The sequence below is a fragment of the Bos javanicus genome, chromosome 28 (assembly GCF_032452875.1).
Source record: "Bos javanicus breed banteng chromosome 28, ARS-OSU_banteng_1.0, whole genome shotgun sequence".
Lineage (NCBI taxonomy): Eukaryota > Metazoa > Chordata > Mammalia > Artiodactyla > Bovidae > Bos > Bos javanicus.
The window spans coordinates 47,142,994-47,214,113 of record NC_083895.1 but is presented as its reverse complement, the minus strand read 5'-3'; the positions used below and the strand labels follow the sequence as shown (position 1 = coordinate 47,214,113).

At 42.3% G+C, this 71,120-nt stretch overlaps 2 protein-coding genes and 1 long non-coding RNA gene across 15 annotated transcripts; 1 reads left to right on the top strand and 2 right to left on the bottom strand.

The window, feature by feature from the left end:
• Positions 1 to 14,016: 14,016 nt before the first annotated feature.
• On the bottom strand, positions 14,017 to 29,081 carry LOC133240619 (uncharacterized). 4 transcript variants are annotated; one of them, XR_009734279.1, is made up of 4 exons: positions 28,177 to 28,987; positions 27,156 to 27,330; positions 25,122 to 25,224; positions 14,017 to 14,927 (listed from the first exon to the last, which is right to left on the bottom strand). It is a non-coding gene; the product is annotated as an uncharacterized LOC133240619 (long non-coding RNA). The 4 variants fall into 4 exon arrangements; XR_009734276.1 differs by lacking the exon at positions 14,017 to 14,927 and adding an exon at positions 29,001 to 29,081 and having other exon boundaries at positions 22,296 to 25,224; positions 28,177 to 28,265; XR_009734278.1 differs by lacking the exon at positions 14,017 to 14,927 and having other exon boundaries at positions 22,296 to 25,224; positions 28,177 to 28,265; positions 28,859 to 28,987.
• On the top strand, positions 29,051 to 45,420 carry TFAM (transcription factor A, mitochondrial). Of its 2 annotated transcripts, XR_009734275.1 has the most exons (8): positions 29,051 to 29,550; positions 30,124 to 30,242; positions 31,731 to 31,801; positions 32,210 to 32,359; positions 36,495 to 36,590; positions 40,286 to 40,342; positions 40,823 to 43,760; positions 43,872 to 45,420. XR_009734275.1 is itself a non-coding variant. In XM_061405768.1 (7 exons), exons 1-7 carry the CDS (start codon positions 29,450 to 29,452, stop codon positions 40,967 to 40,969), a joined length of 741 nt encoding a protein of 246 aa, XP_061261752.1. In that variant the 5' UTR covers positions 29,051 to 29,449; the 3' UTR covers positions 40,970 to 45,420. The 2 variants fall into 2 exon arrangements, 1 of the variants encoding a protein (XP_061261752.1); XM_061405768.1 differs by having other exon boundaries at positions 40,823 to 45,420.
• Positions 43,565 to 67,350, bottom strand: ZNF239 (zinc finger protein 239). 9 transcript variants are annotated; one of them, XM_061405763.1, is made up of 6 exons: positions 67,183 to 67,350; positions 66,352 to 66,392; positions 64,617 to 64,773; positions 62,907 to 63,032; positions 58,888 to 59,021; positions 43,565 to 56,926 (listed from the first exon to the last, which is right to left on the bottom strand). In XM_061405763.1, exon 6 carries the CDS (start codon positions 56,658 to 56,660, stop codon positions 55,446 to 55,448), a length of 1,215 nt encoding a protein of 404 aa, XP_061261747.1. In that variant the 5' UTR covers positions 56,661 to 56,926; positions 58,888 to 59,021; positions 62,907 to 63,032; positions 64,617 to 64,773; positions 66,352 to 66,392; positions 67,183 to 67,350; the 3' UTR covers positions 43,565 to 55,445. The 9 variants fall into 9 exon arrangements, with proteins under 9 accessions (XP_061261747.1, XP_061261743.1, XP_061261749.1 ...); XM_061405759.1 differs by lacking the exon at positions 64,617 to 64,773; XM_061405765.1 differs by lacking the exon at positions 67,183 to 67,350 and having other exon boundaries at positions 66,352 to 67,145.
• Between the last annotated feature and the right edge of the window lie 3,770 nt (positions 67,351 to 71,120).

Below are 71,120 nucleotides of genomic sequence, written 5' to 3'. Positions count from 1 at the left end.
CACAGTCTCTTGTGATCCACATAGTCAAAGGCTTTGGCGTAGTCAATAAAGCAGAAGTAGATGTTTTTCTGGAACCCTCGTGCCTTTTCTATGATCCAATGGATATTGGCAATTTGGCCTCTGGTTCCTTTGCTTTTTCTAAATCCTGCTTGAACAATTCTCTATAATGAGAGGATTTTTCATTATGTCTCCTTCAGCTGTAGAGAAGCTTCACAAATGTTTATCTCAAGTAGCAAAGAACCTGGTCTGTCAGCAGCGACTCATGCCAGCCATGCTACTGTGCCCTGCTTGCAAGTACCAATGACTTCACTGCTGTTCCCAGTAATTAAAAATACCAAAGGCCCAGTCATTAATGTTGTTACTAATAGGACACATGTGAGAGAAAGTATCTCTTTTGTTCTGCCTAGCATTTTGTGTTGATGAATCTCAAAAATCACAAAAACGACAGAACCGGAAAACTATATGGGAAATAAGTAGTTTTTAACCCAAGGGGAAACAAGCTCATTTGGGAATCTGCTGAAAAATGTAGACTTTTGGCTAGAAAAATGAGTAGCAACCATCAATAGTATCAGGGCTGCTAGTTAGCTATCCCTTACTCAGCTTAACCAGTAGGGCTGTGAGTGACAACCAGAAACCCTTACCTGCAAGATTCTCACAGAACAGATGTCCTTAGAGTCTGCTGGTGGGGCAGAAAAAAATTGTAGGTGGTCAGAGACTTCTGGAGATTAGCCCCTCCAGAGCAGGCAGGCAGATTGCCTCCAGTGGCAAACAGTTTAGAAAAATTACCTATTAAGGGATCTTCGGGAGCTGACTGTTCCGAGGGGAGTCTGAGACTCAGGCTCAGAAAGAACAAAGCCAGAAACCACAACTGCCTGTAAGGAGGCTGCCTTAGAGAGATGGTGCTGTCACTGACGCTCACAGAAACATTGCTGTCCAGCCGGTCCTTCCTTCCTGCTTCTTTCTTCTCATCACCGGCTCTGGATCAGCCTCACACAGGAGCATATGATGAGCAGGTCCTGAGTCAGGAAGCCGGGCCACCAGGAAGACCCAGGAATGAGATCTGTTTCCATTGAGACCCAGGAATGAGATACGGGGCTTATAAAATGAGCAACTCTCTAGTTAGGAAGAAGGATGCCAGGCAGCCCAAACACAACAATTTCCACTATTGGGGAGGGGATGGCTGAGACTGAAGAGCTGGGGAAGCGACTGATGGAGAGGCCTGGCAGGGGCTTCTCACTGGGGGAAAATGTTGGATCCAGGCTGAGCCCTGGGAAAGGGCAATGCATGGTCCCGGATGAGAAAATGAGATGCCGGTTACACCAGATGTGGTCCTTCCCCAGAGGCCCCGAGGCCCCACCCTGGTGCCCTGGGTACATAGATCCATCCCCCATTCCTATGCCACTACTGGAAAGAAAGGGAAAGGAAGATGATGAGTGGGAGAAATGGACCTTATAGAGTGTTTAAACTTTCAACTGATTGCTAATTTACAAACAGACGGACAGAGAGGGAGAGATTATTTTAAAATGAAAGATTGTGACATACAGAAAAATTTGAAATGAACTTTTAGCACTGTATGGAACAGGAGCTTCATAGCAAGAGGAGATAAAATATATAGCTTAAAAATTAAAGTTGGAATTTTTGCACCTTAAATTATGGGGAGTAAACACCCAGGGTTCAAGTGACCCTGATTGCTGTGCACAGGGCCCCTGACAGCCCCTGGAATGAGATCAAGTGGCAAAGAGAGAAGCGCTGGGGCAGGAGAAGGGCCGGGGAAGATTGATCTTCTGCAACACTTTTTTTTTTACTTTGTTTTCATTGAAGTACAGTTGATTTACAATCGTACATTAGTTTCAAGTTTACAGCATAGTGATTTAGTATTTTTATGGATTATACTCCATTAAAAGTTATTACAAGATAATGACTATAATTCCCTGTGCTATAGAACATATCCTTGCTGTTTATCTATTTTTTCTATTTTTTATTGATGCATAGTTGATTTACAATATTGTGTTAGTTTCAAGCACACAGAAAAAGTGATTCTGTTACACATATATATGTATATATCTAAGTGATTTTTAAATTTTTTTAATTGCAGTTCGTTACATGACACTGAATGTAAATCCTGCTATTTATCTCTGTTACACATGGTAGCGTGCGTCTGTCAATCCCAACATAGGAGTTTTGAAGAGTAGAGTTCCTTCTCAGGGATGGAAGGGCAATTTCAACAGTGTCAGATTGGGCCTAGAGTTTACTGGGGAAAGTAAGCCTGCAAAGGAAGCTGTGTTCCACAACAGAGCTTTCAGGCAGCTTCCTCAGCTCTGGGAAGTGGGAGGGAAGTTCATGGTCTGTATCTCCAAACTGGAATCCCTCTGGAGCCAACAAGGCCCGTGACTGGGAGGAGGCCATGGAGGTGTTGTGCAGATGCCTGAAGATGATCTCTCGCTCTGTGATGTGATGCCTTTGCCAGGCTCATTCCCACCCAGGAGAAGATGGACTCCTGCAGGGGGAGGGGTGCACAGCCCGATGAGGGATGGCAGGCCGCAGGGAAGAGAAGCGGGAGCCTTGTCTGGTGGCCAGGTTTGCTATATGAATTGGGGAGGTAAGAGGCAGTGCACAAGCCCTCACCTCATAGGGCACACCGTGATGTGCATGCCCACAAATGGGCCTCCTGTGCGAGCCCAGACTTCTGGGGGAGGCCCAAAGAGGGAGGCAGAGCTCAGCCAGAGCAAGGACATCACTGCTCAGCTCTGAGCTCCAAGCTAGACTTTTAAGTCTATGGCAAGGTTTTGGACAGCTGGACTATTGATTGAGAGCAAAGGATTTCTCAAAACCCACAAATGACACTTTTTTAACATCAAATCTTGGAGAAGTAACTAGAGAGTAAAGCCAATCGCCAGTTATAATGTAAAAGTCATTTCCACCTAAGAGAGAAAGCCTCCTGGGGCTGGGAGCCATGAGGACTTGGGGAGGACCGCAGCAGCGGTGGGCTGAGCAGAGGCCCGCTCCCTGCACCTGTAAGCTGACAGAGAGCGCGCAGGAACAGAAACACCACAGACGGTGCTCACTCTGAGATGACTCGGCTTTTGCTGTGAGAGTAACTGAGACAGTCATACTTAAAACTGACAGAAAACTTACTGCATTGGACTGAACACTCTGTAGAGGGCCAGGATGTCTGTGTCTTCCACGCAGTTTTGGAGCTCAAGGGCTAGCGGGGAAGCAGGTGCTAGAAAGGAGGGAATAGCATTTCTGTACATGTGGGATGCAGGGTGTGAATTCTGAGACACCAGACCCGGCTTACTGCAGAAACCGACGATTCTCACCCTGGGTGTGTGGAGCTCCTTTGCGCCTGCTGTGAGTGCCAAGTACTTGGGCACAGGTGGAAGGAGGTGGCCAGGACAGCCCGTACGGGAAAAGTGCAGGGTATTCCATGCTGAGGGAAGGCAGCCACCAGGATCCGAGGGCAGGGGGACTGGGAGTCTGAAAGAGGAAGATAGGGCATTGGCAGGGCCTCCTCCTCTGTGAAACTTGCCTGTTGTCTAACCACCGCTGGGAGTTACCCTTTCACGGACATCTCAATGTAAGAAGAAATTCAACCAAATAAGCCTAGGGAGTTACAAGTGAAAACACTGTCCCTGTGTCCAGCCCACCCCTCTCACTGTGCCTCGTGTAATTCCCTGGCTCTGCTCTGTGGCTGCCTGGTACCCCATTTCATGGTTGGTTGGACCATAGCTGTTTTATTTATCATCCCCCCAAGTGGTGTGTACTGAGTGCTTTCCAACTTGTTTCTAAAGTGAGTAATGCTGCAATGAAATGGATTAACTTGAACATCCTCACTTTCAGGGGTGCAGGTTCATCTGCAGGATAAGTTGCTAGGAGTAAGTGGTTGGATTAGAGAGTCTGTGCATTTGTAATTTTGATATTAATAAACTGCTCTCCAAAAAAAGTTATTCCCATTTCACTCCCACCAGCTATTAGGAGGGAGTTTCTGTCTCAGAGTTTTGAGGCTGTCTTCCAGGTCTGCCCCTCCATTCTCCATTTGCTCAGGTCCCATCTGCCCTCAGTGAGGAAGTGATTTTCTGAAGAGAATCTGCCTCTACCTCTTGCGTTCTCTCCTACCACACTGGTGTGAGCCATGGCCCCACTCACTTGGGCACCTGTGTGGGCCTCCCAACTCCCCTCCTGCTTGTACCTTCCTCCACCTCTTCTCCACATGCAGGCAGTGGGGTGCACACCTCACCCAGAGCCACAGGCAGGCTCCTTATCACTTCCCACAGGCAGCCACAACAGAGCGCTTCCCACTGCAGGCTCATACGCTGTGCACACCTGTCCAAACCTGGTGAAGAGTCTGCTCTGCTGTAACTTCCAAGTCCACCTGAGTCCCAGGACAAGGTCTCTGCACCCAGGTGAAGATGCAGAGCACTGTTCTTGGGTTCTGCCCAGAGGCCTCACAGATCTACCCAGGGAGCTTCTTGAATCCCGCTGCCCTGCTGCGCACACACACACACACACACACACACACACAGGCTTACTCAGGCCTCTGCTGGAGAAAGAGAAACATAGCTGCCTCTGCAGGCCGAGGGTGTGGAGGAGAGAGGAAGAAGGGACGGGAAGTCCCCAGGGCCAGGGTGAGGGTCAGTTAACCTGGAGGGTACTTTACAGTTGATCTCTACGGGAGGAGCACGGCTAAAATGATGAGTGGTCCCTCTGGGCACCTCTAGGTCCCGCCTCTTGGCTGGCGCCAGGTGGGCAGAGCTCGTGACAGGAGACGTGCACTGTCCTGCCCTGTCTGTGAGCAAATCTGTGGGCCTTGCCTTCCAGAGGGCACTGCTCTTCCCAGCGTATGTTTGGGGCTGCATGGAGGAGGCTGAGATCCCCCTGGGCCTCCAGATGGCATGGCTTGAGTTCCTCTAAATATTCCACCCAGTGAAGAAGCAAAGGTTTGGAACATTCAACTGAGAGGCTCAGGTATGGTGTCTGCTTTCTATGTTCCCACAGCAAATGTGTGTCCAGCTACTCTTGCTGGGCTGAGTGGAGTGGGGCTCAGAGCACAGGGACACAGCCCTAAGTTGGGGCAACAAGCTCTGCTGAGTGCCTGTGCCTGCGACACGGTGAGGGGAGGGAGGGGGGAAAGGCGACCACTCTCTCCTAGGGACCCTCCCAGCAGCCCCTTGCAGGGGCAGGCAAGCAGACCTGCCAAGGCAGAGTCCTGGCAGCAGGCCTGTCCCTTGCACTGAGATGATGGTCCTGGAGAGCAAGGGGGCGGGATGACCTATAGGGGGCTAGGGCATTGCTCAGTCCTTTTAGTGAATTTCCCACTCCCGGGCATTTTTCCTTAGTCATAAATGACAATGCAGTCTCTGATGACCTAAGATAAGCTTTAAATAAAAAGATGAGTTCATCCAGTCCACAGGAGAGACCAACACTGAAGGGCAGGACCCCTCGCCTGAAGACTTAGGGACACTGCACTCAGACACACATTCCTAGAGCCTGGGGAGCGTCCAGTATCCCGTAAGCCCTTTATGACATTCAGATTGTGCTGAATTTCACTTCAAGGTCCTTTTCCCCCGTCTTGGGGAGGGGGGGAGTGGTTTGAAGGGGAAATTCTGAGAAATCTGGGCTGATGGTCATTTCCCAGACCAAGTGTCACCAGAATGGATGACATTGTCCAACCTCGCATTGTCGCATCTGTCTCCCTGGCTCTTCTCAATTACCTGGAAACAGAGATGCCTGACAGGATGCCGGCAGCCCTACCATCTCAGTCCAGAATCCTTTATTGTCTGGTCAAAGAAACGGAAGAAGTCTTTATTAGAGGCAGCAAAGGAGGCTCAGGAGGGGCGTCCTGAGATTCGGTGTCTAGGATGGGGCAGGGGCGGACGGGGCGGGGGCGGAGGCACCTGCGGCTCCCGACCCGCCCACACGCTCTGCTGGCTGCTTGGCTCCCAGCCACACACCGCAGCCCTCAAAGTCACCTGTTGTCCAATTCACTGCGGAAATGGGGGCAGAGGGGTCTTGCCCAAGGTCACCTCAGGCGAACCCGGGCATCCAATACAGACGTCCCCAGCTTCAGTGTCTGTACATCCCTGTGGACTATGTGCAGGACTCGTTTGACAGAAAGTGTGTGAAGTCAAGTGACCGTTCCTGGGAATGGGGGGGTCATATGAAAACTCATGCCACAGTTTTCTAATCACAGCTATTATTCCAGACACCTTGACTCCACGGTAAAGAGCTTATAAGCCCAGGGTTTCACATGGCAGCTGAGATTTTCATTAAACTGCTGCCACTGACCATCATTTCTTCTCAAATGTGAGAGCCTTTTGTAGAGTTTGGCAGGGGAAGGAATTTCATTAATGCAATGTCTGTCTTTGCAGCTGTTTTCCAAGACCAGCTGCAGGGGATGATGGAGACAGAAGAATCCATGTCCTGGGAGAGGGGAGGTGGACGGATGTCACCTGCAAGCGGACCCACACCAGGGTCAGAGCCACCCAGCTCCGGGTGGATGAAAGTTAGCCTTCTGCCGGGTAAGCGGAGTCGGCCTGGCCACAGTCCTGCTCTTTCATCCATACAGCGTCGTGGCTGCATTTGCTCTTCAGCCCGAAGCTGAGTAGTTGCAGCACAGGCCGCATGGCCCACCAAGCCAGAAAGATTTACGCTCTGGCTCTTCACAGAAAAAGTTCGCCAGCCCTGCTCTACATCAAAATGTGAGGCTATGAGTAATCTGTCCATGTACCATGGACTACTGTGACTCACTGAGATCCCCTTCACCAACAGAACTCCCACGTTTGTCTGATTTAAGAGAGTCAAGATCACCCCGTGCCCGCTCCCCACAGGAAAGCCAGCTCTGCCGCCACCTGCTGGAGCAAGTTGGTACGGCACGCTCTTTCTCCATAAAGCAATCTCTCTCCCACCAGGTCTCTCCCTTCACTAAGCAGAAAGCACTGCCTCCACCCAGGACTGGCCCAGCCTCAGGGCTCCCTCTGTGCCTCGGGAGCCTCCGGGAGGGCGGAGGGCTCTGGGACAGTTTGCCATCAGGGTGTGCCCCATTTCCGTCTAACGGGGAGGTTCCCAGAAAAGCAGGTGGAGGTCAAGGGCCAGTCAGCCCGGTGCCGCCGTGCTGACTCCTTTTGCCTGGCACATACATCTCATCTCTTCCCATCCATCACTGAGCCTGAGCCCATGGTCTGAGGACAGCCATGCCTTACCTCTACCGGACCTCAGGGCCTCAGGAGCCTGCCACCCGCAAAGATGCCCGCATCATCTACTCTTCGGGCTGGATCTTCAAGGAGCTGAGGCAGGCGTGCCTGGAGAGGGGCGTCCTGTTTGAGGATGTGGGCTTCCCAGCCAACAGCACCTCTCCATTCTACAGCGAGGGGCCCCAGATCCCCTTTGTGTGGAAACGGCCAGGGGTGAGTGCTGACAGGAGGGGTCAGGGCAACAGAGAGGGGGTGTGCAGTTCGGTGCCCAGGATGGGCAGCGAGGAAAGGACGGGCGAGGGGGCGGGCAATACACAAGCTGGACTGAGACACAGCTGCCGAGCCCACTGCCAAGGAGTTGTGTGGTGTGAAGGCTGCAGTGCTGCTCAGGGGCAACCAGCTGCTCTCGGGGTGCCCCCTGCCCCCTGTGCCCCGCCCCATGATTCCTCGAGACCCAGGACTCAGGGTCAGAGATGGTCTTGTCAGTAGGTGGTGAGTGGCAAGCAAAGCTTTATCTAGGAGTGTCAGGCGACATGTCCCACTAGAGCCCAGGAGTGCACATGCAGAAACGGGTGGGAGGCAGGTCCCTGCAGATCCTTCATGCTATTACTGAGGTGATGCCTGGGCTGTGCTCAGTGTGGACAGAAGATCACTCAGCAAGCGCTTAAGACGTGTGATGGACAGACGGCGTGTGCAGCAGGAGTTCTCTCCCTGAACCACCTCCCTTTCAGGAGGGGAGCCACTGTCTGTGCCACGCTCCACCCCACACCAGCAGTCCAGAGGTGACAGTCACAAGTGGCACCAACCGGTGCCTAGGACCATGAGTCAATATTTGCCATGCTGGATTAGTCAGGGCTAAACCTCTGACCATGGAGAAGGCAATGGCACCCTACTCCAGTCCTCTTGCCTGGAAAATCCCATGGACCGGGGAGCCTGGTGGGCTGCCGTCTATGGGGTCGCTAAGAGTCGGACACGACAGAGCGACTTCACTTTCAATTTTCACCTTCATGCATTGGAGAAGGAAATGGCAACCCATTCCAGTGTTCTTGCCTGGAGAATCCCAGGGATGGGGGAGCCTGATGGGCTGCCGTCTATGGGGTCTCACAGAGTTGGACACGACTGAAGCGACTTAGCAGCAGCAGCAACAGCAGCAACCTCTGACCAGGAACTGGATGGCTCTCCTTTCCTCGGGATGGGTCCTTGTCTGAGAGCATCTCCTGTGGGGCCAGGACGCTGTGGGCAAGGCAAAGGATGGGACCTAAAGGGAGACCCTATGGCAAAACCTTTGACTGTGTGGATCACAACAAACTGTGGAAAATTCTGAAAGAGATGGGAATACCAGACCACTTGACCTGCCTCTTGAGAAACCTATATGCAGGTCAGGAAGCAACAGTTAGAACTGGACATGGAACAACAGACTGGGTCCAAATAGGAAAAGGAGTATGTCAAGGCTGTATATTGTCACCCTGCTTATTTAACTTATATGCAGAGTACATCATGAGAAACGCTGGGCTGGAAGAAGCACAAGCTGGAATCAAGATTGCCGGGAGAAATATCAATAACTTCAAATATGCAGATGACACCACCCTTATGGCAGAAAGTGAAGACGAACTGAAGAGCCTCTTGATGAAAGTGAAAGTGGAGAGTGAAAAAGTTGGCTTAAAGCTCAACATTCAGAAAACTAAGATCATGGCATCTGGTCTCATCACTTCATGGCAAATAGATGGGGAAACAGTGGAAACAGTGGCAGACTATTTTTTGGGGCTCCAAAATCACTGCAGATGGTGATTGCAGCCATGAAATTGAAAGATGCTTACTCCTTGGAAGGAAAGTTATGACCAACCTAGATAGCGTATTAAAAAGCAGAGACATTACTTTGCCAACAAAGGTCCATCTAGTCAAAGCTATGGTTTTTCCAGTAGTCATGTATGGATGTGAGAGTTGGACTGTGAAGAAAGCTGAGTGCCAAAGAATTGATGCTTTTGAACTGTGGTGTTGGAGAAGACTCTTGAGAGTCCCTTGGACTGCAAGGAGATCCAACCAGTTCATTCTAGAGGAGATCAGTCCTGGGTGTTCTTTGGAAGGACTGATGCTAAAGCTGAAACTCCAGTACTTTGGCCACCTCATGGGAAGAGTTGACTCATTGGAAAAGACTCTAATGCTGGGAGGGATTGGGGGCAGGAGGAGAGGGGACAACAGAGGATGGGATGTCTGGATGGCATCACTGACTTGATGGACGTGAGTTTGAGTGAACTCCAGGAGTTGGTGATGGACAGGGAGGCCTGGCGTGCTGCAATTCATGGGGTCGCAAAGAGTCAGACATGACTGAGTGACTGAACTGAACTGAATATTCCATTGTCTGAATATACCGGGTTGAGTTTATCTATTCACCCATTGATGGACATTTGGATTGTTGCCATTTTTTTGTTATTATGAATAATGCTGCTATGAACATTCATGTACAAGTTTTCTTTTATTATTTATTATATTTATTTATCTTTTAATTGAAGTATAATTGCTTTACAATCTCATGTTAGTTTGTGCTGTACAACAATGTGAATGAATCATATGTATACATGTATCCCATCTTTCTTGAACTTCCCTCACACCCACCCTGACCCACACCTCTAGGTCATCACAGAGCATTGAGCTGAACTCAATATGCTTACAAAGCTTCACACTGGCTATTTTACACGTGGTAGTGTATATAGCACTGGGAAGGATTGGGGGCAGGAGGAGAAGGGGACACAGAGGATGAGATGGCTGGATGGGATCACTGACTTGATGGACGTGAGTCTGAGTGAACTCTGGGAGTTGGTGATGGACAGGGAGGCCTGGCATGCTGCAATTCATGGGGTCGCAAAGAGTCAGACATGACTAAGCAACTGAACTGAACTGAGTGTATATAGGTCAATGATACTCTCTCAATTCATCCCAACCTCTCCTTCCCCACCCTGAATCCACAAGCCTGTTCTCTACATTTGTGTCTCTATTTTTGCCCTACAAATAAGATGTACAAATTTTTATGTGGACATGTGTTTTCATTTCTTTTGTGTATCTAGCTAAGACATTGCTGGGTTAATACAACTTTATTTTTAATGTTTTAAACAGTTGGCTATTTTCCAAAGTGATTTTTAGCCTTTTCACTAGCAATATGTGAGTGTTTAAAATTTTCCAGTAATTTTCAGTTCAGTTCAGTTCAATCACTCAGTCGTGTCTGACTCTTTGCAACCCCATGGACCACAGCATGCCAGGCCTCCCTGTCTGTCACCAACTCTTAAGGTTTACCCAAACTCACATCCACTGAGTCAGTGATGCCATCCAACCATCTCATGCTCTGTTGTCCCCTTCTCCTCCTGCCTTCAATCTTTCCCAGTATCAGGGTCTTTTCCAATGAGTCAGCTCTTTGCATCAGGTGGCCAAAGCACTGGAGTTTCAGCTTCAATATCAGTCCTTCCAATGAACACCCAGGACTGATCTCCTTTAGGATGGACTGGTTGAATCTCGTTGCAGTCCAAGGGACTCTCAAGAGTCTTTTCCAACATCACAGTTCAAAAGCATCAATACTTTGGCACTCAGCTTTCATTATAGTTCAAATCTCACATCCATACATGACCACTGGAAAAACCATAGCCTTGATTAGACGGACCTTTGTTGGCAAAGTAATGTCTCAGCTTTTGAATATGCTATCTAGGTTGGTCATAACTTTTCTTCCAAGGAGTAAGCGTCTTTTTATTTCATGGCTGCAGTCAGCACTCCATCTGCAGTGATTTTGGAAACCTCAAAAATAAAGTCAGCCACTGTTCCCACTGTTTCCCCATCTACCTGCCATGGAGTGATGGGACCAGATGCCATGATCTTCGTTTTCTGAATGTTGAGCTTTAAGCCAACTTTTTCACTCTCCACTTTCACTTTCATCAAGAGGCTTTTGAGTTCCTCTTCATTTTCTGCCATAAGGGTGGTGTCATCTGCATATTTGAGGTTATTGATATTTCTCCCGGCAATCTTGATTCCAGCTTGTGCTTCTTCCAGCCCAGCGTTTCTCATGATGTACTCTGCATAGAAGTTAAATAAGCAGGGTGACAATATACAGCCTTGACAAACTCCTTTTCCTATTTGGACCCAGTCTGTTGTTCCATGTCCAGTTCTAACTGTTGCTTCCTGACCTGCATATAGGTTTCTCAAGAGGCAGGTCAAGTGGTCTGGTATTCCCATCTTTTGAAGAATTTTCCACAGTTGATTGTGATCCACACAGTCAAAGGCTTTGGCATAGTCAATACGGCAGAAATAGATGTTTCTCTGGAATTCCCTTGCTTTTTCAATGATCCAGTGGATGCTGGGAATTTGATGTCTGGTTCCTCTGCCTTTTCTAAAACCAGCTTGTCTTTTAAACTTAATTTTTATGTGCGTTTCCCTAGGTCATTATATATGCTTCAAAGTTTGCTTCTTAAGTATTGTGTAATAGTCCATCCTGTGGGTATAACCTAACTATTGTCTATACCCTTCCATTGGTCATTTAAATCATTTCTAAGTTTTTGCCATTACAAGTAACTTGATGATAACAATTTATATTTTTTGGCTGGGATTCTTAAAACTCAGATAAAGGATGGAAAGATATCCCCATTTTAAAGCTTTTTTCATATTTTAAATATTCCCCTCCCCAAAGGCTATGTTCTATTCTCACCAGTATCTTAAGGGTGACCACATCACCACCCTCACCTCCCCGTATCTAACCAACCTATTGGAGGACTTTCAGCAGATGGGGATAGGTTTACCTTATCAGGAGTCAACTGAATTCTGCTTTCTTTTGTGATTTCAGAAAAGGACATAAAGTTCAAGAAGCTAAGCCTGATTTCCTGTAAAAACATCATTTATCTAATGGATGTATGCTTCCAAATATGTGGCCACAGATAGATGTTAGGAATCGTTCTGTAACACGGACTTCCCTAGAACATGGATAGTCTTCTTCACCGAAGCCTGGTGGTGCTGGTGCCAGAAGTGGAGCAAAGTCAAGAGGCACAGACTGGCCAGTGGGGAAAATGTTTGTGTAGGGACTCGGGGATCTTGGTGCCACTTTGAGATCCTGTCAAAGGGAATGGGAGTTTCGTGTGTGTGTTGTGTGTGTTTTCAACTGTTCTGTTGCCATCCCCCTTCACCCCTGCCATAATCCCTCTTCAGAGATTCATGGCTTAATAATTAAACCACCTCTCTCAGAGCCCCGAATCTATGTCAGTCATGTCACCCATGCCAGCCCATTGCCGTCCCCCTCTGCAGCCTCAGGAGCATGGGTTGAAATGATGCTTATGTCTTCCTTTCTTTCTTAATGGACTTGGCACAGACCAGTGGCAATGTGAAGCTAGAGTTTGGTGAATTCAAAGTCTTCTGGGACAAGCTGAAGAACTGGACAGTGTGTAATCAGTAGGTGCAAGGGAACTATATAAGCCTAGAGCTGTGCTGCCAGCCAGAAGGGCATTTGAAAGGGTGGAAGTAAGGAAGTCAAGGTGGAATTCCAATACTTACTTCTAGTACTTATGGAAGGACCACAGTGCTTCCACCCCCAAATAGGAAAACAAAGAGACCCACATATGTGGAGGCCCTTAGCCGAGCATTGCGCTTTCTTTCCTGGTGAGGAATCTCCCCCCTGCGTGGGCCCCACTAGTGCCATCCAGAGAGCCTCAGTAGAGGCTTCTGCATGCTCTTCCTTCTTAGTACCTCTGCTCTCTCCCTACAGAACCTTTTCCTTCAGTTTGATTCTGACAAATCCGGCACCATGTCCTCCTATGAGCTGTGGACCGCTCTGAAAGCAGCAGGTAAAGAAAAGCCTGGGCTGCCAACTTCAAGCTGACTCAGGTCGGGTACTGTCTGTGGAAGCCACTTGCCTCTCATGGCCTGGAAAAGAGGCTGGACTTTGACCTGAATTGATGCTTCAGCCCAGCCTCAGCTTCAGGACATGCTTACTCTGATCAGAGCACATGTTTTAAATCACTGCACAATATTGGCAGGGATCTTTAAAGTGTATCCATTAAGGATGAACTTAGCCTAACCCCTTGGAGGCCTCAGCCTCTGGCCAACTTTCTAGCCAAGCAGACTTATATATAACTTTGGTGGCAAGCTCCCAAACCTCTAATATTGGCTTTCAGATGGCAGTTAACACAGAAGAGGCAGGGCATGTTCATCCTGTGGTTTGGAGTCAGGGTTAGGGTACACAGTTTATGTACCCCTCTGTCACTGGGGCCCTGCCTCTGGCTTTGTCACCAGTAGACTGAATCCACACCAGTGAGTCCGTCTTAGCTTATATCCATTTCCTTCATGAAGGAGAGGCTCCAGGTGGCATTCCTATCCCCCTGGCTATCACTGCCAGGACACTTTGAGTCTTTAGGGCTCAGCTGTCCTTTGCACATGACGGCCACTGCCACACCCCACCAGGCCACAAAGTGTTTCTCACAAAGCATTCTTCACAGATACGCCCCTAAAATCTGGTTCCTTCCCAGGTAACACAAAATCAGGAAGTACCGTCAGCTCAGATCTGATAACAGGACAGAATGTACAAAATCAGGACCAACCTGGGTCCTGTGTGAGGCCAAAGCAACAAAACTAGTTATAAATGTAAGAGTGCCACAAAGGAGAAGGGCCTGATCTTCTTAAGAGCTGGGTAATCTCGGTGAGGAAGCAGTGAGTGGTGGCATGAGGTGAGCTCTTAATTCCCTGCCCAGGAGTTGCACCTGGGCAGCCTGGATGAAAACTGGGAATCCTAGCCACCAAACCAGCAAGGGCTAGAGGCTAGAAGCTGTTTTCCCCCGGATCTTTGCCCCAGTGAAAAATGCACATATCCCGGAGGCAGAGTCTGTAAACATAGGTACAAAGTTTATTATTAGAGACACAGCACACATGGGAGAGCACACAGAAATGTTTGTGCTTGAGACTGAAGCAGGGCGGAGATGCGCACCTGGAGAGAAAGGGTGCGGGCGCCCTCCTTAGTGAGAGGGAGCACAGTAAGGAGTCGATTAAGTCATTTATGTGGGTCAGCTCTTCTTTTCTTTTCCCACACCTCACCTACCCTGGTACTCTCCCCTGGGTTGCACATGCACCCCTCAACCAAGAAGGATCTCTAAGTGAAGGCTTCTGGGAAGAGCAAGACTCGTCACGGTCTGGCATTATCCCTTGGCTTCTGACCCACAAGGGGCCTTCCCAGCATGTTTAGTGTCTTCCTTGTCCCAAAAGAGGGGGAGGAGATCCCTTAATTCTTTACTCAGGGTTTTGCCTCTGCCTCTCTTTGTCCTTGCCATGATTGTTTCCTTGAGATGTTTACAAGAGATAGAGACTGGATATTTACCCTGCTTCTGTTGTTATAGCCATTTGGAGGCAAACAGGAAGCTGATTGTAAATGCCTCATCTGGAGCCCACCTAACTGTTACTCAGGAAATGCAAACAAGAGGCTAATTGTAAATGTCTAACCTATAGCCCATCTATCTCCCACGTTAACCACCTCCCCCCCATGAGAGATATGAGCCCTAATAAATCTTTATTGGGAAGATGAAGAGCAAAGGTCTGATTTCCATAACTTCTTCAAGCTGGCAAGGAACTCGTAGACTGTACCTAGTGGGGGTCACAGAGCTCTCATGCTGTCTTATTAAGTGGGCTCCAGGGTAACTTCTGTTGTTGTTCCAGCAGGGTTTCTTCCCAAGAGTGGTTGGAATCTCTGCGTCACCATTACCTTGTCTGGGAAATCGTCGTGTCCTTAGAAAGAACAAACTAGACAAGTTGATTAAAAAGATGCGTACCAAAGATCAATAAAAAAAAATTATTATAACCAGGTTCAAGCAGGAGTAAAACCAAGGTTACATTCGGTAGCAACTTTGACCCTGGTCCAGATAGAGTCAACATTTGGGTTACCCTGTTCCAAAGAATGGAGCCATTTGGCATGGTCATATACATTTTTAATGTTTTTTTTTTTCCTTTTAATTAAACCAGTGCTATTGATGGAGGTACAACAGACCCAGTTAGAAGCAGTTGAAGGAGTGATAATCTGAATGTTAACAGACAACATAAATCTCATTTCTTTTTAGGAGAATGAGCCTGAAACCCAATTTGGACCTGGGCTTTAGGGAGACTTGTAGCCAGGTAGTCATTTCCAGGTTTGTCCAAGAAGTTCTAACTTTTTAATGTGGTATTAACATATAAGCCAAAGCAGTTGTCACCATTAACAATTTTAGTGTTTTTCTAAGGATGAGAAGATGCAAGAATTTGGGCTCAAGGAAATCCTTTCATGAAAATATCTAACTATCTGAAGGCCTGTTGTGTCTATTTTTCCAGAGCACAGAGTGAGTGCCTAATTTGTGACATCCACCCTGAATTCCGCTCAGGGGATACTGAAGGTCAATATAGAGGCTCTATATTGCTATAGAGGCTGCTATGGAGGGAACCTTTAAGGTCATAGTTTGACCATGGTTTGGCAGCATGTCATGGCCATTTTGTCCCACTGTGCTGGGAGTGCTTACTCCCAGGTTTGGTGAAGGTTCCACCGATTTGGCTGCTCAGTGCGGTCCTGACCAGGCCTGGACCAGGCCCATGAGGAGCAGCAGTCCCTGGGCCATACTGTCTTACTGGCCTCCTGGTCCAGGAAAATATTCCCTCTTGTTGCTTCTTCTCCTGTCTAGAGCCACATAATTACAACCATCGATCTCATATGGAACTACATGGCGTCATTTTGTCAGTGGCTCGGTCACGCACTCGGTAATGTAAGGGGCAACACTTCTCGAAATAGGCAATGTGAAAACAGTATGGCAGTGATAGTAAAGTCCTAAGTAAGAACCTAGGAACAGCCCAGTGAATACCTAAGTTACAGGAACAGCCCAGCATATACCTAAGTTATCTGACTTAGTCTCTTCTGTGTGTGGCAAAGTAGCCTCACTTGTGTCTGACTTTTTGCGATTCTATGGACTCCAGCCCACCAGGCTCCCCTGTCCCTGGGATTCTCCAAGCGAGAACACTGGTGTGGGTTGCCACGCCATCCTCCAGGCAATCTTCCCAACCAAGGAATCAAACCTGCATCTCTTAAGTGTCCTGCACTGGCAGGTGCATTCTTTACCACTAGTGCCCCCTGGGAAGCCCCTGTCCATTTTGTACTGATCCTTATTTCTTAGGGAAACTATGCGTTGGCATTGCCCATGAGGCACCAGCCTAGTTTACGAGTGTTACTAGATTGCTTATCCTTAGTATGATTTAATTGTTCTCAGCATAGAGGAGCCTTTACATTTAAATTACCATAAATCCATCCCATAATTGTGGGAGGTTTTATTCCTTGGTTGAAATTTTGTTTGTTTCTCTGCTTGAACTTGAGTAATAGAGAAAAACTTATATTTATGGCCAAGATCAGAGAAGGAATTATTAATTGGTTGACTGAGGGGATCTCATCTAGTAATACTAACATGACTAGTATTCTAGTAATGAATGACTATAATTTTATTCTTATATCTTATAATCTTATTAAGATACATTTCCTAAGAGTCAGCCAATTAGAGCCTTGGAGTGAAGAAATCAACCAAGGTAACCCAGAAGTGCTAGACTATTTAATTAGCCACAGACCCATTAGACTGATTTTTAAAACTAGCATAGGATCATGTCTATGATAGAAAATTATTTGATAAATATGCAAAGGTCAAAGAAGTGAAAAAGAAATGTTATAAAAAGTCATACAAAATCAGGTCAGGACCTTTGGCAAGTTGTCTACTTCTGATGTCACCTTTTTATCCTCATGTGAGTGTAATTTTTCCTCTAAGTGCTGTTTGAAGGTGGTTTTGAGATCAGCAGTCCTCTCTATAGGTTAGTCCACTGCAGGGACCTTTTTTGAGGGGAAATTAATCCAAGAGTTACTTCCCTTCAGTTTCACTGTGTGTGAGCTAGTTAAAAGTACCTGATTAGAGTCCTTCTGTCCAGGCTGGTGATAATGATAGCTTATACTGAACGGTGTCAGAGTCCCAATCTCTGAAGAAGACAATTTGGCTTTGGGACCAGAGATGAGGCTTCAGGCACTCAGAGCTTTGTGTGGCAAAAGTTTTATTACTGTGAAAAAGGGGTGGAGAAAGCTTCTGACATAGACATCAGAAGGGCCCAGAGAAAGTCTTATCAAGGCCTTATATACTTTTGCAATTGGTTACTAGCAATAGAAAGGTCTTACCAGACCCACTCCTACAACATACATCTTAAGATAACAGAATTAGTCAGAAAGTTCTTAAGGAGAAACACGTCCTCAAGCAAGATACTTTGTTGTTATATAACCATTAATATAACCAAACCAAACCATTAATAAGCCAAAGAAAGGCAATGCCAAAGCATGCTCAAATTACTGCACAATTGCACTCATCTCACACACCAGTAAAGTAATGCTCAAAATTCTCCAAGCCAGGCTTCAGCAATACATGAACCATGAACTTCGAGATGTTCAAGCTGGTTTTAGAAAAGCCAGAGGAACCAGAGATCAAATTGCCAACAAGAGAGTTCCAGAAAAACATCTATTTCTGCTTTATTGATCATGCCAAAGCCTTTGACTGTGTGGATCACAATAAACTGTGGAAAATTCTGAAAGAGATGGGAATACCAGACCACCTGACCTGCCTCTTGAGAAACCTGTATGCAGGTCAGGAAGCAACAGTCAGAACTGGACATGGAACAACAGACTGGTTCCAAATAGGAAAAGGAGTACGTCAAGGCTGTATATCATCACCCTGCTTATTTAACTTCTATGCAGAGTACATCATGAGAAACGCTGGGCTGGAAGAAGCACACGCTGGAATCAAGATTGCCGGGAGAAATATCAATAACTTCAAATATGCAGATGACAGCACCCTTATGGCAGAAAGTGAAGAGGAACTAAAAAGCCTCTTGATGAAAGTGAAAGAGGAGAGTGAAAAAGTTGGCTTAAAGCTCAACATTCAGAAAACAAAGAACATGGCATCTGGTCCCATCACTTCATGGCAAATAGATGGGAAACAGTGGAAACAGTGTCAGACTTTATTTTGGGGGCTCCAAAATCACTGCAGATGGTGACTGCAACCATGAAATTAAAAGACACTTATTCCTTGGAAGGAAAGTTATGATCAACCTAGAGAGCATATTAAAAAGCAGAGACATTACTTTGTCAACAAAGGTCTGTCTAGTCACGGCTATGGTTTTTCCAGTGGTCATGTATAGATGTGAGAGTTGGACTGTGAAGAAAGCTGAGCACTGAAGAATTGTTGCTTTTGAACTGTGGTGTTGGAAAAGACTCTTGAGAGTCCCTTGGACTGCAAGGAGACCCAACCAGCCCATCCTAAAGGAGATCAGTCCTGGGTGTTCATTGGAAGGATTGATGCTGAAGCTGAAGAAAGTCCAATACTTTGGCCACCTGATGCGATGAGTTGACTCATTTGAAAAGATCCTGATGCTGGGAGGGATTGGGGGCAGGAGGAGAAGGGGACGACAGAGGATGAGATAGCTGGATGGTATCACCGACTCGATGGACATGAGTTTGGGTAAACTCTGGGAGTTGGTGGTGGACAGGGAGGCCTGGAGTGCTGCGATTCATGGGGTCACAAAGAGTCAGACACGATTCAATGACTGAACTGAAGGAAAAACTTACCCTTGAGCAAGATGTATTGATTTATTGTATAATCATTAGCTCTGGGCTTAAAGAAAGTTTGTTTTAAGGATGGTTGTCATAACAACTCAAAACATAAGAAAAAACCTTTTATGTGACTAAGACAAAGGAATAGAGGGGAAAAAAAATTGGCCTTTTCTCCTCCTGGAGAGCCCCAGACCCCTTTCTCTTCTTCTAGGGTCCTGGACTCCTTATCAACGTACCTAAGAATAAACTCTCTCAATAGTCCTTTGAATTCTTTCTTTTCCAGAATGTATAATCCTTTCGTGGCAGGTTACAAGGCATCCGATGTTCATCCAAAAATAGATTGCTGATATAAACTTTAGAAATAAACTTAAGAGTGTCCCTTAATAGATTGGTTAAACTTTTTAGCAATATAATGTAACAGCAAGGAACTAACTGGAAAGTGAGTCTTGGCAAACACAGGTCTTAATTAACAAAACCGGAATGTAATATTTAGTGAAACATAAAAAAATTTTTTTTCCATTGTGAGAGCATTAATCCTGCAGCCAAGGAAGGCTTTATCCCATCAAATAAAAGGGGTTTGTCAGGGGGCCAGAAAAAACCAAGTGAATTTTTCATAACCCTAACTGATTTACAGCTATTGTTTACCCATTTTAAATTCCCTGATTTTGGAGTAGACTGCTGCCATGCTTTAAGGACATCAGGATAGCAAAAGAGTGACAGTGAGGGGTTAATTTTTTTAATTAATTTATTTATTTTAACTGGAGGCTAATTACAATATTGTAGTGGTTTTTACCATACATTGACATGAATCAGCCATGGGTGTACATGTGTCCCCCATCTTGAACCCCCCTCCCATCTCCTTCCCCATCCCATCCCTCAGGGTCATCCCAGTGCACCAGCCCTGAGTACCCTGTCTCATAAATCAAACCCTGATGGGCAATCTGTTTCACATATGATAATATACATGTTTCAATGCTATTCTCTTAAATCATTCCACCCTTGTCTTCTCCCAAAGAGTCCAAAAGACTGTTCTTTACATCTGTGTTTCTTTTTCTGTCTCTTATATAGGGTCATCATTACCATCTTTCTAAATTCCATATATATGCTTTAGTATACTGTATTGGTGTTTTTCTTTCTGACATACTTCACTCTGTATAATAGGCTCCAGTTTCATTCACCTCATTAGAACTGATTCCAATGCATTCTTTTTAATGGCTGAGTAATATTCCTTTGTGTATATGTACCACAGCTTTCTTTATCCATTCATCTGCTGATGGACATCTAGGTTGCTTCCATGTCCTGGCTATTGTAAACAGTGCTGCGATGAACATTGGGGTACACGTGTCGCTTTCAATTCTGGTTTCCTCAGTGTGTATGCCCAGCAGTGGGATTGCTGGGTTGTATGGCAGTTCTATATCCAGTTTTTCAAGGACTCTCCACAATGTTCTCCATAGTGGCTGTACTAGTTTGCATTCCCACCAACAGTGTAAGAGGGTTCCCTTTTCTCCACACCCTCTCCAGCACTTATTGTTTGTAGACTTTTTGATAGCAGCCATTCTGACCAGCATGAGATGGTACCTCATTGTGTTTTTGACTTGCATTTCTCTGATAATGAGTGATGCTGAGCATCTTTTCGTGTGTGTGTTAGCCATCTGTATGTCTTCTTTGGAGAAATGTCTGTTTAGTTCTTTGGCCCATTTTTTGATTGGGTCATTTATTTTTCTGGAATTGAGCTGCAGGAAGTACTTGTATATTTTTGAGATTAATTTTTTGTCAGTTTCTTCATTTGCTATTATTTCTCTCATTCTGAAGGCTGTCTTTTCACCTTGCTTATAGTTTCCTTCGTTGTGCAAAAGCTTTTAAGTTTAATTAGGTCTGATTTGTTTACTTTTGCTTTTATTTCCATTCCTCTGGGAGGTGGGTCATAGAGGATCCTGCTGTAACTTATGTCAGAGAGTGTTTTGCCTACGTTTTCCTCTAGGACTTTTATAGTTTCTGGTCCTACATTTATATTTTTAATCCATTTTCAGTTTATTTTTGTGTATGGTGTTACAAAGTGTTCTAGTTTCATTCTTTTACAAGTGGTTGACCAGTTTTTTCAGCACCACTTGTTGAAGAGATTGTCTTTTCTCCATTGTATATTCTTGCCTCCTTTGTCAAAGGTAAGGTGTCCATAGGTGTGTGGATTTATCTCTGGGCTTTCTATTTTGTCCCATTGATCTATATTTCTGTCTTGTGCCAGTACCATACTGTCTTAATGACTGTAGCTTTGTAGTATAGTCTGAATCAGGCAGGTTGATTCCTCCAGTTCCGTTCTTCCTTCTCAAGATTGCTTTGGCTATTCAAAGTTTTTTTGTATTTCCATACAAATTGTCAAATTATTTGTTCTAATTCTCTGAAAAATACCGTTGGTAGCTTGATAGGGATTGCATTGAATCTATAGATTGCTTTGGGTAGTATACTCATTTTCACTATATTGATTCTTCCAATCAATGAACATGGTATATTTCTCCATCTATTAGTGTCCTCTTTGATTTCTTTCATCAGTGTTTCATAGTTTTCTATATATAGGTCTTTTGTTTCTTTAGGTAGATTTATTCCTAAGTATTTTATTCTTTTCATTGCCATGGTGAATGGAATTGTTTCCTTAATTTCTCTTTCTGTTTTCTCATTGTTAGTGTATAGAAATGCAAGGGATTTCTGTGTGTTAATTTTATATCCTGAAACTTTACTATATTCATTGATTAGCTCTAGTAATTTTCTGGTGATGTCTTTAGGGTTTTCTGCAAACAGTGAGAGTTTTACTTCTTCTTTTCCAATCTGGATTCCTTTTATTTCTTTTTCTTCTCTGACTGCTGTGGCTAAAACTTCCAAAACTATGTTGAATAGTAGTGGTGAGAGTGGGCACCTTTGTCTTGATCCTGACTTTAGGGGAAATGCATTCAATTTTTCACCATTGAGGATAATGTTTGCTGTGGGTTTATGATATATGGCGTTTATTATGTTGAGATATGTTCCTTCTATGCCTACTTTCTGGAGGGTTTTTATCATAAATGGATGTTGAATTTTGTCAAATTCTTTCTCTACATCTATTGAGATAATCATACGGTTTTTATCTTTCAGTTTGTTAATTGGTGTATCACATTGATTGATTTGCAAATACTGGGTTAATTTTTGTAGAAGTAGAATAAGCTTCATCTATGTGTGCCGTAATCTCTATAGATCATTGTGAAATAATATTTATTTACTATATCAAAGTAATAAAAGATTTTAAAAACAAATATAAATCACTTAAAGGCAAAGAAATTCACAGTCTGTTATAAAAAGCCACACTACAAGAAAACCTTGTTCTCTTAACAAAGAGAGAAAACCAGATTCCCGTTTGGTGTCAGCTTATTGTTAACTACAAAATTTGTTTACCTAGTTAATTTCAATTTAATCTTGTAAAACATATTTAAAAAATAAATCTTGTAGAAGTAATAATTTTGCAAAGGCATCAGAGATTAAACCATAGTCATCTGTAATGATAGGCTTAAGAAGACACATTTGAAATCTGATTACAATGCAATAGCTTGGTTACTGCTGTGACATATAACACTTTAAATTAGCAATTAGAATTATGACTGGTAACATTTGCCAGGAAATATCAGACCTTTATGAATTTCATCTAATTGTTAAAACATCTGCATTAGTGATTACTACCACACAGCATTCACTGTGAAACAATAGTTATTCACTTAGCCTAAGTAACAGTGAAAGATTTCAAAGGCCGTTTAAATCTTAAGAAAACTTGTACCATGTACAGAACTCTTTTCTCAGTTTCCACTTTCCACAAACCTTCCTTTTACTTTCTATATCCATCAATTATCCCAGTCAGAAACAGTCATCTGTAAGTCAGACCTACTTCCTTTTTCCTTAATAAAATGTAAGAATAAAATGTAATTCCATTTCTCGTATCTTATTTACCAAAAACACGCAACTTACTCTCTTTAAGCAACCATGAACTGTCCTTTATCAGCTCTCTATAGATTGTTAAACATAGATCACCCAAAGTTCTTATCTTATTTGTATTTTTTTCTTAAAAGTCTCTTCACATTGAATTACTTTCCTTGGTGACAAATTGTAACAAATATAGCATCCTATTAGTGTATATTAAACCTAAGCACAATAAAAGTATTACACAGTGTTGATGACTGAAGACATGTCTCTACTGATTAGATCAAGCAAACAGAATAGAGTTCATTTACAAATTCACTCTTGCCATCTCCTGTTAGACAACTTCCAGTTTACCTTTTTTTCATGGACCTAACAATCCAGGTTCCTATGCAATATGGTTCTTTATCACATCAGACTTTACTTCCACCACCAGACATATCCACAACCAGGGATTGTTTCTGCTTTGGCTCAGCCTCTTCATTCCTTCTGGAGCTATTTATCTACTCTTCTCCAGTAGCATATTGGGCACCTCCTGACCTGGGGAGTTCATCTTTCAGTGTCACATCTTTTTACCTTTTCATACTGTTCATAAGATTCTTAAGGCGAGAATGCTGAAGTGGTTTGCCATTCCCTTCTCCAGTGGACCAGAACTCTCCACCCCATGACCCATCCGTCTTGGGTAGCCCTACAAGGCATGGCTCATAGTTTCATTGAGTTAGACAAGGTTGTGATCCATGTGATCAATTTCATTAGTGTTCTGTGAGTGTGGTTTTCATTCCGTCTGCCCTCTGATGGATGAGGATAAGAGGTGATGGAATTTCAGCTGAGCTATTTAAAATTCTTAAAGATGATGCTGTGAAAGTGCTTCACTCAATGTGTAAGCAAATTTGAAAAACTCAATAGTGGCCACAGGACTGGAAAATGTCAGTTTTCATTCCAAACCCAAAGAAGGGCAGTGCCAAAGAATGTTCAAACTAACACACAATTGCACTCATTTCACACGCTAGCAAGATAATATTCAAAATTCTCCATGCCATGCTTCAATAGTAGGTGAACTGAGAACTTCCAGATGTACATGCTGGACTTTAGAAAAGGCATAGGAATCACAGGTTAAACTGCTACATCTGTTGGATCATAGATAAAGCAAGATAATTCTACAAAAACATCTACTTCTGCTTCATTGACTATGCTAAAGCCTTTGACTGCATGGATCACAACAAACTGTGAAATTCTTAAAGAGATAGGAATACCAGAGCACCTTACGTGCCTCCTAAGAAACCTGAATACAGGTCAAGAAGCAACAGTTAGAACTGGACATGGAGCAACAGGCTGTATAAATGTATAAATTTGCACACAATTACACCTGTCCTTTTTACTTGTCCTTCCTCCTGCTGAGTCACAGAATCAGCTTTAAAATAGAAAATATTTATTTTGCATAATACTGCTACAGCAATGGCTAAAAATAACTCTTATATGCTTTTAATAATTAAGGCTGCATACCTTGTTCTAACTGAGAAGTAATTCATAAACTAATTTGGATATCTGGGAACTAGTAATATGCAATAGATCCTTCTTTCTTATTTTTCTCTCCCTTTCATCCTTTTGTATACTGTTTTAAAAGGCAAAACCCTGTAAAGTGATAAAGACCCTAAGTAAATAAAAATGGTTTGAAGGAAAAAATTACACATGTAGCTTTCTTCATATATAATTCATTAAAATCTTGATTTACAGGAAAGATAAGCTAGGAGATATTCAGATTATAATTTCTTTCTTGTAGTGCTCAATTAATTGTTATCCTTCTATAATTTGTGTGTGTTTAGGAGTCCAGAATTACATCTATTCCTCGTGCTAAACCTATTTGACGATTGCTCCTGTTGTAGCTGTATTATTTATCCACTATAATTAGAAAAGCAAAAAAAAAGAAAAGCAACACTGCTTTCTCTTAGGAACTTTTTTTTCTCCAGGTGATATCTATATATCTAACTCTGTTATTCACCAGGGAATTATCTTGGTCTCTGACTGCTGCTGCTGTTTGCCGGTGCTACCTTCAGCTTTACCACTGTGCAAGTATCAATAAACCACGATCACTGCATGATGAACATCATATATATGTTCCCAAATTTTGCATGGTTCTCATGTAACTGTCCCTTTCACACATAACTGTCCCTTCTATTGGCAAATGATACTTTTAACAGGTAGTTGATTTCTTCTATGGGGTCAAATTTGTATATAAATAATTCGTGCAGAACTAATCTTTTTACATTTTTTATCTCCTTCTTTGTCTCCCTCCCTCCATCTGTCCATCAATCATGTTCAGTGTATCAGTACTATGCTAATACTATAGGGAACAGAAAGAAGCATAAGACTTAATCTTGTCCTCAAGTACAGTTTACCATTGGGGCTTCCTTGGTGGTCCAGTGGTTAGGACTGCGTGCTCGCAATGCAGTGGTCCCAGATTCCATCTCTCTTTAGGGAACTAGATCCTGCATGCCAGAACTGAAAGAAAAAAAAAAAAAAACCTATATTCTGCAACTAAAAAGATCCTACATGCTGCAACTAAGATCTGCAGCCAAAACAAATAAATAATTTTTTAAAGTATGGCTTACTATCGATTGAGGGAAAAAAATGTGCATATGTGCACATAAAAGATCAACAACCAGAATGCTGTATGATATGTCACAAGTAACCAGCACAAATCATACAGTCTAGAAGATCCAAAGAAGACATCTGGGGCTGGAATGATGTGATGTGTTGACTGAGTCTGAGGAATAGTCTGATATAAAGGGAAAAGCACAGGCAATAAATTGGAAGACCAGGTGTTCACTTCCACAACCGACTATTGTAACCTGAACTTAATTTCTCTCATCTGTAAGTTGGGAACCATGATTATAATACTTCTCTTCTACTTCAATCTATGAATCATACAATCAAATACAATTATATAAAGATGTTCTGAAAACATTAAAAAAATTCCAACCTAAGGGTGTGTTTTAATTTTTCATCACCTACCATAGTGTTTATGTTCAAACATCACTAATAATTAAGAAATGTTAAAAGTTCAATAGGAAGAGGGGAGCAATGCTGATATATATGTTATTTAATCGGGAGAAAAAATGACAAAATAAAAGACAGGACTGTCATAAAAATATGACTTTTTTAGGTACAATCCATACTATATTATACCCATACTTAATTAAAAACTAATAACTGTTGTGAATAATGTGGGGATAATGATAGGCAATACTTACTGAACTTTCACTATGTGCCAGGGGCTGTGCTAAGAACTTTTTATGTATTGTCTAATTTAATCTTCATGACAATCCTAAGAATCTATCATCGTTGTTCCCATTTCACAGAGGGGGAAACCCTGGGTCAGAGAGATTTTCATTTGGCAAAGTCACACAGCTAGTAACAAGCACAGGGTTTGAATCTAGATCTGTCTAACTTCTAAGCCTCTATTTTTTTAAATTATTTATTTATTTTTGGCTGTGCTGTGTCTTTTTTGCTGCATGGGCTTCTCTCTAGCTGTGGCTAGAGGCTGTCTTGTTGCTCTAGGGTGAGGGTTTCAATAGTTGTGGAAGGTGGGCTCAATAGTTGTGGCTCCCTGGCTCAATAGTTGTGGCACATAGGCTCAGCAGCTCCGTGGAATGTGGGATCTTCCTAGATCAGGGATTAAACCCACGACTCCTGCATTGGCAGGTGGATTCTGTATCACTGAGCCACCAGGGAAGCCCTAAGCCTGTATTGTTATCCAGTAATTTTCATAACTTTGGCACGTCACACAAAAGGCAGTGATAAAGTCAGAACCAAATTGAAGTGCTTTGATGTATTTATTAAATCAGATAAGAAATGGATATTTAAATAATAAATTATTACAAGCAAAGGTGAAGTGAGGAATGAAGCTTTAGATGGAAGAGAAAGGCCAGTGCATAGATGACCTAATTTGCCATGTATGACCATTTAAATTTGATTCTGTAGGTAATAAGGAGCCACAGAAGGTTTTAAGTACAGAAATGTGATCACTGCCTGCCTGGCATAGTGTTGGTGCTCCATACACACTTCATGAACAAATGAATGAATGGAATTTGCCTTTTAGAAAGACTGACCTAATGACATTGTGAAATATGGTTTGGAGGGAACTAAGACTGAAAGTAGAAAAGCTCCTGTAAAAGTCTGGGAAAAGAAGCAGAGCTGTACTGGAGCTGACCGGCACTGGTTTGAAGAGGCAATCATGTATACTTCTTCCCAGCCTCAGGTTCAGTGACATTCAGCGGATGGTTTGAAACCAGCCCTGGTAGGGTATCTACACCACAGATCTCAGAAAACACTACAGATCAGGGCTCTCTTTTTGGAGAGCAGATTTACCAACACACTACTGGCCTGAACAAAAGCTACAGCAATGAGACAGAAGAAGAAAAAATACTTACTAGAGGGGTTAATGAAGTAGAATCAGCAGTGCTTATCATCAGCTGGTTGATGGGTGAGGAGGGTCAGTGAGGGAGATCACACAATGGTTTATCATGTTATTGGGTTGCATGATTCCAACAGGATACTGGTGCCTCTTACCAAGAAGAGTTCAAGATAGGCAAAAGATAGTGAATTCTGTTCAGGAAAAACGGAGGTATTTGTGAAACATGATGGTAAAGATGTCCAGAAGACAGTGGCTATATAGATGTGAGAGTAAAGGGAGAGGTATGGATTCAATATGAAATATGGGAACCATTAGGCTGTAACTGACAGTGGAAGTCAGTTGGAACTGAAACACTGGGAGTAGATGAACTTTTAAAGCAAAATAAAGGGACAGAACCCTTAAAAACGCTGTGGTAAGTCTTCAAGTTTTATAAAGTAAATATACATAAAGCCACATGCTCTTTTGTACAAAGACAGTTTGGGTAAGTAGGTAGAATTATATTTTCTGTGTAAATACTGAATTTGGAATAAAATTATCACAGCAATGTATATGAGTCTTAAAGAATATTCACATCTGATGAAAACAGATTTATAGATCAGATTTATAAGAACTTTATAGCAAGGCTTATCAAAATGACACTTTAAAACAACAAAGACTTTAAATATTCAAAAAAATTTTTTATATCTATCAAACGTCTGAAAGAATAAAAACACTCTAGAAAAATGTAAAGAAAAGTTGTTGCAGAAATCAGCTAAAATGTAATTATAAGGAATTCTATCCCATACTTTTAGCTTGACATTGTAGTGTAACTGTTCATTTCTTTGCCTCTGCCACTAGACTTCATGGGCGGTGAAAAGAAGGCTGTGTTTTTTATCTAAGTTTGTGGCCTTGTACATAATGTGTACTCAGAAAATAATCAAACAAACAAAATCCAACCCTGTTTCTTCCATGACAGAGTGAGAGATTTGGACAGATGATCTAAAAGGTCCCTTTCAATACTGAGAATTTTTGAAAAGGAAGTGGTGATAGTTGCTTACCACTTAGAAGTGGGCTTGGTGGTCGCACTCAACGGGCCAGTGAAAGACTCTCAGCTCAATATGACACTAGTAAGAATTTTCTTACAAACCTATCCAACAGAGAAAAAGCTGTTTCAGGAAGTGGCTCTTTGAAATAAATGGAACCTGAGAGCTAGAAGCGTCCTTAGATAGCTTTAGATAAGGTTATCCTAATCTTTTTTCATGCCATTGTCCACATGGAAAATGGCGGTACTGCACATCGATCAATATCTCAAGGCATAATTGTCACAGGTTCTCAGAGCTTTGGTTGGGAAATGATCTCGTCCAACATCCTCGTCTGCAGTGGGGGAAATTAAATCTTACAGCGGGGAAGTGACATTTCCAGATCAAGACGTTAATGCAAATGATGGAGCTAGAACTCTAGTCTCCGGACAGATAACTAGTCAGTCTCCTCCCCACAAAGTAAGCAGGGTTGGATGTCAAGCTTGCCGATTAGGTCAGCGATAGTCTCAGTGGATGGGGCTATGGTCTGGATCTGTGTTGCTTTAAATGTGGTCCCATAACCACTGGCATCAGAGCTTGTTAAACCTTGAGGAACTTGTTAAGATAGCTGAGACATGGGACCCACACAAACACGGAATCAGGCTCTGCGGCAAGGCCCGGGAATCTGCATTTTAAGGTTAGAAACCGTGATCCATCCCACCTCCTCTACGGTAATTTTGGACTACGCGCTCCGACTTGAACTCAGGGACTCTGCTGGGCGCATATCGCCCAGCAACCTGACCTCAGAGCAGCGTGGGCGGCACGGCTACCGCCGTTCTAGCCGTAAACTGTCTGTTACGTACTAGCCCTTCCAGTCGTCACAAACCAGCCAGGGCCCCATCCGTGTGAGGACACCGCCGTGCCTCCAATCAGCCTCCTGGCCGGGCGGCTGAGCAGGCTGCCGGGGGGTGGGGGGGTGGGGTTGGGACAGAGGCGGCTCAGCTTCGCCCCCTCGAGGCCAGGTCCCTCCGCAGGCTAGCCGGGTTGCAGTTTCCCTTCTCCGCCTCCGAGCGCCTTTTTCTTCGTAGTCCCGCCCACCAAGGAAGCCAGTACAGCGCCTGCGCCTTCTACCTTGCCCCGCCTCCTAGCTAATCGGAAGTTAGCCGATTTCCCATAGTGCCCCGCGAGTGGCGGGCATGATAGTAAATCCGGTAGGCTCTCCGGCGGGTTTAAGTCGGCTTTGTTGCGGTTTCTCTTGTGCCAGGGCGCTGTAGGGAATTGGGGCCTGGTCAGTGCTTTGTCTGCGGATGCAATGGCGCTTCTCCGGGGCGTATGGGGCGTGCTGAATGCGCTGGGAAAGTCAGGAGCGGATCTCTGCGCGGGCTGTGGCAGTCGACTGCGCTCTCCCTTTAGGTAAGCCTGCTTGCCTGCACCTTCGGAGGCGGAAGGGTTCAGGACGCCTTGGGGTTAGAATGTAGACGCTGTTCTCCGCTTTCTGACCCCCCTGAAATGGTCAGGACTGACTTAGCCCTGTGATTCCGACCTCGACCTTGCCAAGGGGATGATAGCTTTGAGACCAGGCCTTACTGCTTCAGTACCCCTTGCCTTCCTTCCGGTCACCTTTCCCCTCCTCCCGTCCCTCCTCATTCTCGTACCTTGGAGCACCGGGTTCGTTGTCCCCTGCGAAGTCGCCGCAAGAGTCTCCTGCCTTCATCTAGCCATTGAGGCGAAGCCCAGGAGCTGGAGATACATGCTTTCCTTCACTCTCTGCCCTTGCTAGGGGGTTAGGGCTTTTGAGACTTCAGTTTTGCAAGCTCTTTCCCCTGGATAGGACAGGATTTTAAATATCATTAGTGTTCTTGCCGAAGGTGTTAGGTGTCAGATATGTAGCATCTTGATATCTTGCTTGGCATCTGTGTGCACGTAATTATGAATACAGGTACTTAAATGTTTAACACTGGTTATTTTCTTTTTATTTATATGTAGTTTTGCGTATGTTCCAAAATGGTTTTCATCCAGCTTGAGTGGTTATCCAAAGAAGCCCATGACTTCATACGTTCGATTTTCTAAAGAACAGCTGCCCATATTTAAAGCTCAGAACCCAGGTAAGGAGTTTGGGTTATATACTCTTCTCTGATGTACTAAAGATGCCACTAAGCAGTTAAATTGCAGACTTGATTTTCAGTATCAAGGCATCTGTTGAATGCAGAAACATAACCATTCTGTGTGATGGCCTGTAAAATAGATATAACATGGGCTTGTATGAAAGCCACCTGCCAATGCAGGAGACATAGGAGTCGCGGGTTCAATCCCTGGGTAGGGAAGTTCCCCTAGAAAAGGGAATGGTGACCCGCTCCTTTATTCTGGCCTGGAAAATTATGGACAGAGGAGCCTGGCAGGCCACAGTCCATGGATTTGCAGAATCAGACACGACTGAAGCGACCTAGCAGGCATGCATAAGGAATCAGTGTAAGCACAGCAGTAAGGTAATTTTACCAAATAAAAATGCTTTAAATGTAATTGAGAACTGGTGAAAGCTATTTTAAAAATAGCATGTAGAATGCAAAGTACTTAGGAAAGAGGATAAAAAAGCTGAATTTGGGGCCTTGTGGCCATTGGCCCAGAGGACCATTGACGAATCATTTTACCTCTTGCTTAGCTCCTGCTTCTCCCACTGCAAATTATTAATAAAGTTGCAGTGAAATAATTTATGTGGATGTGTTGCATAAACTTGAAAGCTGAATACAGGTTATTGTTAATTTTAAGAGCTTTTTGACTGAAAGCCAGTTGAATTTCTGAAAGATTTCCAGTTAGGTTTGTTGACTCCCTAGAAAGACTGGGTCCTTATTGGGGCTGTAGTGTAAAGATAGTGACCAAATTAGTAATTGCTGAGCTTTTCTTATAATTCCTAAAGCTTTTTCATATGCATTATATCACAGGGCACTTATGAAAATCATGTGAGCTGTAATAGTCACGTAAAGAACTGGTTTAAGAGACATGCTTCAGTACTCACATCTTTTGAAATGTAGGAGTTGAAACTAACAAGTAGTTTGTTAAATCATTTATACCTTGTCATTCCAGTTAAGATGGGAAGGAAATGGAGAAAAATTATTTGGTTTTAGAATAATTTAGCTTGTTTGCAAACAATATTTCTGTAATTTAGATACAGGTGGTGTTATATGAATCAAGACTATATTTTGTTGTTTAGTCAGGTTTTATGAACTTGGTCATTCCTGAAAGACTTGAAAAAAATGTTTTTGATTGAAATATGAAGTAGAAAACTTGTAGACACTGATTCCCCAATTGCTTTAACTTAGTAATCAATTCCTGAGGACCATTTTGGTGGTAAGTGGTACTATTCCTTAATTTAATCATTAGATAATAGACTTTAATAATGTTAGATAAAATATTAAATTATTTATTGTACTTAAATTAGTTGGTTAAAGAAAAACTAAATAATTTTAAGTTGTGTGTGGTAAAATGTCTGTAAAAATACTTAATTTTAGAGCTAATGGATTATTCTTTCCTGAAAGTCTTTAGAAATTGATCCAGAGATGTAAAATGGTGATACCAATTTTTATTTCATTTCATAGATGCAAAAAATTCAGAACTAATTAAAAAAATTGCCAAGCTATGGAGGGAACTTCCTGATTCAGAGAAAAAGGTAAGCATATAAATTTTTAACATTGCTGACCAGTTACTTTGCAGGTAAGGACAACTGTCATGTCCTTTAAGGAAAAAGATGACCCAGAGTTTTTTTTTTTAACGTTTGTTATCTCAAAGGAATGTCATACTTTCTCATCCACATAAATGATGAGAATATGGATAAATGGCAGTGGTGATGAAGCGTTGGTTTTTGAAGCAATTTGAAGTTGGAGGCCAGTTGCTAGACCTTCACCTTGGATAACACATTTGAAGAACACGTGATTTATAAGTGGGATTTCAGAGTGCATTTTCCACTTGGTGGTTCAGTCAGTTTGCTGAAGTTACGCAGTTGTCCTTCCCCGTCAGGTGTGCTATGTTTAATTAGCCAGCAATAGTTTATCAACTTCTTATTTGGATTTTTTTATAGATATATGAAGATGCTTACAGGGCAGACTGGCAGGTATACAAGGAAGAGATAAACAGAATTCAAGAACAACTAACTCCAAGTCAAATGGTATCTTTGGAAAAAGAAATCATGCAGAAACGTTTAAAAAAGAAAGCGTTAATAAAAAAGAGAGTGAGTATGGTTGGCATAAAACTGAAATTTGGCAAAAAACTGAAATTTATATATCTATAAATACAGGTTTGCTTTTTTTCCTTTGGCAAAAAACTGAAATTTATGTATCTATAAATACAGGTTTTTTCCCTTGTTTTGGTGACGTGGTAGAGAATGACTTCAGTTAGGAAAAAATAGGATAGTTTCCTTCTGCCACTAGGACCACGTGCCTTTGAGTATGTTGTAAACCGTTTTTGCTCCTTTTGGATGTGTCTGAGTTCGAGATACATAATTAGGACTGGTGTGAAAGCTGTAGGAACAGAGTTAGGAAACAGGAAGATCAGGAATAGCAAAAGTCTTGATTCTCTGTCATTTCTAGAGTACCTTACTGATTTGAATTGTTCTATAGGTGATGGTGAATTTGATTCTGAATATTGCTGAATGGACTGAATTCATTAACTTATCAATGTTTTAAAAATACCTATTGTAGATAATAAAATTAAAGTGCCTTTAGGATGAAATTCAATTTTTCCTCATTAAAAATCCCACATGGTTCAAAATTAGTGGCTTCCAGTTTAAGGTATTAGTCCATATAAATTCTATTGTTTGACAGACTACATCTTTCCATACTATTAGGTGTGAGGTGGTGAACTTGCTGATCCAGTATATATACCATAAAAAATGATCATCAGAGCAAAAGCTTACTTCTCTGAAAAAGTAGATTCCAGCCTTTAGTATGAAGTGATGGAATCTCTCTTCCTGATCGCTGTGTCTTAAGCCCTCCTAGCTCTTGGGTTGAGGACTCACCCAATTTCAAGTCAATGATAGTAATCGGAGACTGCTAATCCAATCAGTAAAAGGAAGCCAGAAAAAATAGGGATGGTATTTGGAGGGTGGAAAACTAGGGTTTATTCTCTCTTGAGCTCTCCCTTGCTCTTTAATGCACCCAACTAGTACTTTGAGTGGGGAGGACCAGAAATGAAGATTGAGCAGATATAAGGAGTTTCTTATTCAGGTATTTCTGTTCCTTTCTCTGTTGTATTCCAGTTCAGTTCAGTTGCTCAGTTGTGTCTGACTCTTTGGTACCCCATGGACTGCAGCATGGCAGGCCTCCCTGTCCATTAGCAACTTCTGGAGATTACTCAAACTCATGTCCATTGAGTTGGTGATGCCATCCAACCATCTCATCCTCTGTCATCCCCTTCTCCTCCTACCTTCAATCAGGGTCTTTTCCAGTGAGTCAGTTCTTCGTACCAGATGGCCAAAGTATTGGAGTTTCAGCTTCAGCATCAGTCCTTCCAGTGAATATTCAGGACTGATTTCTTTTAGGATGGACTGGTTGAATCTTCTTGGAGTCCAAGGGGCTCTCAAGAGTCTTCTCCAACACCACAATTCAAGACATCAATTCTTGAGCGCTCAGCTTTGTTTATGATCCAACTCAACATCCATACATGACTACTGGAAAAACCATAGCCTTGACTAGAGAGACCTTTGTTAGCAAAGTAATGTCTCTGGCTTTTTAATATGCTGTCTAGGTTGGTCATAACTTTCCTTCCAAGGAGCAAGCATCTTTTAATTTCATGGCTGCAATCACCATCTGCAGTGATTTTGGAGCCCAAAAAAATAAAGTCTGACACTGTTTCCACTGTTTCCCCATCTATTTCCCATGAAGTGATGGGACCATATGCCATGATCTGTTTTCTGAATGTTGAGTTTTAAGTCAACTTTTTCACTCTCCTCTTTCACTTTCCTCAAGAGGCTCTTTAGTTCTTTACCTTCTGCCATAAGGGTGGTCTCATTGGCATATCTGAGGTTATTGATATTTCTCCCAGCAGTCTTGATTCCAGCTTGTGCTTCATCCAGCCCAGCGTTTCTCTTGCATGTGTGCTATACATATTGTAGTTGTCCAGTAGGGGTTGGATGTTCTTTTTTTTTCCCTCTTCAGTCTTTGTTCTCTTTACTTTCGGATTTTCGAGGATTTTTTTTTTTTTTTTAGCCATGCTGTGTGGCTTTTGGGATCTTAGTCCCTTGACCAGGGATTGAATGTGTGCCCCCTGCAGTGGAAGGTTGGAGTCCTAACCACTGGACTGCCAGGGAATTCCCTTTATCTCCAGCACTTCTTTTGGGTTCTTTCTTATGATTTCCCTCTGCTTACAATGCCTGTTCTTGCAGGCTGTCTAGAATCCTTACCATATTAATCACAGTTGTTTTAAAATCCTGGTCTGATAATTTTGTATCCCTGCCAGTTCTGATGCTTGTTTTGTTTCTTTATGTTAGGCTTTTTGTCTTTTAGTATGCTTTGGGATTTTTTTTCTTGATAGTTAGACATATGATGTGCTGGGTAAAAGGAACTGCTGTATATGGGCCTTCGTAATGTGGTAAGGCATGGGGCAGGGGAAGCATTCTACAATCTTATGATTAGGTCTTGGTCCTTTAATAAGGGCTTCCTTGGTGACTCATTGGTAAAGAATACACCTGCCAATGCAGAAGATCAGTCGGGAAGATCCCCTGGAAAAGGAAATGGCTACCCACTCTAGTATTCTTGCCTGGGAAATCCAGTAGACAGAGGAGCCTGGTGGGCTACAGTCCCTGGGGTTGCAAAAGAGTCAGATATGAGTTAGCAATTAAAACACAAAAAACCCTTTAATGAGCCTGTAGCTTTGTGCTTAGGTGGTACAGGATGGCTAAAGTGAGCTGCAGTCTAGTATTTGCTTTCATTGAGGTCTTTTAGGCTCTTGATAGTATACCAGCAGGTTAGGTTCTTAATGTTTATTTGTGTGTTTATTTTTTATTTGACTGCACCAGATCATTAGTTGCAACACGTGGGATCTAGTGTCCCAGCCATAGATTGAATCCCAACCCCCTGCATTGGGAGCACAGTCTTAACCGGTAAACCACCAGGGAAGTCCCAGCAGATTAGGTTCTGATTAACTAGTTTCCCTTGAGGGCAGGCCTTGTTAAGAATAATAAAGTACTCTGGCATTTCGAAATGATTCCTTTTCTTCCTGCTGAAAGCAAGAGGGGTTTTTTTTTCCCTTGATATTTACTGTGGGAATCTGGTCAAGTTCCTGGAGAAAAACCTCACAGTATTATGAGGCTTTCCTATGAGTGGTGGTAGCTCTCAGAGCTGTCCACATGGAGCTTCCAGCAGTCAGTCAGCTGTGGTTCAGTTTCCTCCACACCACTGGTTTCCATTCCTCTATCTGTTCCAGTAAGTCTCGACTCCCTGTGTTCACCTGTCTGTGTCTGTCTCCAATCTTGAGAGCAGCACTTCACCCTGTGTCCCCTCTTCAGTGGATCCAAGAGAGTTGATTTTGCAGTCTGATCAGCTTTATACTTATTGGATGGAGTGCTGACTTCCAAACTCCTTACATGTAGAACCAGAAACTTAGAAGTCTGAGTGACTTTTCCGTAAGACTTCCATTTGCTCTCCCTGTTGGAATTTTTCTTCCCATTAGATTCCCAGTTCCAGCTACTTGCAGTTTAGGTGAGAGGTGGGGGCCAGGCAGTTGCAAGTGAAGCACCTGGAAGAAATAGCTAGCAGTGGCTCTAGAAACAGAAGGGGAGATGCCTCCTCTCCCGAGGGGCTCAGGGCTGAGAGAGTGACCTCCATATGTAAATCAGAGGAGCCCTGCTTATGAATGAAAGTTGGGTTCGTTATTGACTGTAAACCAAATTGCCATTAAAACCCCCATCGTTTTATAAATTTCTATCTAAGTTCAGAAACTCAGTAGGTTAGGATGAGGCAGTGGCCTTCATTAGACAATGCAGCAAATGCGCCAATGTTCTTGAGTTGTCAAGTGGGAGTACGTAGTGCTTTGTCCAAGGAGAAGTGGTGCCTTACAAGGATAAAACGGGTTTTTTTTTAATGTTTAAAAAGATTTTGTACATCCTGCTCATTTATTCAGTTCATGGAGACCATAAACATAATATGTAAAGGAAATGTTTCTGTATGAAAAGTAACTTATAAAATCTATTAGGATTTTCAAAACAGTACTAATCAAAAATTCTGATCCCAAGAGGGAACAATCGCATACTCATAATGTTCATTTTAAAGAATATTCTGTAATTCATGGTAGTGAATGAAGTTTCTCTAGGTAAATTTAAGTATCATAGAGTTTAAAACTTTATCTCACCTTTCATTTTTTTTACTCAGGAGTTAACAATGCTTGGAAAACCGAAAAGACCTCGCTCAGCTTATAACATTTTTATAGCTGAACGTTTTCAGGAAGCTAGGGATGGCACATCACAGGTAAAACAAAACTCTGTATGTTTTAAAAATGTTTACTCTAATTTTTAAAATAATATAGACAGGAAACTTTAGGGGTGCAACCTGTCAAGTGGTGAAAAAAAGTGGTAAATTACTATAAAGAAATAGTATATATAAATAAGACCTAAAAATCCTTTTTCTTACCACATAAAATGTTTAAAATTTGAATGTGTTATATATACATATTCAGCCATGTATATACATAGTCAACTTTTTAAATTAAAAAACAAAATTTTCACCTTTATAGGAGTGTTCAAGTTCTGGAGACTTTTCTTATCCAGCACTTCTGAATGGTTTTACAATCACTGGGAAAGAATGAGAGAGAGAGGTATAATGTTTCATACTGGGATTTGAGTGTGGCTTCATGTTACGCCCTTTAAACATTTTTGGTTATCCCATGGGAATGTATTATATTACACATATGAATGGTATCTATGTCTGCAGAAAGAAGAAAACAGCTTGTCATTCTTGCTGTGGCTTAGTCTTTCCTTTATTTCCTTTTTAGAGGCTCCAAATTGTTAGTTGTACTATTCCTCTTTTAATATGCCATGGTAAGAAAAGTTGTCTGCTCGGATTCCTAATTCTTGTCAGTGTGAGATGGAGGTTTTTGCCACTCTGATTCTTTGGGTTATTTAGATCTGTAGTTCATTTCACAGATCCTGTTGGACATATGATTAAATGATGTGTATATGTAACGTATTTTTCTGGCTATATATGATTTCACTGACTACTTCCCTTGGGATTTTATTTTCCTTTTGAAAAGTAGTACCATTTTATTTAGTGTTGTAGGACATCGTAGGTTACTTCTGAAAAACAAAAAGGGGATCTTCTCGGACCAGGGATTGAACCCATGTCTCCTGCATTGGCAGGTGGATTCTTAGCACTGAGCCACCAGGGAAGCCCTGGATTTTAAATTTAGTTTCCATGGCCCTACATTACTAAAACAGCAAGCCTGTTTATTTTTTTAGTTGGAATTTGCTCAGTCACTAACTAACTTTGGATTTCATTTTATTAGTATAAGAAGGTTTTGTGTTAGAGAATCCTTCTGAATCAGTAGTTCTCAACTCTGACTGCATCTTGGAATCACCTCAGAAGCTTCCTGGCTGGCCTTTATCTCTGAAATTAAAATTAATTTAATTCTATCATTTTTATTCATGTAAAAAAGTGCATTCTCATAGTTTTAAAGAATCAAATGAGGCTTGTTATGAAAGACACAAGTTTCCCTGTGCCGTCATGTTCCTCACTCCAGAAGCAAATGCATTCTGTTTTAGTTGATTCTTGTAGTATTTACCCCCATGTCTCTAAGTAATGTTCCTCCATTGTCACGTCCTGATTTTTCTAAAATTCTAAGCGTTACCTATATTTTAGGCATTCCCTCTCACTGTGTAAGGTGAGCGTTAACTCTGTCTCATCGCACTGTTCACTCTTCTGTCAGTCTGCCTCCCAATATAGTTACATAATTTGGGTTAGATCAGTATTGAGTACTTAATACTATGATGTGTGCATGCTAATTTGCTTTAGTCATATCCGACTCTTTGTGACCCTGTGGACTGTAGCCTTCCAGGCTCCTCTGTCCATGGGATTCTAGAGACAAGAATACTGGAGTGGGTTGCCATGCCCTCCTCCAGGGGATCTTCCTGACCCAGGGATCAAACCAGTGTCTCTTAAATCTCCTGCATTGGCAGGTGGATTCTTTACCACTAACGCCATCTGGGAAGCTCAGTGGCTCAGCCAGTAAAGAATCTGCCTGGAGAGGAGAGCCGGGTTTGATCCCTGGGTCAGAAAGAATCCCCTGGGGAAAGCAATGGCTACCTACCCCAGTATTCTTGCCTGGAGAGTGCCAGGGACAGAGGAGCCTGGAAAGCTATGGTCCATCGGGTTGCAGAGTTGGACGCAACTAAGCGACTAACGCTTTCTGCACTTAGAGCGTGGAATTAGCTCTGCTTTTCTGCTCCCCAAATGCTGTGTTGGTAGTGTCCTTTCCTATTGTCTTTGTCGCTGTGGATTTTATGCCTTTAGAAATTTTAGTTGTTTAATTAAAAAAAATAAATCACAGAAATGAATTGCTTACAGTTCTGAAGGTTAAAAGTCCACGATCAAGGCCACATCCTGGTGAGGGCCCTCTTCTGCTTCATAGCTGGCACCTTCTCTCTCTGTGTCCTCACATGGTGTGAGTGCTCATTTAATGTGATTTTAGATAGCACCAGAAGTAAATACCTTCCCATCCCTTTAATTTGTTTTCCATGAATTAGTTTTTTAGGTGAAAGATTGTTTATGCATGCAGCTTCATAAATTATTGTTTAACACACTGAATATGAAACTTGTGGATTAAATATAAGCAAAAAGATACGTTATGAAAGAACTAAAAGCATGAAAGCAATTCTTTCCAAAGCTAAGAGAGCAGTTATTTAATGAGTAACCATCCCTGAATATACTAGATGTATTTATAAAGGGAAGCTTAAAATACTCAAAATAGGCTCAGATACCATCTGGGTACCTCACTTTTTGTTGATAGGAAAACAAAATTCAGTGAAAGTTCTGGTCAGAATAGTGAAGTTAATAGTTCTAACTCTACTTCTTAAAATCACTGATGATATCCTCCTGCCTTTAATAGGCACTTTTCATCCCCCTCTCCCTCACATTCTCCGCCTCTCTCTCTCCTTCTTCTCTGCTCCTCATTCTCCACCCGCCCATTTTCCTCTTCAGTCTTTGCTCTCCGGTAGCAGCACCACAGGCTGTGTGAGGTGTACTCACTGTCTCTCTGCCTCTCCTCCAAATATGGGATTCCTGCATCCCTTTAATTTTATAGATTAAAGCTCCCAAGCCTAAGGGAGGTCATAGAACTTTTTCCGGGTCACATAGTTAAGCTCAGCTGTGTAGGAGGAGAATCGGCGCTGTGTTGCTCCTGTGGTGACAACTGAAACACAGTGCACAGACATGAGAGGTCAGAGAGCACTTAAGCCACAGAGGAGACAAAACAGTATTTGAGGCTAGTCTGTGACAGAGTAGCTTATATTTGAATATTAATATCTTTGAATTCAAAAAGATAAATATCTGCACAAACAAAGGAACCATCAACAAAATGAAAAGTAATCCTACCAAATGGGAGAAAATAATTTGCAAATAATTTAGAGAACTCATATGACTCATTCCCCCACCCCCGAAGAAAAAAATCTGATTAAAAAATGGGCAAAGGATCCGAATAGATATTTTCCCAAAGAAGACTTAGAGATGGCTAACAAGTATATGAAAAGGTGCTCAACATCATTGTCAGGGAAATGTAAAGCAAAACTACAATGAAGTACTCCCTCATATTTCTTAGAATGGCTCTTATAAAAAACAAGTACTACTGAAGCTGCAGTAGAAGGGGAACCCTTGTGCTGAAACAGTAACTCAGAACACATAGACACGAGCAACACGTTGGTGACTGCGCGAGTTGCTGGGTGGGGTGGGAGGGTGGAATGGGCAAAGGTGGTCGAAGGGCACAGACTTCACAAGCGCTGCACTGCACACCTGAATGTATTGTTACATGTTAGTTACAGCTCAGAGTTTTGAGGAGTCTTTGCCTGTGATTCTTGATATCTGAGTGTGTGTGGTTGGAATGAATAATAAAACAGCATCTTTCTTCAATCACTGAAGTCCCTGTATCTGGTACTTAAGTGTATATTGTTTTACAGGTAAAGCTGAAAGCTATAAATGAAAACTGGAAAAATCTCTCTAATTCTCAAAAGCAAGTAAGTAGTATGGTTTTAGTCCCAAGTGCCTAGTTAGAGTATCTGTGAGAATATATCAGGGCAAGGCTTGATTCATGTGAAAACAACTTTATATTACACAGTGTTTTAAAATCATTGTCATATTCTTGGAACCAGTTTGGCTTTTTTCTTTTGGTAGTTTTTGATTCCATATCAAACGGGTATTTAAAACAGTGTCCCTCGTAACTTAGTGTCATCATATCCAGTAATGATCACACCCTGCCCCTGTTGCTTTTCCACACTCCAAACCCTGAAATTGTAGCGACTTCATGAATACTTAAAAACCTTTATCTCTTATCTGTTTCTCATCTAATTTTTATCTCACAAGAATATTTCTTTCCAGCCCCCCTTTAACATATAGAATAGTAAAATAATTTCTAGAATATTTTTGGAGAGCATCCCAGAAATTAACTGCAAAGATTCCTCTAAAGAAATCATTTTAACAATTACACTCTTTCTCAGGTATATATTCAGCTTGCTAAAGATGATAAAATTCGTTATTATAACGAAATGAAATCTTGGGAGGAACAAATGATGGAAGTTGGACGAGAAGATCTTATACGTCGCTCAATTAAATACCCAGCAAAAAATGACCCTGAGAAGTTTTAAAATAGAAGATTGAGTTATGTTCATAATGGATAGACATAAGAAACCAACTAGGTCTCAATACCGGAAGCTGTTGTAAAATTAGAATGGATAAAGTTGGTGAACATTTATATTTAATTCCTTTTCTGTAGCCCATGGACTTCTGCCAGCCAATTCAATACATTTTGTATTGGTGTCTTGCTTTTGAAAACCCAAACAGATAAGACTTCATGTGGAATTTATTTTGTGTTTAGGAACTACTGAGCATCAAAATAATCCATGAAATGTAGCAGTGAATCATTTTACCTTTGATAAAGGTAAATCAGACTGTGAAGTTTTTTTATACTTGGTGATTATGGAAAAAATATTCTTGTTTCCTTATATTATGGAAGCAGGAGTTTCCTATTCATAAGTATCTCAAAGTTTGTAGAAGCCATAGTGTTCTATGATATAACTGCATTTTTAAAAGAGCATCCAGAACTCATGCTGGTAAATTCCAAATCCTGGGTATAATTCATATTATAATCAGACTTGATGGTTGTACATGTGAGGAATTTCTGGTATCAGTTGCAGCTTTTATAAAAGGTATAGATTTATAAACCTTTTCCTCATTATCTTTTTCCTAAATTAAAAACTAAAAAATTATGTACCAAATCTATGCATATTGTTTTATATTGCATAGAATAAAAATTATGTGTTTCCTAATTATGTTTTAAGGTGAAACATTCATTTTATAGCTTTCTGGGATTTTTGTTTGTTTTTTTAAACAAAGTAGGAGTTTGTATACTGAATTATTTTTTCTCTTATGTAAATATATTTATCCAGAAAGTAGAGAACTTATTTGGTGTAAGTTTTAAAATGAGAGATCTAAAAAAATCATGTCTCCAAAGTCTCTCAAATTGGAACCTATAATTTTTAAACATTTGCATAACATATAAAAGCCTGTATAATAATTAATAGCCAGTTCTAGCCTGATGCCCACATCCAGCCCACTGCCTGCTTTTCTTGGCCTTGTCAACTAAGAATTGTTCACAGTTTTAAATAGTTAAAAAAAACTAAGCATACTTCAAGACACATGAAAATTAATATGAAATTCAGTGTCCATAAAAAAATGTTTTATTGGAACACAGCCACACTCATCGATTATGGCTGTTTTTGTACAATAGTGCAGTTGACTTGGTTGCTACAGAGAGGTGCAGCCTGCAAAGACTGACCCGTATAGTGTGGAATGAGATGCTCTTAAGTTACTTGCTGTGGCTCAGTAAAATACATCTTAACAGTTTTCCAGTTAGCATTTAAACCTTACCCCTTCTAGCATTTGATTATCTTCTTAACAAGAGTCAAAGGTTTTTCAAAATCCACACCACCTTTTTGAGCAAAATATTCAACTGTCATCATCAGTTCACATGAATTTATAACTCAAAATTTATATATTTACTTTGTATTTTGCAAAAATATGCAAAAAAAAATAAAAGTGTATATTCTACATCTCCAGAAAGAAGATTTTTGAAGTTTGTGGATAGAAAATAAGTAAAAGAATCACTAAAAAATGACTTGTTACGTACTGAACTTGGCAAAGGTCAGGACTGTAGGGAAAACTACAACTTAAGAGGACTAGCCTAAGATTTAAATATATGGAGCTGTTTGAAGTTTTCAGGCGGCTTTGCTCTCTGAATGGTAATGCAGGACACAGCCTGCCAGTATGTAAATGACCCTTGGTCTGAGGCTAGAGTGTTCTGGGGAAGAAGAGAGGGAAGAAAAGGACACGTGCTAGTGTCTCTCCCAAGCTTTCTCAGTTAGGTTTCCAGGAGAGAATTAAGCCCTAATTCCCTGGGGCATCTAGAATGGTACCAATTTTGTACCAGCCTTAGGAGAATGGAGAAAATAATCACTCAAATAATTTACTGTGTTCTGTGCTTCAGATGAGCCCAGGGAGCACATGGGAGTCGATGTTTATAATATTATAGAATGGGTGAGGAAGAGAAATGAATTATAAACTCCTGTAGCACAAATGTATAAAACACATCTGCGTACTTACCTTCTGAGCTCTAGGCATTTAGCTGCCTGTACTGTTTTACACCGAACACATTCAAATATCCAGTGTCTACGTTCTCATGTATATACTTAATATAGGGAGGACAGGTATGAAACAGTGAAAGGAGCTGTAGCAAAACCGTTTTGTTTCTAAAAGGGTGTCATTGTTAATACTTTAAATATTAGGATAATCTGATTTCACACCTTTCTTAATAAACTTCAGTACATGGCATACCATGTATTAAATGCCATCCATTTGTATATACAAATACTCTGTTATGAAGAATGAGAGCGTATATCAATAACCAGTGGCTAGGTGTGTAACCGGTGGCCATTCTTATATTGGCTGAACAAGAAACTAAAAGCTAAAGAATTGTGACCAGGGAAAAGATGCTTAAGTGAAAACAGCGTTTATGCTGTCTGAGCAGTCAGTCACAGAGACGCTTATGTTCACTAGAGTACCAGTATTAGATTTTATAAAACAATTGACAAGGGTGTGTGTAATTATTTTCTGATGTTTAAGGTATATGTGCAGATTCAGCCTACTGTAATAATGTAATTTTGCCATTGCTTTTGGCTAACTCCTTTTTTGGAAATGTCCTTTTTTTTTTTTTAATGTATATGCTTTTTTAAATAGTTGGCCATGAATGTGTATATTTACATTTCTGAATTAAAATGCAGTTAAAGTAACTGGCAAGTTTTATTGATATTTGTGACATTTACTGTACCTGAAATTAATCACCACCAGATTGTCCGAAAGCAGCAGGAACTTCTTATATAGGTAAGTAACTAATTTCCATTATTTCTCTTAATTTTACCAATCTTTTTACTGTAAGACTACTCCAACAACAACAACAAAAATACTCTTTTCTTTCCTTTTCTCTCCTCACAGCCACTATTCCTCTTCCTTTTCAAAGCACCAAGCTCTTACAGACAAATTTGAAAATGTTACAAGTGCAGATAATATGTTTTGAAATTTTAAAGCAGTAATACTCTTTTAAATTGAACTTTGGGGAAGAATAAGAAATGAACGTATTTATTATTATTTTCAATTTGTAAAATTTTCCAAATAGTAAAACTGTACAAAGTTAGTATCATCATTCTCTCACATTGTTCACAAATAAAATATTTTTGGTAATCATTGATTATATTTGATGGCAAATACATAAAACATGAAACCATCTTCTAGCACATTAAAAATACTTTAAAAAATTTTTACTGGCTAAAAAACTACATACTTAAAATTGACTGTAAACAAAATTTTAAATAGGCTAAACATTTAAAAATTACCCTAATGGCAGAAAGTAAAGAAGAACTAAAGAGCCTCTTGAAGGTGAGAGAGGAGAGTGAAAAAGCTGGCTTGAAACTCAACATTCAAAAAACTAAGGTAATTGCATCTGTTCCCATCACTTTATGGCAAATAGAAGAGGAAAAATTGGAAGCAGTGACATGTTATTTTCTTGGATTCCAAAATCACTGTGGATGGTGACTACAGCTGTGAAATTAAAAGACACTTACTCCTTGGAAGGAAAGCTATGACAAATCTAGACAGTGTATTAAAAAGCAGACATTACTTTGCTGACAAAAGTCTGTATAGTCAAGGCTGTTTTTCCAGTAGTCAGGTACAGAAAAGTGAGAGCTGGACCATAAAGGAGGCTGAGCACTGAAGAGTTGATGCTTTCAAACTGTGGCTCTGAGAAGACTCTTGAGAGTCCCCTGGACTGTAAGGAGATCAAATCAGTCAGTCCTAAAGGAAATCAACCCTGAATATTCATTGGAAGGACTAATGCTGAAGCTGAAGCTCCAATACTTTGGCCACCTGATATGAAGACCTGACTCACTGGAAAAGACCCTGATGCTGGAAAAAATTGAAAGCAAAAGGAGAAGAGGGTGGTAGAGGATGAAATGGTTAGAAACCAAACTGTGTCAGATGAAATTCGTCCACCTCTGAGCCCTGCAAAGGATTGCCTTTTGAGTACAAGTGCTGTTGCATTTTATGGGAATATAAATTATGCAAATTTGAAATAATATGAATATTTGAAAGTTGTATATTATGCACGACGTTTGAAATAGTGCAATATTAAAATTTTTAAAAGTGGCTTGGAGTCATAGAATTTCAAAACACTCTTGAACAGCAAAGTGAGGGCAGTGTTTGATATTACTATATGCAGTCACCTTTAACACAGAATTTAACTTTATCGTGTTAGTTTCCTATATATGTTGTGTATGTGCTTTGAAAGTTTTGTAAATGATCTGCTGACTTGTACTGCTATTTTAATATTCAGTGTTGTTATAATCCAAAATTTTTTTTTAAAAATAAGCTAACCCAAATATTCATTTAGGAGTGGTGGTAATGCTTGTGCTGTAAAACATTTCTAAAAACTGGTAACTCTGGAACAGAATCATGCTTTTAATAAAATTTAATTCTGATGCACTGTTTAGTTGGATTGATAGATAATAGCTTGGGATACTTACAACCTATGGAGCAGATTAAATCAAAACTTCTCTATCCTATTTGTAGTTCTATGATTTTTTTAATATAAATTTATTTTAATTGGAGGCTAATTCCTTCACAGTATAGTAAGTGTAATAAAATTGGTTTTGCCATACATCAACATGAATCCGCCACTGGTGTACACGTGTTCCCCATCCTGAACCCTCCTCCCACCTCCCTCCCCATACCATCCCTCCGGGTCATCCCAGTGCACCAGCCCTGAGCATCCTGTATCATGCATCGAACCTGGACTGGCAATTCGTTTCACATATCATATTATACATGTTTCACTGATGGACTCTGTGGGAGAGGGCGAGGGTAGATCTATGATTTTTAAGCGTTCTCTCTCTGGAACCCTCCTGGCAGCCAGTGGTTAAGACTGCAGTCCCATTGCACAGGGCATGGGTTTGATCTTGACCTGAACTAGGCTCCCGCATTCTGCCTGGCACAGCCGAAAACAAAAAAACAACAGAGGAATACCCTCTTTGCACTTTTTTCCAATGGGAAAATTAGTACTTGATGAGTGAATCTTGTCCACTCCACTATGTATTATATAATGCATGGGTTTGTTGAATCTTGGCTTAAAAAAGACAGCTTCAAAAACCTAACACAACCTCTGTAAGACACTCTTAGGATGAGGCACTTAGAATATGGACTTTGTATTAGATGTTTTTTATGGTTAAATTTTATAGGTGGGATAATGGTATAGTGATTATGTAAAAGTATGTCCTTAGAAGATACAGGATGACACATGTAGGGCTCAAGTTTCATCACAAGTAAAGACACATCTAGATAAAGCCATAGAAAGATACTAACGTCTGTTGATTCCAGATGAAGTATGCCTACTCACTGAATCTTCTAAATTTTCTGTTTGAAATTGTTGAAATATTTGGACAATTTTAAATATATTGGGAAATATATTGACCAAGAAAATGTTTATATTGCTTACTGAAATTCTTATGGCTTGGAAATCCCATTTGAGTAAAACATGAAATGGTTGTGCATGTTACCTAGGAGAGATGATACTTTTTGCAGTTGTGCATTTTCACTTTGAACAGTTTTGTGTATTGCCAATGTCAACCGAAAAAGAATGCACAACCTAAAAGCTGAGAGTCGTTTTTTACAACGTTCTTAGGACTTCAGGCCTGGGAGGCGGCCTCTCAAGTAACCTTGGGAAAACTGCTCCAAGGAGGCGAGGGGGTTAGCTAGGATATACAGGGGTTTTGCAACAAAGGGCAGATAGTCTGAATGATACAAAATTATTGTAAATTAAAGGAAAACCAAACATCTACAAAATTATTGTAAATTAAAGGAAAACCAAACATCGCAAGGAAATTAGCGCTTTTCTACACTTGGGAAGGTAGAAGAGTCTGGGCTCAAACCAATCCTTTGATACGCACCTCGGCTATCGGCCAGTATCCTGAGCTTCCTCAGGGCGCACCATGGGGTGTGGTTGCAATCTGAAGGCTGCCAGAAGGCGGGTATTCCTTATTTCCTTTCTGAGTTCCCTTCAGTTCAGTCGCTCAGTCATGTCCAACTCTTTGCGACCCCATGAATGCAGCACACCAGGCCTCCCTGTCCATCACCAACTTCTGGAGTTCACTTAAACTTACGTCCATCCAGTCAGTGATGCCATCCAGCCATCTCCTCCTCTGTCGTCCCCTTCTCCTCCTGCCCCCAATCCCTCCCAGCATCAGAGTCTTTTCCAATGAGCCAACTCTTCGCATGAGGTGGCTAAAGTACCAGAGTTTCAGCTTTAGCATCATTCCTTCCAAAGAACACCCAGGGCTGATCTGCTTTAGAATGGACTGGTTGGATCTCCTTGCAGTCCAAGGGACTCTCAAGAGTCTTCTCCAACACCACAGTTCAAAAGCATCAATTCTTCAGTGCTCAGCTTTCTTCACAGTCCAACTATCACATCCATACATGACCACTGGAAAAACCATAGCCTTGACTAGATGGACCTTTGTTGGCAAAGTAATGTCTCTGCTTTTGAATATGCTATCTAGGTTGGTCATAACTTTTCTTCCAAGGAGTGTCTTTTAATATCATGGTTGCAGTCACCATCTGCAGTGATTTTGGAGCCCAGAAAAATAAAGTCTGACACTGTTTCCACTGTTTCCCCATCTGTTTGCCATGAAGTGATGGGACCAGATGCCATGATCTTAATTTTCTGACTGTTGAGCTTTAAGCCAACTTTTTCACTCTCCACTTTCACTTTCATCAAGAGGCTTTTGAGTTCCTCTTCACTTTCTGCCATAAGGGTGGTGTCATCTGCATATCTGAGGTTATTGATATTTCTCCTGGCAATCTTGATTCCAGCTTGTGCTTCTTCCAGCCCAGCGTTTCTCATGATGTACTCTGCATATAAGTTAAATAAGCAGGGTGACAATATACAGCCTTGACATACTCCTTTTCCTATTTGGAACCAGTCTGTTGTTCCATGTCCAGTTCTAACTGTTGCTTCCTGACCTGCATATAGGTTTCTCAAGAGGTAGGTCAGATGGTCTGGTATTCCCATCTCTTTCAGAATTTTCCACAGTTTATTGTGATCCACACAGTCAAAGGCTTTGGCATAGTCAATAAAGCAGAAATAGATGTTTTTCTGGAACTCTCTTGCTTTTTCAATGATCCAGTGGATGTTGGCAATTTGATCTCTGGTTCCTCTGCCTTTTCTAAAACCAGCTTGAACATCTGGAAGTCCACGGATCATGTATTGCTGAAGCCTGGCTTGGAGAATTTTGAGCATTACTTTACTAGCATGTGAGATAAGTGCAATTGTGCGGTAGTTTGAGCATTCTTTGGCATTGCCTTTCTTTGGGATTGGAATGAAAACTGACCTTTTCCAGTCTTGTGGCCACTGCTGAGTTTTCCAAATTTGCTGGTATATTGAGTGCAGCACTTTCACAGCATCATCTTTCAGGATTTGAAATAGCTCCACTGGAATTCCATCACCTCCACTAGCTCTGTTCGTAGTGATGCTTTCTAAGGCCCACTTGACTTCACATTCCAGGATGTCTGGCTCTAGGTGAGTGATCACACCATCGTGATTATCTTGGTCGTGAAGATCTTTTTTATACAGTTCTTCTGTATATTCTTGCCACCTCTTCTTAGTATCTTAAGTTCCTGCGTTCCCTTGGGGCTCACCAATTAATGCTTAAAGGTGGCCACAACCACGGATGACTATGACGTCCTTTGTTTACTGATATGGCAGGCAGTATTCCATTTCTCCCAAGTAATTCTGAGAAGCTGGCATCATATTTTATCATGATTACTACAATTGCGAACACCACCACACTGAACTGCTGTGCCTCCTGGGAGAAGCCCTATTGTCAACAGGTTTTCAAACTTTGTGTTCTAGGTCTCTTCTCCCATCATTTCTTCCACCTGCGTCAGGATCTCAGCTGGAGGAACAGCCACCTCACATCCCCGTCCCTACTCTGATCCACGGTTTAGGTCTCACTGCCAGCTTGTGGCCAGGACACCGCCTGTAGGCCAGATGTGGAAGTGCCCTTCAAGTCGGACAGGCGCTCTGGCGCACCTCAGTCGGGTGCGGCGGGACCGAAGCGCTCTTGGGGCGTGGCCGGTGCGAACTGCAGGTCGAGCTTGCCTGAGGGCCTGCTTAGGCCTTCCCTTTTCCACTCTAATAGGTCAGGAAATATTCAGAGAGGCCAGCTAGTGCCTCAAAAACGCACCGGCAGCGGGAGACGGCGCTAGGATGCACATCTACGTTAGTGTCCTCGCCACAAAACCATCTGCTTAGCCTAGCGTTGTATTCGTCCCTGCACTGAGCTAGAGGACATAGCTTGCAGGAAAACGTGGACTCTCACCACGGGACACTTGTATTTCTGGGTTTCTGGGTGTTCCTTAAGGGCTCTGGGGTCACAATTCATAATGAGTTATGGGCCTGGCCTGATGTGTCCAGCCTTTGTGTTTTCAGAAGTCCTGATTTGAATTTATTGAAAGACCGACCTGAGATGTGGGGGCTCTGGAAGTTGGAATCCTCAAGTAGGTTCCAACTAAAATGATTTTGTCCCTTAGGTTCAGCTCCTGGTTCCCAGGAACAAAGCCGATCTTGTAAGGTTAAGAGGAATCTCACCTGGAAAGTGGCTCATCCGAGTGGAGACTTCCCACCAGGACCACAGAACCCATGAGGAACAAGGCCAAGAAAGAGCAGATCCTAGATTTGCACAACTGATAGCACAAAGTAACCCTTGTGTTCTGCAAGCCTCCCTTCAGACTGTGACAACTTGTTTGAACTGGAGAGGAGAGATGAACTGGGCTGAGGCAAGGGGCAAATTTGCCTAGGACATTACATTATTGAGGGTTTGAGAGAGCATAGTATGGGGAAAGATATACCACCTACCACTAAGAAAATGTTCTCTCAGACATTCTTAAAAGCCTTTGACTTATTTCAGATTCTCCACTCTTTCCAGTTCCTGAGGAGGCCTCACAACATGCCCCTTATCACATGGAGCACTGAGAGCTGTGTGTGCTTCCTTCATCCTCACTTCACAGACACAGGAAGTGAGTGAAGGAAAGAGCTTCCTGGATTACTTGTTTCTGCCTAGCACGAAAGATGAAGAAAACTCAGCCCCAGAGGATGAATGTCCAGGTCATCCCATTCTTAGCAGCCTAGCCAGTAGTCAGATTTTCAGACACAGTTAAGTCAAACTTAGTTTCTATCAAAAGACTGAGAAACTACTGCCAAGGTAGTTAAGGACCAAAAGATGTTTCTAAGGAGGACATTTCATTTAGCTAGTGTACGGAGCGTATAGGTAAGAGAACCGGGAAATGCAAGGCAGATCAGATCTCTTGTGATCTATTCTTTCTCCTCCAGCCCCACTCTTGTTCTCTACATGTAGTCTCCTTGATCCCACAGAAAATAACAGATCTAAAGTGAGTTATTCTTTTCCTCCTTCGTTTAGTGTCTTATATGAGACTTTATAGGGTTAGTAAGTTAGAATGGAAATACAGAAATAGATGAAAGCCAACTTCAAGGATAACATACAGGAACACATCAGCACCAGAATGAAGTAATATGCAGAAATACGCAGGTTCTATGCTGTTACTACTCTGTGCTATTGTTGACCCAGTTTGTCTGCGTTTTCTCATCGTCGTAGCAAAAATGCAAATATTGTCACATGATTTGTGTTGGCCCTTAAAGAAATCATCATGCTAATTCCTCATGAGACAGTAATCCTAAAAAAGTTTCTTTCCTAATCTTCCTGTAGGTATTACAGTAAATAATCTTTCAGTGACTATGGGAAATGGGTGCAACCAGCTGCCTGCAATTGCTCCTCCTGGAAGCAGCACTTTGTGTTGAAGGAGAATTCAGTCAGTTCAGGTTTCTAGGGGATGCAAGACTGGTCTTACAGATCTCTTTGGCTTTGGTATGTAGGCAATGTTGGCTCCTAAAATAAGTTGGAATGGGTTTATTCCTAGAAGAGTTCATATAGATTGTTACTATGTCTTCCATAAATGTTTGGCAGAATTCACTTGTACCGTCTGGCCTGTACTTTGTGTGGGAAGGCTGTCAGCTACAAATATTAGTTTAATAGGGCTATTCAGTTTTCTCTTTCTTCTTGAGTGAGCTTTGGTAGTTTATACCTTTCAACAACTTTTTCTATTTCAACCAAGTGTTAGATTTATTGGCATAATTAATAAAATCTTATGCTACTTTAGCCACACCCCACACATTGTTATAATTCAAAATATTTTCAGATTTTCATTGTTATTTTCTCTTTATCCCATGGCTTATTTAGGAGTCATTAACTTAAACGTTTGGTGACTCTATATCTTCCTGTTAGCCATTTCTAATTAAGTTCTATTCTGGTCAGAGTGTATCTTGTATGATTCCCATTCTTTTAAGTTGTGCGCAACGTTTTCTTGCCCATAACACGTACACTTGGGAAGAACATGTATTATGCTGTTGTTGGAGTATTCTAAATGTTAGTCAAGTTGGTCGATAATCTTGTACATCCTAACTGACTTTCTGTGCATTTGTGCTATCAATTACCAAGTGTTGAGATTGATAATTTGCCTACAGCTATTTCAATTTTGTTTTTATTTCATGCATTTTGAAGCTCTGTTATAAATGTATTGGAACTAGAAGATAACTGTTTTTCTGTTGGACTCACAAAAGTAGAATGCAGGTCTGTCCCTAAGGGCCATTTGATTTCTACAGAGAAGAAATTTCTCATCTTTTGCTGGTTGACAGTGCACATGGGTTAGGGGAGGAGGACATGTGTGTTTGGAATGAGGGGACTGTCCCGAACACAACATTAAGTTCACTGCTTTCCCTTTCATGTCTCATGCTCATAGTATTACGTATTTCTGAGCCTGCAGCCAAACTGGTTCCTTTTTGTCCTTAATGTAAGCCATATAAATGGCCCCTGCTTCTGCTCTGATACAATAGTTGTCTTTCATATTTCAGTTTTTTATTGAGACCTCCTGTTTACTGGTGGTTTTTCTCTTGTTCACTTCATTGCTGTGGTTTTGTAATTTATAGCATTTTAATGCTGTTAAGAGAGATGTTCAACAGCAAATTTTCTAGTCCTTTCCCCTTACCCTTTTGCTTAGCTGACCAAACCCTGAATGATTTCTGTAGCGGCTGGAATCAGCTGCCGCACACTCCCTATGTATTAGCTTTGCCCAGCTCTATGTCTTGAAGCTGCTTGTCAGTGTCACCTACTCTCAGGTACCACTCCAATGCCAGTTTTACTCTCACAACTACTTTAGGCATGTTGCTTTGGACTTTCCCTGGCTCTCATTACCTACTTTGCCTTCATACTCAGTCATGACTCTCTTTTGCCAATGAAAGTACAGCAAGAAAGGTCATGAAGCTGCGAATGTGAACTTCCAAATTTCTTTCTCTCTGGCTGTGCTGGGTCTCTGTTGCTGCACAGTCTTTCTCTAGTTGCGGTGAGGGGGCTTCTCATCATGGTGGCTTTTCTTGTTGCGGGGCAAAGGCTTGAGAGTGGACTTCAGTAGTTGCGGTATACATGCTTAACTGCCCCTCGGCATGTGGAATCTTCCCAGACCAGGGATCAAACCCTGTCCCCTGCATTGGTGGGCAGATTCTTAACCACTGGGTCACCAGGGAAGTACCCCGTTTCTTTTTATCCCCTAACTCTGGCTGTCAGTGGTTTAAAAGATTATAATTTAGAAGTGTAACTGCAAGTAGTGATCATATATTCACCAGTATTTTGAACTTAAGATCTTAAACAATCCATATAGAAAGTAAAAGCACCTACTGAGTAGGTAAGAATTTTAAGAATTTAATCTGTAACCTAGATTCTTTGCCAAATTTGTGATGGAATTATCAATCAAATACAATTATTGAGATTTTCCAAAGGTCTTTGTTCAGGTACCAGTAAAGGACCAATCTTAGGACAACCCTTGAATTCTGAAAAAGAACCATTTTGCAACACGTTTTTTTTTTTTTTTTTTCATTTTCACATGTCTGAAGTTGAGATGTCTTAAAAAATTAACGAAGTGTTTTCTCTTTGTCAATCTATGGCATCTTTAGGACTTCATGAAATGTGAGACATGCCCTGTTCTTCCTGCATTTTCTTTTTAAAATAATTTTCTTTACTTTTGGCTGTGCTGGGTCTTCATTGCTGTGTGGGCTTTTCTCTAGTTGCAGTGAGTAGAGGCTACTCTTTGGTTGCAGTTCGAAGGTTCCTCATTTGCTGTGGCTTCTCTTGTTGCAGAACACAGGCAATAGGGCATGCAGGCTTCAGCAGTTGTGGGCTCAGTAGCTGGGGCTCCTGGGCTCTAGAGCACAGGCTTAGTTGGTTCAAGCCATGTGGGATATTTTCAGATCAGGGATTGAATTTATGTCTCCTGCATTGGCAGGTGGATTCTCTATCACTGAGCCATCAGGAAGGCTCCTTTTCCTGCATTTTCATGCACAAGTTCCTTTTTCTGACTTTCCCTCCAAACTTCCTTACCACAATCAGCAAAATGCTTCCCAAGGACTCTGACCACATTTCAATTTTTTAAGAAAGCTAATGCTTAAAAGAGAACAATAAAAGCTAAACAGAGTTAAAAACATTGCTAAATTAATGTATGTATAAAAGGAGACTTGGAAAACAGGCTAGTTTATAATCATTTGAGACTTGGACTTTAGATCTGCTCTCTGGACTCATAGATCTACTCTCGGGACTCACTACACATGGATTCTTATGATCATATTTGGCTCTAAGTCCCAAACAGAGTATATATATCAGCCAATTAGAAGACACATGTGACAAATAAGAGTCAAATCCAGAAGAGATGTTCACATATAATCTTATGAGGCCAGGAGGAACTGGGAGGGTTCATAATTCTAGCACTCACCAAAGCAGAATCACATCAGTTGTGATACCATCTTATGGTATCCAAACTAGTGAGGGTATTATGCAATGCCAAAGCACAGATGCTCAGTCACTACCCTAATCATTCTATGTGGGCTCCTTTGAGTTGGAGTCAAATATTCTGGGATTGCCTCTTGAAGGAAAGCAAGTCCTCCATTTCTTATTAGACATTAGCTACATTTCCTCTAAATTTAACATGTCACTTTCCTGTTATCCATGTCCAGTTAACTGTTTCAGGTTAACTTTGATCAGGATGTACCAGTTATAACCCCAGCTCCTCAAGGTAATAAATACTGCATCTATATCCCCCACCGTTTTTTCATGTACAGATTCTAGTCACTGGTGAGTAGCTAAACTATAGGTGACTAGGGAGCCTCTTAAGCCTCACTTGGGGAATCACTGTTTAGAAAATCAGGGTTGCAATTAGGCCATTGTATAGTTAACTTCTGCTTTACTTATGTATTCACTAAAAAACAATTTTCTCTCAACTATTTTACAAGCTTATTGTTTTACCTTCTAGGAGATGATCCTTAACCCTCTGAGGTATCCTAGCTCCACACCCCAATTGAATTATGTATGATAGAGTGCATATTTTAAGCCTTGTCGTCTCAAAACATACTCTCCAAGCCTTCCTCAAGTTCCAAAGCGTAAATTTAATCAGAGAAGAGAGAAAATACAGAAAGAAAGGGAAAAAGCCAAGCAAAACAAACAATAATCGTTTAGCCATTAAGTGAAGCAAGGACCTGTAATTCCTCTAGAATATAGATAATATTCTGAGCCATGTCCTTTGAGCTGTTTTGCAGACACTGAAACTGCCACCAGATGCAAGAAGTTGTTTGCTGCCCATAAGCAAGCAGACCCCAGATGGGTTAGAAACAGAAGATTGATGATATTGACTCTTAATTGCCTCACCATCAACCAATGAGAAGAATGTCCATGAGCTGATCATGCACCCCACAGTCCCCTGTTCCTCACCTTATGTTTCTCTGAAAGCCATCAGTTTGGGTCTGATGAGCACCAGCTTCTTGGACTCCTTTGGTGCCCTGCAATAAATGGTGCACTTCCTTTACAACCCAGTGTCAGTAGATTGGCTTTACTCTGCTTGGCCAAGAAGACCCAAGTGTGGCTCAGTAACAATGTTGTCAAAGCAAATGACTTTTGGGGGTTATAGCAAATATTAAAACATATTGTGCAATCATAGTTTAAAGAGGGCTACTCAGGACTGGAAGGAAATATGAAAAACACAAGGCACACGATTTGAAGAGAAAGCCAAAGTCCCAGATTCTCAGCGAGTGTGAACAAAGTCAACGTGTTCTGCTTAGACAAATATAAGCTTCTTGCACTTAGAAATGCTGGGTAGGATATGTAGCTCTAGTAACACTGGGTGAATGACAAAGTACAGACGTTTTCGCTCTGCCTATCTAAGCAACAAGAACAATCAATTCACTGTGTAGCATAACAAAGTGCTTGGTACTTAAATACCTTGAGTGAATGACTTTCAGTGAGGGAACATATCTGAATAACTCTTACTATATCCTGAGACTGTGAAAGTAAGAGTGATGTTAGAAATACTGAAGTCTTTGAAGTAAGAGCATGTGATTGAAGACCTCATTTAATGGGGATCTTTCCTGTGGACCCGCTGGTGGATGTGGAGGTTGGAGCTCTGGCTGAAGCCCTTCCCACATTTGTTGCACTCGTAGGGCTTCTCTCCAGTGTGGACTCTCTGGTGGATGAGGAGTTTGGAGCTCTGGCTGAAGCCCTTCCCACACTTGCCACAGTGATAGGGCTTCTCCCCAGTGTGGACTCTCAGGTGGATGCGGAGGTCTGAGCTCTGGCTGAAGCCCTTCCCGCAGTCGTAGCACTGGTAAGGCTTCTCCCCTGTGTGTGAACAGCGGTGGATGTGAAGGTTTGAGCTCTGACTGAAGCCCTTTCCGCACTCCCCACACTTGTAGGGCCTCTCCCCTGTGTGGATGCGCTGGTGGATGTGCAGGTTGGAGCGCTGACTGAAGCTCATGCCGCACTCCCCACACTCGTAGGGCTTCTCGCCAGTGTGCACTCGCTGGTGGATGTGCAGTTTGGAGCTCTGAGTAAAGCCCTTCCCGCACTTGTCGCATTTATAAGGCTTCTCACCTGTGTGGACTGAGTGATGAATGAGCAGACTTGAACTCCTGGTGAAGCCCTTTCCACACTTATCGCACTTATAAGGCTTCTCATCTGCGTGGACTTCACGGTGGATGAGGAGACTTGAGCTCCTTGTGAAGCCCTTCCCACACTGATCACATCTGTAGGGCTTTTCTTCAGTGTGGTCCCTCTGATGAAGGACTAGATCTGAGCGCTCCCTGAAGTCCCTGCCACACTGACTACATTTGAATACTTTCTGTGAAGGGCGGATTTTCTCACCAGGGTGACCACCTGGGCTGGCGGTACATGTTTTCCCACAGTCTTGATGGCTACAGGGCTTCTCCTCTGTATGAGCTCTCTGATAATGATGACTGGCCACCCGAGATTTCCAACCACAAACGTCTTTGTGGTTATAGTCAAAGGGCTCCAAGGATTCTTTCAACTGGCCAGTATGGCAGACTGTCTCCCCTTTGAGCAATGGCAAGACTACTTCTTTTACATCAGCCACAAGTTTATCTTGAAGGTTCTCTGAACAATGCTCGATGGGAGGACTTTTTGCCCCTGTCAGTTTCCTCTCAGTGCTTTCTTCAGGTACAAACAGACTTTTGCTTTCCTGAGGATCCTGGGGCTCTTTCTTACAGAATGAGGAGTCCTGGGTGGCCATCTGGATTGGGACTTTCAAAGATGAATAGTCTTCACTCTCCATGTTTTTCTAAATCATCACTCTGAAGAGTCACCACACTGCTTGTGGTTCCTGGAAATATTAGAAGATACTTTTCTCCACTTCTGACAAGTAGAAAGATCCAGTTCAGGGTTACTTACACCTCCCTGTGAATATTCACAATTTAATTCTGACTCCTCGTTACTGTACTAAGCCACCTCTTCCAAAATTTGCCAGCAGGAAGGCTCTAGAGGTAATAGATAACATAAGTACTTTATCTTCATTTTCCACAAAATTTTCATTCAAGTCTCCTAGGAAACAAAGGGAATTCAGTGATAACAAACAAAATTTCAAGATTTCAGAGCTGCCTAAGGTAACTAGCAAAAAGTTCAGTCTTGTCCTTTACTCATGTCCTTTGGGTTAATGTCAGGAAGGGAGAGGCCTTGGGTACACAAAACAGAAATCTTGTCTCTGCTTTTAAGTACTGCCAATAAAAGCATTTGTACCCTAGCCTTGTAGAAGGCTATGAATCCCACATCCTTGTTATCCCACAATTAACATTTATTCCATTTTATCAATTAAATGTCAATGAAAATAAAATGAAGTACTTGACTTTAATAAGTGTTTGGGATACAAAGAAGAAAATACAAATCCTTTTGCTTGATAAGCTAGAATCTACTGGGAAGAAAGACAAATAGGTCAACAGTAATGCCATGTAAGTGCTTCTATATAGATGCATGCACAGCTAGTCATGGGGACACAGAAGGAAGGGCAGTTGGCTCAAACCTTGGGGAAGATTTCTAGGAGCAAATGTAAGGGGAAAAAAAGTGGAATGTGGAGAGAAAATATGACATGTTCTGGAAAAGTATAAGTAGTTTCTTGTGAAGGAAATAAAACAGGTAACAGTGGAAAGACTATGCCTGGAGAGAAAGACAAGGGCCAGAACAAAGGGCTCGGTGTGTAGCTAGAGATCCCCCGAGAGATGTAAAGCTATTAAGGATTACAGTTGTGAGTGAAATGACTGACTCTGTGATTATAAATACCATCATAAATGAGCAAGACTTTAAGGTGGAGAGAGAGCTGCTGTAGCAAATCAGGAGTGTGATGAGGAGGATGGTTACGGACAGAAAGGGAGAGATTTGTTCTAAATCACATGACAACTGACTAAACTCAAAAGGGAAAGCAGGCCCCAAGCATGACCCTCAAGTCCCTTGAATGAGTGACGAGGTATGGGCTACTATCTCATAAGACAGGGGATCTTAATCTCCAAGGCTAGAGTAGGGAAGGGGACAGAAAACAAACTCGGAATCTCACTTTTTAAATTTGTGGTGCTGGTGGAATATTCTGTTCAGTAAGTGAAACATGTGGGTCTGGAGCTCCTGGGAGAGAACTGTGCTAGGAATATAGATTATAGACTTACTGTAGATGGTCCCTGACTTACGACGGCTTCACTTACAAACTGTCGACTTTATGGTGGTGTGACAGTGACATGCCTTTGAATTCTGACCCTTTCCTGGGCTAGCAATATGCTGGACAAACCTCCCTCGTGATGCTGGGCAATGGCCGCAGCTGCAGCTCCAAACAGCATGCTCACAGCCACGGTCTTTCACTTTCAGTGCAGCGTTCAATGAACTGCACGAGGCCTTCAGCACTATTATACAACAGGCTTTGTGTTAGGTGCTTTTGCTCAACTTTAGGCCAGTGTCAGTGTTCTGAGCATAATTAAGGCAGGTTAAGCTAATTTATGATGTTCAGCAGATTAGGTGTATTAAAGGCATTTTTGACTTAAAAGTATTTTTCCATTTACAATGAATTTATGGGGATATAACTCAACTAGAAGTTAAGGAAGATCTGTAGTATGTATGTTAATCAAAACAATTAGGGTGAAGATCCTTATATTACACTGAAACGACCAAAATAAGAAAATCCACAATGGTCTTGGAAAAAAAGACAGACTGCCATTACTAGAATAAAATCACTAGGGAACTCCTTGTGATAGAGTGCAGATGGATGAGGTCTAATGGAGAAACAAACAAACAAAAAACAAATGCACAGCTCAAATTACGTACAGAAAAAGGCTCCTGAAGAAGTAGGAGAACGTCTGAAGAAGTCCGAGAAATTAAAATTCCAAGCTCAGAATCAACTATTCTGAAGTAAGAGAGGTTTGTTCTGGAAATAGGTTTATTATATCATGTTGGGCATTTCTAATGTCCCAGATAACATACTGGCCTTAAGAGGCAATCTCAAAAAAAGGGTCTACATCGTAACTCACCATCTGGATTCTTACTAGATTCATGCCAAGCCCAGTCAGCAGAGGTGTCCCCTGAGAGCTGAACACACGTGCACCAGGAAAGGGCTGAGCATCAGTAGGGTGGTGCACTCCAGGATCATGCTGCGAACATAGGACTTTTGAAAAAAGAGACAAGAAACATAAGGAAACAAACAAGAAAGGTAGAAACTCATGTCAATAAAGAGAGGCGCAAACTCATGACACAGTAAACAGAGGTAACAGAATTTAAAAGGTTCATAATGAAAACCCAGAGAAATCTGAGGGAATATCACATCTAAAAAACTACGACCTAATAATAAAATATAAACACACTGCTATAAAGAATAATTAGAATTTTTCTAAATTAATAAAAAGGTTGAAAACAATGATAATCATAATATTTGAGACTTGTTGTTCAGACACTGAGTTGTATCTGTCTCTTTACAACCCAAGGACCGCAGCACGCCAGGCTTCCCTGTCCTTCACTATCTCCCAGAGTTTGCTTAAACTCATGTCCATTGAGTTGGGGATGCCATCCAGCATTTAAGATTTACTGTCCTCATTTGGAGCACTCAGACAGCAGATGCATGGTCCTACGTGAGAAAAACTATTAGGACACTCACTCTGCACTGGAAGAACCACGGTTAAAATGATCGAGTAATTTGTGTCATAGCTACTGTCAGGCAGCCTGATTCTAAGGTCTGCAATCTACATGGGTCAAATAGCTAAACGAATATCCACCTAAAATGAAGACTGAGGGGCACTCAAGGAACGCAAAGTAAAGGTAGACAGATGGATGACGAAAGCCTACCTTGTGCGAGTTCGATGAATATAGTGCAGGTAGAATGAAGAGAAAGAAATGACCAAAGAATTAACAGGGAAAAAATTTTCTTAGAATTCAGGAGTCAGGGCTCACTAAATGTTAAAAATTGTGAAACCTCAGGACTTCAACAAAACAAAAAAAACTCAAAAAAACCCCCAAAAAACCCAGAAAATGCTAAATGCATCTAGACAGAAAAGCCAAGTTATGTGCAAATACAAATGAGAATTATATTGACAGTGAACTACAGAATAGCAGTATTGTATACCTGAAGATAAACGAGCAATATCTTCTAATTTAGGAGATAAACTGACTGTAAAATTAGCCTTCTATCTCATACCTAAGTCAATCAGTAGACTGGCTAGACACTTTTTCAGGTAAGGAAGGATTTAAAAAATTACTGAAACAATTATTCAGCAGTGTACTGTGGTAAAAATTTTTAAATTAAGAAAAAGATGACATATAAGAAATAGCAGTGAGCATTAAGAAATCAGTAAAATAGATAAGCTGAATCAACTGTTGATATATAAAAGAAAACAGTAATTAACCAAATCAACCAAAATGCTCTAGAAACAGAATGGAAAGGGAAAAACCTCAAATAAATATATTTTGAAAAGCAAAAATTAGTTGTAGGAAAAAACAAAAAGCAGAACTGTAATCTATGTATACTATTTGACTCTGCAGGAACAAGAGTTATGAAGTCAAAGCAATGTAAGTATTAATCACTGATGTGACTCTGACATAAACTCTCGGGATGATGGGCATGTTGGGGGAAATAATGAAGTCAATACAAAATATAAAATATTGATAAACTGAAAAAATAGCAGTATATCATAATATAATAAATTAAAACTAAAACTACCTGTTAACACTGGTTAAAAACCCAAAGCCCACTGACACATGTTGCTTGTGAATGTAAACTGGTATCACCCCTCAAGAAGGACATTTTAACAATTATGTCTCAAAACCACAAATCTCCGCGCTCAGCAGTCCAGCTCGGCGGTTTTATTCTTCAGATTTCTTGACACAGTTGTGAGCGCTACTTGCACAAGGTTTATTCACTGCAGACAGCTTGTGACAGCAAATGATCAGAATTCCAAGTAGAGACCCCACCTTTACTTTTGCCTCTCTGCACACCAGTCTCTTATCAAGCAGTCCCAGTGATACTGGGTAAATAAGTTCATACCATTGTATTGTCCCAATGGCTTCCCACTGAACTCAACACAAATTCACATTTTTTTACCAATGTCGTCAATGCCACGAATGAACCAACCCCCACTCTATTCTTCCCAGACGCTTCCTGTGTTCTAGCCACACTCCTTCTTTTAGGTGTCTGGGTCTCCTCGTGAACTATTCTCTTGCCTGGAATATTCTTCCCCTACCCAGTCACCTGTTTAATGCCCACTAATGCTTTAGGTCTCAGTTTAAACACCACTTCAGAGGCTTTCCTTGAACCTCTCAACAATACATTTATCACTCTTGTCCCATCCCATGCCCTCATTCTCTCAGAACACAATTCTCCATCCTTCACAGGACTTAATGAATTCACAGTAACACGCTGTATTTACTATAATGTCTCTTTTACAAGACTATAAGACATATTTCTTTGCTGCTAAACTCCACAGCAGTCAATTTTTAAATCTTGATTCCCTGCTGTCTCAGACTGTAAAGAATCTGCCTGCAATGTGGGAGACCTGGGTTCAATCCCTGGGTTGGGAAGATACTCTGGAGAAGGGAATGGCAACCCACTCCAGTATTCTTGCCTGGAGAATTCCATGGGCAGAGGAGCCTGGAGAGCTATAGTGCACGGGGTTGCAGAGTCGGACTCGACTGAGTGACTCACACACACACGTGTACATAAAGCAGTGGAGTATTAGATACGTTGCTTCCCCTCCAGAAACCTGGCTGGAACCAAAGAAAATCAATCAGACTTGCAGATCTAATCGTTAAAATAAAAGTATACAAAAAATGTGTAATCAGGTATGAGCCTGTGAGATATAAATTGAAAGTTCCGAGAAAAGAAGGAGATCGAGGACCTCCCTGTTTGGTACACTGGATATCAATCTGCCTGCCAATGCAGGTGATATAGGTTTGATCACTGGTCCAGGAAGATCCCACATGCCATGGAGCAACTAAGCCATGCACCACAACCCATGAGCCCGCGTGCCTCAACTACGGAAGCCCACGTGCTCTAGGGGCTGTGCTCCACGACAAGAGGAGCCACGGCAATGAGCAGCCTACTCACCGCAATGAAGAGTAGTCCTGCTCCCTGCAACTAGAGAAAAGCTGGCATGCAGCAACGAAGACCCAGCACAGCCAAAGATAGACAAAATTAACAAAAAAAAAAAGGAAAAGAAGGAGATTGAATGGGGGGTGGTCGAAGATCTCACACAGGTAAATTACTTGAAACAAAATCTTAACAGCCAGAATTCACAAGAAACCAGAGCATGGTAATCAAGGGCCCCAGAGCAAGGAAGCATGGAGACCTCAGGAAAACAGGCTTAGCTGGAAAGGAGGTCGACCATGGGGCAGCAGAGAATAATGCTCTGTAGTAAAAGTAGAGCTTGAAAGGCTCTGAAAGCGAGGGGGAGGTTTAGAGGCTCTACACCAGCAACTAAAGGTAATGGGCATGGAGAATTCTCCATTATACTATAATCCTCAACTTGCTCCAACTGAGAGAGCACATCTGAGACACACAGGTGTGGGTGACTGTGCAAAAAAAAAAAGCAGTCTCAAACTGGCTTATAAAGGACGGACCACATACGGTTTCTTGGACAATTCTCCACGTAAGACTACCATTCTCCAGTTCTCACCAAGTAAAGCTCTTTAGGGTCTTCCAGGTGGCACAGTGATGAAGAGCTCACCTGCCAGTGCAGGAGATGCCAGAGACATGGGTTGGACCCCTCGGTCAGGAAGATCCCTTAGGGCAGGAAATGGCAACCCACTCCAGTATTCTTGCCTGGAAAATTCCATGGACAGAGGAGCCTGGCGAGCTACAGTCCATGGGGTCACAAAAAGCTGGACATGACTGAGCATACACACACAAAGTTCTTTAGCTGCTTAGAATAATCAAAAACATCCTTTTCTGCCAAAAAGAAATTAAGAAAGTGATTCCTCAACTATAGCTGCTGGGGCCCCATCGATATTTAAATCTGAAGAAACAGAGACTCCAGGGCATTGGTGTTCAAGTTCATGTTCTTACCCACTGAGACCAAGTGGCTGTAGTTCTCCAGCATCACAGCTCTGTGCAGTTTCCTCTCAATAGAGTCCAGCAACCCCACTCTTTCTTGGTGAAGTCCACAGAGGCGTCCTTGAATGCTACCTGTTCCTAAAACATTAAGCACATTCCTCCTCAACTGACAACCATCTGAACAAATGCCCCAGAAGGAAGGTGCGGTTGGGAGCACTGGAAGAGGGGAGAAGGATACAGAGGAAGTGGGTAGTTCAGGCTGATCTCAGTCTAGTTTGGATGGAGAACCTTTCCTTTCTCATTTCCTTGCTGGGCTGTCCTTTTGCCCCGTTCCTACTATCATCCTGATAGCCTTAACACTAAGGAGAACAATTTACTCAACATGCTAACCTCAAATTTCTTAATCTCTTTAATGCCAATGATCTTTGCCTCATTTCAAACTCAGGAACCACAATTAGGGCCATTTCACTATTTGGATCACTCTGTTTTTGAAATATTATGTCAAAATGCACACCTTAAAAACATCTTCCTATTTTTTCTTCTCTTCTTCCTCCCTCACATCTATTTTACCAAGATCATCATCCTTTACTCCTTCCTTTTTCCTCTCAGCCAAAGTATACTTCTGAGATCAATTTTTCCCCTAGCCATATAAATCATATGTCCTTTCTTCTTCTAAACTAAGTAGTCGAACACTCCTAGAAAATATAAAATAGCACATTTACCCACAACCATAGAACACCCTCCTTAGGTATTCCCAAACATTTATCTCTAGTCCTAACCTTTCTTCTCAATTCCAGGCTCAAACTTCCCATCTACACTTGGATGTCTAAAAGGCACTTAAAACATATCAAGCCCCAACAGAATTTTTTTTTTTTTTTTTAATCTTTTGGCTGTGCCGCATAGCCTGTAGGGATCTTATTTCCCTGACATGGGATCAAACCTCTGCCCCCTGCTTTGGCAGTTCGGAGTCTTAACCACTGGACCACCAGGTAAGTCACCCCAACAGAATTCTTGCTCCCACAACCTCCATCAGTATCTGCTCTTCCCTGTTGTCCCCCAAGTGCCGCACAACCTACTAAACTGCTCAAGCCCAAATCCCAGAAGTCCTTTTGATTTTCTTCTCACTTCCTCACATTTTATTCATCACCAAGTCATCTCAACTCTGACTTTAAAGCATATCTGAAGCCACCCACTTCTCTCCAGCTTGCACTATTACCATTACAAGTCCCAGCTGTCGTTAACTTTCCACCTACACCAACCTCCTAAATTTGTCTTCCCACACATGATGAATCTTCCACACAGCAGAGGGTGATCTTTTAAAACACGTACCATGCACGGCATGAAACTCTGCAAAGGCTTTTCCATGCACATGGAATAAAATCCAGACTGTTCATTCTGGCCTGCAAGGCTTTACAGACTGGGGTCCTGTCAATTCTTCAAGCTCAGCCTGCGTCCTTCCCCCCTTACATTTCACCTGGCTTCTGTGACCACACTCAACTAATCTTTAAATCCTCAGCAAACAGCACACCTGACTCAAAATCTAAATGACAAATATTTATTTATAAATTCACAATTAAAATCATGAAATGATACAAGTAAAAGAGAAATCTCGAGATCATCCAACTCGGCACTCAATTTACAGATGAGAAAACTAAGGTTCATAACTGCAAAGTGACTCATTCAAAGTCACAGAGGAAGAGAAGGGTTAAATGGGACTCCTACCTTTCAGCAGAATCAAGGACAATGTCTGGTATACAGAAAACAGTAAGTACTGAGGGAATGAAGTCCTTTCTTTAAATTAAAAAAATTATTAACATATGCCAAGATCTCAAAATGTCACTGTTCTAGCAATCCCCAACTTCATCACAGTGCATAATCACTAGGGAAGAGATAGAAGGAAAAAAAAAAAACAGCACAGGTTCTTATGTCAATCTTTGCCGAAGTTCTCAATTATATTCAAGACACAAACATCATGCTTTCAATACTTTGGGGCAGCTTACTGTCCTCTAAAGAAACTGATTTTTATAAGAACTCATGGTACCTTTCTATGGATGTGGATGTGAGGATGGTTTTTGCCAACCAAAAAGATGGTCTTGCTGGTGGTGCTGTTAAGAATTAGTTCATTTTTCCGCCCCCGCCCCCCTAAAATCCAGCCTGTATGCCTGAAACACTGTAAATCAACTATACTTCAATTTTTTAAAAATCATCTAATATTAAAAAAAAAAAAACCCAGCCTGATATTTTATTCAAATAACTCCTGGTGTGATGACCTGTTTAGTTACAGAGAAGAAACAGCACGAAGTTAGAAAACATGGGGTTGACTTCTGACTTTGCTGTTCTCTGCAATAAAACACAAGAATTCTGCTCCCTCAGAATTAGAGCTCTCCTCTGTAAGATGATGGCACCAAGGCAGAGAGCTAAGAGGGGCTTCCCTGGTGGCTGGTTAATCCCTTCCTTTTCAAACACTCTACGATACTGTCAGTCTTGAGGTAGCTTTCTAGAAGTGGTTTTGTGCAGACAAATGACAAGCTTTTTAAAAAAGCCTACATGGTAATTCAACAATTCATTGTACCAATTAAAATGTAGATACGTTGATAAAGGGAACAAAACAAGCAGAACTCAAAAGATGAACAACCCATCCTATCTACCTTAGTGATGCTCACATCAAGTATGCAGAGAAATACTTCACAATAAATGCAATAAATCTTTGGGTTGTACAAAGATCAGAGAGAAAAAAGAAGTGAAATTCTCCTTTCAGGTGGTCTAGGGGAATGTTGCTTAGGAACCTTTAATTTTTAAAGAACACCACAGATAATCTGATGCACAGCCTGGCTGAGGAGGATTTCTGGGAGTGACATGGTAATTACTAAGCTGTTATGTAACACATTTTCTCGTGTCTTTAACTCAAGTTTAGTAAATGATTATTGTTAATGTGCATATTTTTTTCCACACACATCACATGCTCATGAAGAAAAGCACCGTAGTTTATAATTCTATTTGCTTTCCTGAGACCACTTAGCACTAGATTGAATATGTAACAGCTTTGGATGACTGTCAATGTCAGAGAAATGTCTGGCAGGAAAAGGCATGCTTCCAGAGATTGGACCAAACATGCTGTGTTAAGTCTTTCAATAAAAGAGCATAGCCCAGTCCTCTGAGGAGTGAATCAAAGGAGGCAGGGTAGTTCAGTGAAAACAGGGGTAGCATTTAAAGTCAGCAGATTGTGCAGGCCCCAGTGACATCATTTGATAGCTATATGCTCTTAGTGTCTTAATGTTCCTATACTCACATTGATAAACACTATATGTCTCACGCTGAAGTCCGACAAAGTAAAAAAAAAAAAAAAAACCAGAACCAAGACAGGACCTGACACCAGATACACACTCAGTTAATGCTGATGTCCTTCCCAAAAAAGAAAGGATATTTCCATTCTCAGAGAAGAGTAACCCCAACTCACCTGGAACTTGGTCATTTTCTCCTTTCAGGAAGGACAGATTCCTGGAAAAGTGGAGTTAAGGGAAGCGAAAAAGCCGTGAAAATCAGGTCCACTTTGCTGGACACAGACTAGCCAGTCCAGCAAGACTGCCGGGGGAAAAACGTTATCAGGTCCTGTTGCCTTTACACACCCTCTCCTGGGATGCTTTCGCTGTCTCTTCACGCTGCGCCTCCCTCGCCTCTCTCCACCGGGCTCTGGATCAAATAGCCCAAGCCTCCCTCGCAAACCCATGAAAATAAGAAAATCCCACTGCCCCCAGCAGCTCTAAGATGTGCCTACTTCCCCAGCCATTGCCCTGAAGTTCTAGTTAGAGCAAGCTCTCCGGATGAATGTGTCGCCTCTCGGAGATATTTCAGCTGCTCGAGACGCCTGAAAGTGACTCTATCGGGGATGCAGGGGCTCTGACGCAATCTCTTTTCAGCGAAGGCAGGACTGTGGGGACGGGAGGGTTGGTCCCTCACAGGAGCCCCTCTCGGTCTCCTAACGTCCACCGAAAACCTCCTTCGAATAAGGCCAGTCATCGGCGTGTAAAAGGCCGGTGTGGCCAACTGCGAAGCTCCCAGGCCAGCCAAGGCCGAAGCTCAGGCAGTAGAGAGGAGGGCCCCTCGGAGCCACTGCCGGCTCAGCGCTTGGGTCCGCCTGGTCTCAGTTGATCACCGCTATGTCTGGGGAACGCAGCGCCGGCCGCGGCGCGCGGACACACGTGCGGCCCTTGATCGCACCTCCGCCAGGACGCGCGCCCTCCCACGGCCACCCGCCAGGCTTCCGAGCCCCCGCAGCCCAGAGCCTCACCCGGCGACACTCCCACGACTCAAACGCCAGACGCCTCTCCACCGGCTGCGCAGGCTGCGCTGCTTGCCAGGCCTTTCTCGCCTCTCACGTGGAATCTGATACCTGGAAGCGCAGGACTCGTGATACTGACCCGCGCCAGCGCCTAGGGCCCGGAACTACGAGTCCCAGAAAGCCGCGGGAGGGCCACGCCCACTTCCGGCGCCATTCCCGGGGCTTTGCCAGAAGCTGCGCTGGAGGGTGTGGTGCAGTTCCCTGCGAAGTGTTCTTTGAAATTCGCAACTAGTTCCTTCAGGTTATCCTCATATGTGGTATTTTCTTTATTTCTTTCTTGTATTTATTTTCAGTTCAGTTCAGTTCAGTCTCTCAGTCGTGTTCGACTCTTCGCGAGCCCATGAATCGCAGCACACCAGGCCTCCCTGTCCATCACCAACTCGCAGAGTTTATCCAAACTCATGTCCATCGAGTCAGTGATGCCATCCAGCCGTCTCATCCTCTGTCGTCCCCTTCTCCTCCTGCCCCCAATCCCTCCCAGCATCAGAGTCTTTTCCAATGAGTCAACTTTTCGCATGAGGTGGCCAAAGTACTGGAGTTTCAGCTTTAGCATCATTCCTTCCAAAGAAATCCCAGGGCTGATCTCCTTCAGAATGGACTGGTTGGATCTTGCAGTCCAAGGGACTCTCAAGAGTCTTCTCCAACACCACAGTTCAAAAGCATCAATTCTTCGGTGCTCAGCCTTCTTTACAGTCCAACTCTCACATCCATACATGACCACGGGAAAAACCATAGCCTTGACTAGACGGACCTTTGTTGGCAAAGTAATGTCTCTGCTTTTGAATATGCTGTCTAGGTTGGTCGTAACTTTCCTTCCAAGGAGTAAGAGTCTTTTAATTTCATGGCTGCAGTCACCATCTGCAGTGATTTTGGAGCCCAAAAAAATAAAGTCTGACACTGTTTGCACTGTTTCCCCATCTATTTGCCATGAAGTGATGGGACCGGATGCCATGATCTTCGTTTTCTGACTGTTGAGCTTTAAGCCAACTTTTTCACTTAAGTGCTACTGGGTGAAAAGAACGGAAATATCACCCGCAATTTCTTTCTCTTTAAAAACATTCTGAAATGAGTATCCCCCTTCTCACCTCTGAAGTTCATTCATTTAGCAAACATTTGAGGTCCTGCTATGTTTCAGGAACTGTCCAAGACGCTTACGCAAAAATAATCACCGTGGATGTTAAATTCTAGTGAGGTCTCCCACTAGAGCAGTATAGGATTTTGATAAAAGGTATAGTGTGTTATAAAAGTTTTATGTGTTAACGGAAAAAGCGGAGTTTAGTCGGGGTATTGAAGGTGTTGGGGATGTGTGGATTGAGACATGCCGGAACAAAGACTAAGAAGGGAATCAGTCAGTTGTGTAATACTCAGGGGTTCGAACTCTTTCCTAAATGTACACAGACATGATTGTACAAACAGATACACTTTTTAAACAAAAATGGGGTCATATTGTGTATGGTAGTACTGTGTGTCATTGATTTACATGGAAATCTTGCTTCCTGAGACCCTTTTAGTTGTTAATGCCTTCAAAGAAATGGCACCATAATTCTCCCCAGTGGTGTCTCCATTATTTTCACTCCTCACTGAGTGATACAGGGCCTCTCAGTCTCTCCAGAATACTTTCTCTTCAGTTTTACCCTGGGGTGAAAGAGCTGTTGCCTAGACCTCTCCTCTGTACCTTTCCCCTTCCTGATGTATTAGCTTCCAATTGCTAGTGTATTAAGTTACCACACATTTAGTGACATACAACAAACACAAGTTTATTCTCTTACAGTTCTGGAGGTCAGATGTCTGAAATGAGTTTCACTGAGCTAAAGTCAAGACCCACATCAAGACGGAGGATCTGTTTCCTTGCCTCTTTCAGGATTCCTATTCCTTGGCTTGTGGCCTCCTCCTCCGTCTTCAAAGCACATGACTCCAGTCTCTGCTTCTGTCAACACAGTATCTTCGGGGCTGATTCTTCCTGTGTCTCTCTTTTGAGGACTGATATGATTTACATTAGGCCCACCTGGTCAATTCAGGATAAATCTCTCCACTTGACAACCTTTAATCACATTTGCAAAGTTCCTTTTGCCGTATAAGGTAACAATCACAGTTTCTGGGGATTAGGACATGGAGACACTTTTGGGAGGCCCATGACATGTGGAGAGGCTCCTCTTCAGGGATACTCTCCTACCTTTTGTCTGAGGAACACAAACTATCTCCCCAGGACGCACTGCTTGCTGATTCATTGATTCTATCAGTCTTGCTCTGATGCTCACGCCTTCATGTTCTCATGTCCCTCCTAACCCAGCTTAATCGCCCGTCATTATGATCAGTCTTTTGCCCCATCTTACCTGGTTTTATTCCCCTGATAAAACGTCGAGTCTAGTTGAATCCAGCTCCCTGCCTGTTCCATACTTGTGCCTGTGTAGTAGACGTGGCCTGAGAAAAATGCAAGGCTCTGATGATTGGTCTCACTTTCAGTTCATGAGTGCTAAAGTCAAGTGGGCCCTCAATGCTGTCAAACTATCCTATTACATCTTCTTAGTCCCTCCATCCTCCTCAATGATTATCTCACAGTTTTTCCTCTTTCTTCATACCTCCAACAACTGCTTCTTCCATCTCGCTCACAACTGATGACTTGCTTTCTATGGGAACAGAGAATTTTATACCCTCACACAAGTGCATTTACCCGCATCTCTCCATTGGAGCCTGTATGTCTACTTCCCATTCTGAATGAACAGCCCCCATTTCTGTTTAAGAAAACCCTCTGTTTGTCCCTGAATCTTATCCCTTTTCTTACACATGAAGGCATTCTCCTCTCTCATCTATATTAACAGTTTTCATTCTATAAAAATTTGGGAGGTCTTAATTTGTGGCTTACATCTTATGCATGTTAAGGTCTTGGGATCCAGAGAAGCACTAGTTAGGGAGCACCTGAGGCTTTAGATCTTATCTGGGGAGCCCTTGGGTGACACACAGAAAGAAAGGTGGAGACACGTCCATTTCCTTCTGGGTGACCTACTCTGGGCTTGCAGTCCAGTGTTCATCCTTGCCTATGAGCAGCACTGTAGAATAAGGGTTCTTCCTCACTGTTAAGATGAAGTCACAGAGGATGAGAGAAAGAGAGGCAGTGACTTGCCCAAGATTCTGCTTCTGGCAAATGGCCAAAGCCAGGGACCAAACTCAGCATACTGAGTACTGAACTGGGGTCACTTTCACTATAGCGTGACCGTCACCTCATCTTTTCAGGGTATCGCAATTGGAACAGGTCAGGTGAGAGATGAAGAAAGGAGTTTAGGACCCCGTGGGCCCTGCCTCCAGTCCAACCTGCTGGGGGATTACTCCAGCACAGAAAAGCACCAGACGAAGGTGGGCGGTGGCAGATGCAAGTCTGCCATGCTGGACTGCCTGGAAAGCTGGAGAAACCACAATTGGAGCTGGAAAGGGGAGTCCAGGTTTCCTATGTAGATATGAGCCCTGTCCCCAGCAGGCTGGCGCCTGACTGGAGCAAGGGCACACAGAGCTCCCTCTTCCAGATCTTTGTAAGCTCAAAAAGTGTCTCCAGCTCTAGTGCCCAAACTGTTGTCAGGATGTTCTCAAGAGCCATGGAAATGGGGAGGGTGATAAGGAGGGTCTCATCCAGTCATCTTCAGTTTTCAGATTGAAAACTGAGGCCCAAAGAAAAGAGACTTGTTCAAGGGCACCCAGGCAAGCAGCAGGGCAGCAGGAGAGAAGTTAATCTTGCCCAGTAATAAAGGGCTCTCGGTGCTGCCCTGTGAGGAGTCCAGGGAAGATGGCCTCAGGGCTGCCGAAGCCCCTTGTTATAGTGTACATGCTGCTACAAGCAGCTCAGCGTCATTGCTGCACTTACTCATCCAGACACGCTCAGTGAGTGTATTCAGTGT

Bases quoted from the DNA above. Each gene is read 5' to 3' on its own strand.
- TFAM (XM_061405768.1), top strand. From the start codon at position 29,450: ATGGCGCTTCTCCGGGGCGTATGGGGCGTGCTGAATGCGCTGGGAAAG. The intron at 30,243-31,730 runs GTAAGGAGTTTG...TTCATTTCATAG, and splicing joins ATTTAAAGCTCAGAACCCAG to ATGCAAAAAATTCAGAACTA. The intron at 40,343-40,822 runs GTAAGTAGTATG...ACTCTTTCTCAG, and splicing joins TCTCTAATTCTCAAAAGCAA to GTATATATTCAGCTTGCTAA.
- ZNF239 (XM_061405763.1), bottom strand. From the start codon at position 56,660: ATGGAGAGTGAAGACTATTCATCTTTGAAAGTCCCAATCCAGATGGCC.